This window comes from Lepisosteus platostomus, assembly GCF_059453375.1.
Source record: "Lepisosteus platostomus isolate fLepPlt1 chromosome 5 unlocalized genomic scaffold, fLepPlt1.hap1 SUPER_5_unloc_4, whole genome shotgun sequence".
NCBI classification, from domain to species: Eukaryota; Metazoa; Chordata; class Actinopteri; order Semionotiformes; family Lepisosteidae; genus Lepisosteus; species Lepisosteus platostomus.
Genome location: NW_028291474.1, coordinates 1,143 through 73,231, shown reverse-complemented (window position 1 = coordinate 73,231; position 72,089 = coordinate 1,143). Strand labels below are relative to the sequence as shown.

The following is a 72,089-nucleotide window of genomic DNA, read 5'->3' as shown; positions in this document are numbered from 1 at the left end:
CGCTCCAACCACGTGAATGGTAACAAGAAGGATCGTGTTCTTATTTAATATGTGCTTTTGAATTGCCTTGTCAATACACACAGGCTTTAGAGATGAACAAATAATTTACAGTGGTGTTTGTAAACAAAGATGGAACATGTTATTTCTATACCAGGAAGAAAGGAGCAGACTCTTAAACTTTAAGAGACAGAAACAACACCTCATCACAGCTAACACTAATTAAAACAACATCACAACAGAAGAGTGAAGCCTTGAGTGAATCAAATTAGTTTTGTTGGTCATCTGTGTCTTCATAACTTTGTAGGTGAGAGAGAGGATTGCGAAAATGTGCAGATGCTTCTCAGAAGTGCGTTGGTGGTATAGGTTCCTTCAAATAACTGAGCCAGTGCATCCCCAAATCTTTTCAAGATGATCTGTGATCTGGTAACACATCTCCTGAAACTAACATTCGAGGAAGGAAGTGTGCTCTTAAACAACAAAACACTCAAAAAGGAAGAAGCAGATCTCTGTACACAAGACGGTAGTGCGATATTAGAATTTCAGAGTTCTTGACGGATTCAGGCTCCTTCTCAGAGGTCCTTGCTCGCCAAATAACTTTGCATCTGAGGAAGAGCACCACGGAAAAAACCCAACTCAACAAGAGAGCGCGTTGGTTGCTCTTGCTCTTAATGCAAGGAGCTGTTTTTTTTTTCCTCGCAATAATAATTATTAACCAGAAACAGCAGCACAGGTAGGTCGCATTTGTGATTATGTCACTTCTCTGCTTCAGCAAGGTCAATAAAAGACTCTGAAAGTAGTAAAGCAAAACTGAACTCAAAATCATATTAGGAATTCTGAGCGATATCTCCATACAGGTAATCCAACAGAACGTTGAAATATTTGAATATCATCTCTCTGTATATTGCACTGCTTTTAACCCAGAGTAAAACTATTGGATTGAAGGAATGCTAACCGCTGGGTTAAAATGTATAGTTGTTATTTGGAGAAATCTGTAAACTCGTGATCTTATATGTTTTAAAAGACAGCACAGGAAAAAACAGTGCTGATTATTTTCCAGAGACGGAGCACTGATGACCTATCCAAGCTAATCGATAAAACCCACCCAGTGGATACTCTAGCAGAACGTCAAAGAACATTCACCTCTGTATCCAAAGAAACCACAGGAACAACATCAGGAAGCACAATCAATTCCCCTTTTAAATCTTTCCTGTAAGGTATGCTATGTGAATTCATGAAGTTAATCCTCTGATCTCTTTTGATCACGAACAAAGTACTTCTGATGGAGCGCTATGTTCAAAGATTTAATAAGCTTTACCCCTGCCAACGATTCGGCGTGAAGAATTAAAAGTTTCACAGACAAAAGCAGCTCACCACCACAGCCAATATTAAATGTACTTGCCGGTACACTATCATGTGCACTGCCTCAAAAGTGATCTCGGCAGATGTTGTTCCCTACATAAAGCTGAACGTGCCAAAGAGAATTTCTGTTGAGAAAACAAAATATTTTTTCTGCCTTGATGTTAAGCTTGTCTTTTAGAAAGTCTATCTCTAAACACCTCCCCCAGCCTAACAAAAAGCGCTTTTACTGATCGTATTGCAGGTCTTAAAAATTTAACATTTGGCAGCAGTGGGATTCGAACCCACGCCCCCAGAGAGACTGGAGCCTAAATCCAGCGCCTTAGACCGCTCGGCCACGCTACCTTCCACCAGCTCCATCTTCCTCACATTGCTGGCTTGGAAAATGCCGGGGGCTTCAGCTCTTGTCGTCGGATCTAATGATATCATGACATGTGGAAGTGACTGCACCTTCATCTTCCAAGATGCTTTCAATAGCACAAACGCTACTTTCACCGGCACAAACATAGCAATAACGACGGAGGTGGGTTTCATCCTTTGTGCTGTTCGTAGGGGCGCAACTCTACAGTGATCTACTGACTTGAAGAGCAAAAATCAAAATCCTCTGCTGCTACTATTGCTTTTTTCATAGTTTCTTCAAATCCTTCATTTGAACGTAGATTTTGAAGGATATTGATGATAATACCACATAAATTGTGGTTTTCTTGTGATCGCCAATTTTATTCAAATACCAGCCTTTTTTACAGTTCCTTGCGTGTTTCACAAGGTATAATAGCCCCCCTCGCATCCTCAGCTAACATATTTTAAAATTGCAATAGATTATACAGCATGCATGTTTACATTTATATTAAAATTAAAGTAAATATACAAGAATACATACAGTGCTAGCCCAATAATTCTTGTCAGGTTCTCCAACAAATCTGCGTTGTTATTTTAACATGTTTCAGCTGAGGGTGCAACAGGAGAATAAATGAATTTTCCCGCCAGCCATTCAAAGACCAAATTCCATGAGTGAACATTATTTTCTCAGAAGTTGCCAGCATTGGACTTTGCCGGTGGTATTGAATTATGTCCACAACTGTTGTAGTAGTTCCTTCTTGAAGTTCGACACGTGCAAAGCACTCGTAATATCATAGGTGTTAAAGTTCGCTGAGTCTATTCGAGTCATGGTGTGTATCCCTGCCTATCATTGGGAGACGGGTAGCTTTTTTACACTCAGATTCCAATCTTCAATGCTTTATGTGAGAGCTTACATAACTTTCATTTTCTCACATTTTCTGAACACTGTTCCAAAGGGGCACCCTGTCAATTCCGAATACTTTTCAAAAATCTGCCTGCACGTTTGATTATTGTCATTTCATTTCGAAAAAGTTCAATATTGATCATAACTAAAGAAAATAATGATCACGAACAAAAAAGGGATAAAGATGCCAGTCGATCTTAAATCACAGCTGGGTGACTCGGGCTTCTGTTCTGATATGGTTGTACGAGAAACTATAGGAGATTGGCAAAGGAGGAATTGCCAATCTCCTATAGAACATGAGTTGAATCAGGAGTGAGACATTTCGTATACTCGTGCATATGTCAACGCCTGACCTACATCGTAAAACTAACATTAAGTTGTCAGAAACATTCATTTATATACAAACAAGAGACAGACCAAGTAATAATTCTACATTAGTTCAGGTGGGTAAACCTGAACTAACAAACCTATTAATAATTCTACATTAACGTGTCCTACACTGATCAGATTAATTGAAATGGTCTGATTCATAGCCTGTGCAGTTCGTGCTAATTATACGAATAAGTACTCGGAAGAAGCCGCAGCTCAGGTATTAAAGAGATTTGAAATCGGATCGGTGGATTTATAGTCCAGAGTACGAACCGACAGCTGACACAGGTCTTTTATAGAACCGTTTTGATTTTCTCTACTTTGTCCCCGTGACATCATTGTCCTGCTTGCAGCCAAGCCCGACACACGGTACCATCTGGTTTCTGTCGCTGGGCCTGTCGCTGGGCACTCACCCTGCGGTCTGTGTGGGTCCTAATGCCCCAGTATAATGATGGGGACACTAAACTGTAAACAGGCGCCGTCCTTCGGCTGAGATGTAAAACTGAGGTCCTGACTCTCTGTGGTCATCCAGGTGGATGCTGCACATTGGTGGTGGTGGAGGGGGAGTTCCCCTTACCTGTAAAGCGCATTGAGTGTAGTGTCCAGAAAAGCGCTGTATAAGTGTAAGCAATAATTATTATTATTATTATAATTATTATGTAAAATGCAATAAAAATTATATCAAATGTCAAATATCAAAATTTATTGAGCTTTTGATCAACGTCTGAGTGAAAAAGTTTCGCTGTTTTAACTCTTTGATTAAAGTACACAAAAAGCACCTTTCTTCAAGCCATCGACCTAAGGATCCACAGCTGTTTCCACTACAATCCTCCCCTCTACCAACTGAGCTATCGAAGGGATGTTAGGAGTTGCTCTCTGGCACATACTGCCGAATGCAGTGAACTGTTCCGGGTGATTTAAATCCCAGTTCGACATCAACTTTCCAACTCATTTCCTTAGTCTTGTTTACCTTGAATATAAGCCATGAACCAGGATTCTACTATATAAACTTCCGGGGATATTACAACATGTTTGATGGGGCATCAATCATTCCAGGCGGAACTTGACTCCTTTTTTTCCTCGAGGGATCATATTAAACATTTCATTAGGATCGGGAGGAGGATCGCCATGAGACACAAAACAAACAGTTTATTTTTGTCTTTATTAGAAAGTAGCGTTTGTACTACATTATTAATATTTTCGTGGAAATATAGAGGTTGTAAATTTTAGAATTTATATTTGAATCGAAATGTGGTTTTGAGTTAAATATTAGCGTGTTCATGTAATTAGTTTGTGTTTGTCATTACTATATATAAATTGCCATGTTACTAGAATTTGTAGTTTACTAGTTGTGTTTTTTATGATGATTAGCCGTTTGTTGATTACAATACTGTATATAATGTATTATTCACAGGTCAGACACACTTGGACAGAAGCTCCATACTTCTTTTTATCCGTCAATCCAGAACCAGAGGACATTCAGACAATCATTGCTGTTACATGAATAATATCAGACAGAACAGCCTGGACTCAGGTCACATCTCCCCATTTTCTCCTTCCTCACAGCCACTTAGTGACAGAGAAGAGCTCCTGGTTTTCCTCTCTGTGAACTGGGCTCAGAGGTCACTGATCTGGGTGCTGTGGACTCTGTTCCAGGTCAGAAGCAAGAAGCTTCTATTAACCCTTTCCAGGACCTCCAGCCCTTCAGTATTACTTTCTTTACTGTATGTCAGCCTCCAAACATGTTTTATAAATGTTTTATAACACAAGTGAGTGTGGAATTATCTATTTATGTAATAAACACAAGTAGTGACACTCTGGTCAGTATATTGATTATTAGTAGCCGATGGGCCAATGGCCGTGTCTACAATAGTGACCAGTTGACCAGTCTGTAGCTCTGTGCAGTGGGACTCAGATCACACAGAAGAAGACCTGTCTGTGTGTGATTCCACACCAGCCCTGGGAATCAGCAGCTCTCATAGGTCTCTCACAAGTGTCTCACAGTCTTATAAATTTACAATTAGATGAATTATTGTAACAGTTATACAGTTAATTTAAATAATCAGACTACCTATGGAACTGAGAGCAGGCTGGGAATAAAACCAGTATACACATTTTAACCTCCAGGATCAGGTTCTTGATCCGCCTGGCTTCTATACTCTGAAGATTCGTTTAAAAAATTTAAAAGCACTTATTACAGGGACTTGTGCTCGTTCTCTACTGCTCCACACGGGTACGCTTTGTAACATTAATCTGCGAAGTTAACTATTTTTTTTGTGTTTAATGAATTTCATTCCTTGATTTGTCGCTCTCCTTTTACAACTGTTATGATTCGCTTGTCTTCACAGCCCGGTGTGTTCTTTTTTTGGGGGGGGGGTGTTATATCTGTAAGAAAAGACCCCCGGGCTCCGGACAGGAGCCTCCTCCAGCGGAGACGCGCTCTGCTCTGTCAGAAAGAGGGCTGTGACGTCACAGACACCAGCTGAGCGCCGGGATCAGAGCGCGAGACCGCGGGAGGCACGCTGAGCGCACAGAGGAGAGTTATTGATCATTTATCTATCGAAAACCAATTAATTCAACTGAAGAACCGTAGAATAAACAATTAACTTAACCGATATGTGAGTAGTGATTCTTTTTCTGTTTTTGACCCTGTTTTAAATATCTAGAAAACAGTCAATAAAGACTGTATCGATCAATTACCATAGTGCGTTTAGTGTAAAAAATGTTAAAACCGAAATTAAACAATGATTATTCATATTATTATTTAGGTAACTATCCTAGAGCTAAAAAAATATATATTCCAAGTTGATAAATGTTTGTAACAGTTTTTCCCGTGTTTATAAATCATAAGTATGGTAACCACGGCGACAGGCGCCATGTCACTGTGCGCGTCTAGGTGTCTCGCGTTCGTCACTAAGAGCGATGTGACGTCATGGGTATGTAGCGGCGAGGCTTATTAATAAGGCAGAATTAAGTGTTTCTGAGCTTTCCCAAATTAGGCCTCATTTCTCTGTTCATCTCTGTGGTGCAGCCACAGAGAAACTATTCATGCAGGCTGATTTAAGGTTCCTTTGATAAGGACAGCTCCCAAAAGGGAATGCACTTAGCTGAGCCTGGCTATCATGATCAATGGTCATCCATTGGCGCCTATCTGTCTAGGGAGTGCCAGATGGACATCTGGACTGCATTCCTAAGTGTCAGGAGTAAGTGACTCATATCTCACCTTGATCAACCAATCAGGGAATGGTAGGGCCGAGTAACCCACGGGAGTTCCTCCAGGTAAAAACAGGAAACACAGAGAGCCTGTATTAAGATTCAGGAGAATTCTGTGGAATATCCTAAAGGGAATTCAAAGGAGAATTCCAGGGCAGGATGGCCCAGGAGCAGAAGGCTCCCAAGGGCAGGACATTCTCGCAGCGCGTCTCCTGACCATCCTGAGACTCAGCCCGGACAACCACGGAACGGCCAGTGTGTCCGGGTGCCAGAACTTTCCTTTGTTTTAAGAGTCTAGAGCGGAGGTTGCCAGAGAATAACCAGAGGATCCACCCGAGGTTAGCACCAGCAGCAGGCCTCGTAAACAGGTCGGAACTGTGGACAGCTGAATCACTATTCAGAACTAGCTCTTCATCAGGAACGAACCGGTCCTCTTCCTGACTTGCTGGGACCCACAGTCATCTTTTCTCCTGTGCACAAACTTTGCTAGTTAAAGCCAACAGTGAGCATCTGCAGCGCACCGTCGCAAGCCGCACAGCACAGCCTGGCACGGAGCCAGAGAGCGCGGATTGGACAGCAACAGCCTGCAACTGTTTCTTTGTGCCCGCAGGAGATCTGAATCCCCAGAGATTGGATGAGTATTTAACTTCAATGCATTACAGCTTGAGAATTCAATTGTTATCCCAACCAGTTGATATCAATTTAATTCCTAAGAGTTATGTACTTGTTTTGAGTATCTAATGTAGAAGTTGTAACCAAGTTCACTTTACGAAACGGTCTTAATGAATGATATACTGAACGTATGTCCTCTTGATATGTGTAACACTTTGTAACTGACTGAATATATACCTTTTGTATTCTGATAACCCTCTCGATAAGATCTGTTAGGTTTACATGCATATTCTATGTATTAATAAATGTATCCTCGTTTATTAGTACCTGTGTGTGTGCGTTGTTTGAGTTATGTCGCATGGTTGGACTCTAAAGCCATCAAAAGAATCAACTTTGTGATTTACTGCTACAATTAATAATTGTCTCAGTAAATGCCCAAACCCTACAGAACTGGTGCCTTCAGGGAGCCACTACATTTACATTTTGGCTATGGCAACGTTACATATTTGGCGTCCCTGAGTGGCTATGATTACATATTTGGCGTCCCTGAACGGCTATGAATGATTACAGGTAGCAACAAATACTAATACTAGTGTATTCATACAACTTCATTCAGTACAACTGGTAGTTTTAATGCTAGTGTTCATGTGAGTATTAATGATGATAGCGCTACTGATAGTTTAGTTTTAATTTTCATATTCATGTTAATATCAATTATAATTATAGTGTTACTGTTAGAGTATTAACAGTAGTAGTAGTGTTATTTTTAATAATAGCATTACTGTTATTATAAGTAGTTTGTGACAGTGTTAGTGATAATGATAGTGTATGTCTTAGTGATAGTGTTACTGTTGTAATATGAGTGGTATTTGTGTTAATGTTAGTTATCGTGTATCTGTAGATACTGGACAGATAGCCCTCCTGCATATCAAACAGTCCGAGTGTTAGTGTCAGTTAGTGTTTACTGACCGTTGACAATGTACAACTATTTTTTAGGTTGCAAGTTAAGTCAGCGAAAGTGTTCAAAAATCTTTTTGCCCAGTTCTGAGGGCCTGTCCCCATCCTATTCCATAATGTAATTATATATAATAGAATACCTTAAAACACTGACCATTTCCTTACTAACTGCATGCGTTAAATTTGTACATCAGCACATAGCAGGGGACACATTGCCACAATGTATTATCAATGTTAAATTACAACCGTAATATCGACAACATTAATAAATGCATATATTATTGAAATTGAAAACATATCTAACACTGCATCTTTTCCAGTTATATACCAAAATGCATTGCTGATATTCGTTGGTCGCCATTTTGGTTAAATACTATCACGTTTTTCAACGAAGGAGAAATCTGCAAAAATCTCAGCAATCCTCTTTTCACAAGTAAGTATAAATAATAATAATACTATTTTAATGCATCAGGTCTTACTTAATATAAATTTAATGAAAAATAGTATGTTAATAAGCAATAAATGGCACAAAATCAACTACAACTGTGGGAATTTAAAATTTTTAAGATTATAAATTACATGTAGCACATTAGCAACACTACAGTAATGCTAATATAACAATAGTGTAAGAAAATCCTGACCAAATTCCTTTCAAATATTGATACAAGATGTGAATGATTTCAGAGTTTCAGAAGTGGGTATTGAGTCTCCTATAGAGATCAGAGATGAATTGAGGCATGTGGGAAGGTGTACAAAACCATCGGACTCCCAGTTCCACATCAAGAGGCTGAGCACAGTGGAAGAGTTCTGTACACGCAAGCGAGTCCTTGCTGCTTTTATGATATTATATTCTCTCTGTGGTGTAGAAAATATTCACTACTAGTATTCTTGGTTACAAATAGGTCATAATATGACAGCCTACATCTGATTAATATGATCCATCTCTGGCATACTTTCTTTTTTTAGTTTATAATGTATAATCTTGCTTATCTTTTAATGCCAAAATAAAGTGTTTTAAAAAAGCTCCATGTGGTCACTTTGTAATCTAAGGTTGAGCAAATACTGCAGAAAAGTGCAGTTAATATGTGAAAATGTGTCCATTCCATTGAATGGTCATGTGTAATGTGTATCTCTGATTAGTTGATTAATGAAGACCCAGTAGTAAAAATAGCTTCTAATATTATTTCTAATATAATATTATTTCCAAATAAACCAGCTTTGGAGAGTAGGTGGAAGTGATGTCAGAGTGTGTTTGCAGTGTTGTCAAGGTATAGCTTATTGATTTTTAAGATATTTTTACATTAAATGTTTACTTTGATCAAGTTTAAGTATCCACAAAATTTAGCTTATAGATACCTATGTGTTAACCACTTAATTTGCAAGGTGTAAAACTACAAACTTTTCTTTTAAAATATAAGGATTACAGTAGTACATTTGATCCTAAATATTTGAGTAAATAAATATTGAGTGGAAACTTACTTGAAAAATGTCTAAGCTCAGTGATAATTTGGTTTTTAGACTTATGACAAATTAACTGATGATGGAATTCAACTTCGCTGGCACAAGCCGGAAAGATCAATGACAAAAGAGGTGCCTGGGAGACACAAATCTTTCTAGAGCAATTTAAGGTACTCTTATTCTATCTTGTACTTTCAAACTTTGGGTACTCTTTACTTAGGACAGACTTAATTGCTCAATTACTATGATGCGAGCTAAACTTAATACATTGATTAAGCTTTGAGCTTAGTAAACCTTAATGGTTCTTTTTTGAGATTATATTCAAGAAGAGATTAATCATCATTTTTCTGAGCACTAATATTCTAAAATTTTCTCCTAGCTGTGGTGCTGAAGTCCCATCCAACAGCAACAGAAAAAGAAATAAAGGAGCACACAATGCATATGCAAGGCAGGGGGCCTAGAAGTCTGGACACTGAAGATGATAAAATGCTGGTTCTAACTGTTAGGACAATTACACAAGGCTTTTCAAATGGTGAACAGCAAAAATCATCTTAACTTCACATTGTAATATTTTTTTCTTTAAGATATAGAACTTGTAAATTTTGAAACTTATATTTGAATCGAAGTGTGTTTTTGAGTTAAATATTAGCGTGTTCATGTAATTAGTTTGTGTTTGTCTTTATATATATATTGCCATTGTAATGTTGCCATAGCCAAAATGTAATGTAGTGGCTCTCTGAAGGCACCAGTTCTGTAGGGTTTGGGCATTTACTGAGACAATTATTAATTGTAGCAGTAAATCACAAAGTTGATTCTTTTGATGGCTTTAGAGTCCAACCATGCGACATAACTCAAACAACGCACACACACAGGTACTAATACACGAGGATACATTTATTAATACATAGAATATGCATGTAAACCTAACAGATCTCATCGAGAGGGTTATCAGAATACAAAAGGTATATATTCAGTCAGTTACAAAAAGTTACATATATCAAGAGGACATACGTTCAGTATATCATTCATTAAGAATGCTGTACAGTCATTCGTTTCGTAAATGAACTTGGTTACAACTTCTACATTAGATACTCAAAACAAGTACATAACTCTTAGGAATTAAATTGATATCAACTGGTTGGGATAACAATTGAATTCTCGAGCAGTAATGCAGTGAAGTTGAATACTCATCCAATCTCTGGGGATTCAGATCTCCTGCGGGCTCAAAGAAACAGTTGCAGGCTGTTGCTGTCCAATCCGCGCTCTCTGGCTGTGTGCCAGGCTGTGCTGTGCGGCTTGCGACGGTGCGCTGCAGATGCTCACTGACCAGCTAGTTAGTGTTGGCTTTAACTAGCAAAGTTTGCACACAGGAGAAAAGATGACTGTGGGTCCCAGCAAGTCAGGAAGAGGACCGGTTCGTTCCTGATGAAGAGCTAGTTCTGAATAGTGATTCAGCTGTCCAGAGTTCCGACCTGTTCACGAGGCCTGCTGCTGGTGCTAACCTCGGGTGGATCCTCTGGTTACTCTCTGGCAACCTCCGCTCTAGACTCTTAGAACAAAGGAAAGTTCTGGCATTCGGACACACTGGCCGTTCCGTGGTTGTCCGGGCTGAGTCTCAGGAGGTGCGCTGCGAGAATGTCCTGGCCTTGGGAGCCTTCTGCTCCTGGGCCGTCGTGCCCTGGAATTCTCCTTTGAATTCCCTTTAGAACAGTCCACAGAATTCTCCTGAATCTTACTGAATCTCCCAGGCTCTCTGTTGCCTGTTTTTACCTGGAGGAACTTCAGCTCATTCTTTGGCTGAAAGTTCCATGGGCATCAGAGTCCCACGTGGGTTACTCGGCCCTACCAGTCCCTGATTGGTTGATCAAGGTGAGATATGAGTCACTTACTCATGACACTTAGGAATGTAGTCCAGATGTCCATCTGGCACTCCCTAGACAGATAGGCGCCAATGGATGACCATTGATCATGATAGCCAGGCTTAGCTAAGTGCGTCCCCCTTTGGGAGCTGTCCTTATCAAAGGAACCTTAAATCAGCCTGCATGAATAGTTTCTCTGTGGCTGCACCACAGAGATGAACAGAGAGATGAGGCCTAATTTGGGAAAGCTCAGAAACACTTAATTCTGCCTTATTAATAAGCCTCGCCGCTACACCATGTCACTAGTATTTGTAGCTGAAGTTTACAAGTTGTGTTTTTTTATGATGATTAGCCATATGTTGATTACAATATTGTATATAATGTATAATTTGAACTACATATTTCTCAGGTGTGAATGATTGTAAATTTTCAGAATACATTTCTAAACCAAATCATTGGCTTGATTTACTAGTTTCTACACCTGTAAAACCTATCTTTGATGCATAATAGATCTTTAACCATATATCTATAATAGTCCTCTACAGTTATCCGTATAATAGAACTCCAACCATTTAAGTATAATGAACATATAATCATAGACGTATAATTGACGTATAACAATAGACGTATATTAGAATTTCATTCTAGACCAATTATAGACCACATTTATACATCTAAGGTATATGTTTAAAAAACATATATTATACATCTTTTGCCCCCTGGGAAAATGGGAGAATTCTGCCGGCGCCGTAGCTGAGTTGGTTTAAGTACCTGTCTCGTTAACTGGAGATCCTGGCTCCACATCCCAGCTGTACCTTTCTTCCTGTATTTTTGTGCCGAAACTACAATTTTGGACAGCCGCATAGGGCTTGATTTAGTTTAATGCATGAATGCATTTCCATTCTGCAACAACTTGTTTTTCAAGAAATTCATACAGCTTGTGAAAAATGAAATTTAATTCTTGGCTATCAGAGCCGTAGGAATATTGCCGACTGGCAAGAAAATGCAAGCAATGTTTATTTTTTTACCGGAAAGGTGCGAATGGAGCAACCCTCTCTCATCAGTCTCTGTGGCGCAATCGGTGAGTGCGTTCGGCTGTTAACTGAAAGGTTGGTGATTCAAGCCCACCCAGGGACGAGCTTCTTATTATTGTCAATGTAAACACTGTCTCCGCTAAAGCCGAAACCTTAACCTTCTTTATATTTGCCGAAAATGCAAGTCTTTTGCCCGTGTCCAACAACAACACTTGAGACCGGGGAAGTCCAATAGTGATCAACACCGCAACTCCCCAGACAACCATATTCACCCATGGAAAAGTATCTTTGAAGGGCCAGCGGGAGACATCATTTATACTCCTGTTGCGTCTTCTGCTAAAATAGTTTCGAAATACAACGTGGATTTGTTTGAGAATTTGACAAGCATTGTTACGTTAGCACTGTGAAGTTGGATGTTGATATTCTGATATATTTACCTTCATTTTAACATAAATATAAACATAAATGCTGTACAATCTATGCTGTACAGTCAAGCACAGGTATATTTTGAGTCTCGTGCTGATCGTCCTGTGAATCCAAAAGAAATTTTTAAAGCTGATAAATTTCCAATTGTAATTTGCATCTAGCTACAACGTCCCTGGAAAAGAGATTTTATTAGTTGCGTGCAATCGGTATCTTTTACTTTATGTATGGTAGTGGAAATAGTTTTGAAAACGTTTTCTAAAGAAGATTGTATTGCCAGGACCTGCCTTTAGCGCTCAGTAGCGATTACGCTGTTGATATAGATGGAGAAGAAATGTAAGATGAGTTGATGATCTAAGCTAAAATAGCCCTAACACGCCTCCTGTAACAGTGTTTGTATTCATAGCAAGTAATATTCTTTTTCAAACCCGAACGTTCCTTTTGCATTAAGTGTTATGTAACCATTAGCGGTTTCGGGAGCTTCTGAAGAGCGCACTTTTCCAAACTGAAGCCTATAAGAACATTATTCAACATGCACCATGGCCCAGAATCGTGCATCGGGACAAAGATTAACATCCATTGAAAGTACTCCCAAATAAAAGATTTGACCGAAAAATTGAAAGAGTAGGCAAGTATTAAAACAATGCCATAACTTCTCGACTTCCAGTCGCTTTCCTGGTTCAGGCTATGTAAAATAACATAATCAGTGGAGTCATGCCGAGGTTGTGAGTTCAAGCCTCACCTGGAGCAGCCTGGTTTTCTGTCTTGACAGGTAAACAGTGTTTTGTGTTATTTGCTAAATGGAGAGAGGATTCTGTGTTAATTGTGCTCCTCCTGGGAGAGGTCAAGATGAGAAGTTCACGAGGCTGGTGGTAAATATCCTGTCCAGGAATATCGGGGCTGTAGGGGGTCAGATCTATAGATGTAGTAAACACATTAGTGGAGACGGTGTGTCTGCTCTCTGTGAGAGAGCCGGGCAGAAAGAATAATCTGTGGTCTGGGAAGAAGAGACCCTCGTTGGAAGAGCGGCGCTCCTCACAGGAGAGAATGAAAAAAATCTTTTTCAGGGACGCTGATTGTTCTCTTTGGGGGAATTAAAAGCACTCGTGGCCAGTGAACTTGTGGCGCAACGGTAGCGCGTCTGACTCCAGATCAGTAGGTTGCGTGTTCAAATCACGTCGAGGTTAATGTTCTCATAACATAACTACTCGAAAGAAGCCGCAGCTCAGGTGTTCGAGAGATTTGAAATCGGATCGGTGGATTTAGAGTCCAGACTGCGAACCGACAGCTGACACATGTCTTTTACAGAACCGTTTTGATTTTCTCTACTTTGTCCCCGTAACGTCATTGTCCTGCTCGCAGCCGAGCCCGACACACGGTACCGTCTGGTTTCTGTCGCTGGGCGATCTGTGTGGGTTCTAATGCCCCAGCATTATGACGGGGACACTGGACTGTAAACAGGTGCCGTCCTTTGGCTGAGACGTAAAACCGAGGTCCTGACTCTGTAGTCATTAAAAATCCCGTCTCTCGAAAGAGTAGGGTAGTAGTGTAACCCCGGCATCCTGGCCAAATTTCCCATTGACCCTACCAGTCATGGCTTCCTAATAATCCCCATCTCTGAACTGGCTTCATCACTCTGCTCTCCTCCCCACTAATAGCTGATGTGTGGTGAGCGTTCTAGCGCACTATGGCTGCCGTTGCATCATCCAGGTGGGGCTGCACATTGGTGGAGGGGAGTCCCCATTACCTGTAAAGCGCTTTGAGTGGAGTGTCCAGAAAAGCGCTATATACGTTTAATATTATTATTATTATGTAAAATGCAATAAAAATATCATGTTTGATAAATGTAAAAACTGATAAAGCTAATGCTTTTTTCAGGGCTATATCTACTTTAAAAAAAAAAAGAGAAGTCTGTCGTGATTGTGAAATTTGGAGAACATGCACCAGTGGGTGCCTTCACATCTCCAGCTTCAGTCTCGCCTGTAGCTGCAAGAAGGTTAAAAGCGCACAAGTGATCTGTCTTTGGTCAAAGGAATTGCTGGAGCAGTAGGACGCAGAGCAATATCTAGCAGCTGTAGACGATGTTCGGGGAAGAGATAATTCTGTTTTCAGCACAGGGAGTGAGAATGAGCTCAGTCCGGCTCCCAGCAGAATCCATCCTGGTTTGGTTATTGTTGACTGTGCGTCTGAAGCTCTTTGGATCGCACGTGAAAAAAAAAAACAATTGTTCACATCGTGTGACTTCCACGAGAGGAAGGGAAGATATCATTTTTAAAAATATCAGGACTAAAGATTTGGATCTGGGGCCTCATACTTATCAAATTATTAAAATAATAGTTATTTAAATATCAGATTGTGTTTCTGCAACATTTTGTGCACAGTACGCCATCTTTATCTAAAAATAAAACAGTCACAACGAGGCCTTTACATGCAGTCTGGGGTATTTTTCCCTTTTATATTTTTGCCACTTTATATCGAACCTGTTATACTCCCAGAAGTGCACAGTAGATTGTACTTAATAAAAATGTACAATTCACCACTGGTATAAACAGATGTGTGCCGTGTCTGCCTTTGTAAGCATTTGTTTAAAAAATAAGGTCACAATACGATAAAAACACAGAAAGCACAAACTTAATAATACATCGATACAAGATACAAAAGTAGCTATCCTTTGAAAACAGAGAAAACCTTTATATCTACAAAAAACTTGACATTTGTATGTATTTTTGAATTACAAAGCAGACAGAGTAGTCCCTTAATTCAAAGACCAGATCTTGGCCAAAACAAGACAATCAGACGTGAGCTGACTTCAGAACAGGAGCCTTTGCTTCGTCATTTATTGAGCTTTTGATCAACGTCTGAATGAAACAGATTCGCTATTTTGACTATTTGATTCAAGTACCTTCCTTCGAGACGGAGTCAAACCAGAAATCTAAGGATTCCCAGCTGTTTCCACTACAGTCCTCCACTCTACCAGCTGAGCTTTCGAAGGAATGTCAGGTGCTGCTCTCTGTCACATACTGCCCAATGTTGTGCAATGTTCCGGATGATTTAAATCACAGATCGACATCGTTTCCAACTTGTTTCCTTAGTCTTTTTTACCTTGAATTTAACCCACGAACCAGGATTCTACTGTATAAACTTCCAGGGATATTACAAAATGTTTGATGAGGCATCAATCATTCCAGGCGGAAATGGACTCATTTTTTTTCTCGGGGGATCATATTAAACATTTCATTTGGATCGAGTAGAGGATCACCATGAGGAACAAAACTAAGTTTCATTATGTGTTTATTAGAAGCTTTATCACAGCTAATGCATGTAAAGCCTTTAGTATGCGACAGTGAGAGTTCAGTTATGCCTGGGAGTGAAGAGAACTGAAATTTAGTAAATTCATATTTAAATAGATTGCAAATCTTCTAAGTGTTCTGTCACTGCAAAATTACAGGAGTCTACCAGCTGCCAGACGTGCTTGTTTTGGGACTATTTCCAATAAGTATCACATTAGTAGTTGTGTGTCCTTACTGGTATCTTTTAAACTGTGAGGGACATTCGGTTATATACAAACGAGACAGAGACACAGTAATAATCCTATTTTACAGTGTCCTGCATTTTAATTTACTGATCAGATAAATTGAAATGTTCTGATTCAGAACCCCTGCAGTTCATACTAATTAGAACTCAACAATGCTCCTGAGTCCTGAGCACTACACTGAGCACACGTTCAGCTGGGCTCTGACTTTGTTCAGCATGACTTGTTGTTGCATTTGAGCTCAGAGCTGGAGATGATCTCCATATTCTACCGCACTAACTAGTCCGAAACATAGTACACAGTACACACTTTTTAAGTGAAGTCAGGTTGTTAAAAAATTAAACCAACGCCCTGTCACAGAATCATACCCCGGTCTCCCGCGCAACAAGCGGGGGTACTCAGCACTGTACTAACGAGGAGCGCTTGTCCGCAGCTCAGCGTGAGCTCTGTTTACTGTCAGCAGACATTTCCTCATTACAAAAGACGTTTTCACCTGCTCTCAGCTTTTTATAGACGGTCATAAACGCTCAAGAAGTAATTCATTTCAGTTTGAAGTCTGTTTCTGTTGTCTCCGCTCTTGATGAAGAAAAGCCGTGCATGAGAGACTCCCTCTCTGAAGACGTTTGCCGTCACCCTGCAAGAGAGAAGATCCATCAATCACCGAGGCAACCACTGAGACAATTAACATTAAACACGTGAAATGAGAGATGTTTTCTACCTAGGGATTTTATCGTTTCTACAATAACTTCTTTGTCAGAAGTGGAATTTGAACAAACACCTCAAGGAGAAACTGCAACCTGAATGCAACGCCTTAGACCACCAACCATCCTGCCTGGGGCTTTTATATGGAATTATGTTTTATTTCTTTCTACTTGTTGAAAAGAAAAAAGTGAAATCATGTAATTAGGGAAATGTCTTTTGTTCATAGGGAAAACTAGTAAGAGCAAATGTAAAGTTTAGAGCAGCGCTCAATAAAAACGATCAGAAACCGAAAGCGCTTCTTATGCGGATCAATATATTCCGATACCGCTGGTTCTGCAGAAGAAATAAGAATAGCCGAACTCCAAGCACTGTGTTGCCATTACGGCTACTCTGGCTGCAGCTGCTGTAAGACCTAGTCAGCCGGCACAGAAAGTTGTAGGAGGTCAGACTGGTTGGCACTGTCTAAATAACAGTGTGCGAATTTAAGCTTATGTATTACTATATACAATGTAATACATGCTCTAAAAGCGTTAATCCTGCACTGGCTGCTATTTGAAACGCCTTCATCAAAGACGCGAATTAGAGATTTATGCAGCTGGCTTTTATGCTTCACAATACATTGCAATCAGGAAAATAAACCAATTAGAATAATGCAAAACAATGTCTGTTCTTAAAAATGATAGCTGTTTTACACTGACGTCGCTCTTTATGAGATAATCCAGATTGTGAAGACAACTGCACCCTAGCAGATCAAAATATTACACAAAGGCTGTAAAGCACACTCTGAATCGATCCGAAAATTTGATTTCCGCGAACCGTTTAGGCTCCAACAGGGAACTTGGCGCTTCTCCTGCAAAGCATTTACTTTACTGGTGCTTTTAACAGACCGTTTTATTTAGCTCGTCAGGATGGCTGAGTGGTCTAAGGTGCCAAATTTAAGAACTTTTGTCTTTCCTTGCTTGGGTGTCCCGGTCCTCTGAATAGACGGGTGGGTTCATATCCCACTCCTTACAGCTACTATCTTGCATGTTTTCCGACTGTTGTGCTCGCTAACACGGAAAAAATGGAGAAACCAGTTTGCGGGCACATGATAGGCAGGGAAATGCTTCGTGAACTCTTCAACGTGATCAGCAGAAAGTCAAATAGGCTTCGAATTCTGCCTTAAGAACTGTTTGGGCTGCCTGTAATCTGGAAAGATTTACTGCAAGGTATGCATTCAAATGTGAGAGACCATAATAAAAAAAAAACAGAAGAAGATTTATTAAAACATTGTTTTCCTTGCAGTTTCTCCTGTATTTCACTAAATGTGGCATTGTGAAATCAACCTGTAGCCCTACGGAATGCAGTCACTCTCCCAGTGACAGCGGCAAGAGCCGAGATGATAACAGTATATCAGAGCTCGAACAGAGTAGAACATTTATATTAAACTTTCCTATGTGCCTGGCCTTACTGAAGTATTTGTAGCTGTATTTCAGCTTCTGTCTATTTCTATATTTTACAGTAGATAGTGTTTAGCCAGAGAAGAGAGATACAAGCGCTATACCCCCACAGTAACCCTCGATTCCAATAACCTTAACTAAAGCAGGAAGATCAGTTTCTGCTCGACACAGCTGTTTTCTGAACTGCAAATCTCCAACACTGACTGGAGGGGCTGTGTGTCCAGGCTGAGCGGTTATACAGTGCCTTGCGAAAGTATTCGGCCCCCTTGAACTTTTCAACCTTTTGCCACATTTCAGGCTTCAAACATAAAGATATAAATTTTTTATTTTATGTGAAGAATCACCAACAAGTGGGACACAATTGTGAAGTGGAACAAAATCTATTGGATTTTTGAAACTTTTTTAACTAATAAAAAAATGAAAAGTGGGGCGTGCAAAATTATTCGGCCCCCTTGCGTTAATACTTTGTAGAGCCACCTTTTGCTGCGATTACAGCTGCAAGTCGCTTGGGGTATGTCTCTATCAGTTTTGCACATCGAGAGACTGAAATTCTTGCCCATTCTTCCTTGCAAAACAGCTCGAGCTCAGTGAGGTTGGATGGAGAGCGTTTGTGAACAGCAGTTTTCAGCTCTTTCCACAGATTCTCGATTGGATTCAGGTCTGGACTTTGACTTGGCCATTCAAACACCTGGATACGTTTATTTGTGAACCATTCCTTTGTAGATTTTGCTGTATGTTTGGGATCATTGTCTTGTTGGAAGATAAATCTCCGTCCCAGTTTCAGGTCTTTTGCAGACTCCAACAGGTTTTCATCCAGAATGGTCCTGTATTTGGCTGCATCCATCTTCCCCTCAATTTTAACCATCTTCCCTGTCCCTGCTGAAGAAAAGCAGGCCCAAACCATGATGCTGCCACCACCATGTTTGACAGTGGGGATGGTGTGTTGAGGGTGATGAGCTGTGTTGCTTTTACGCCAAACATATCGTTTTGCATTGTGGCCAAAAAGTTCGATTTTGGTTTCATCTGACCAGAGCACCTTCTTCCACATGTTTGGGGTGTCTCCCAGGTGGCTTGTGGCAAACTTTAGACGAGACTTTTTATGGATATCTTTGAGAAATGGCTTTCTTCTTGCCACTCTTCCATAAAGGCCAGATTTGTGCAGTGTAAGACTGATTGTTGTCCTATGGACAGACTCTCCCACCTCAGCTGTAGTTCTCTGCAGTTCATCCAGAGTGATCATGGGCCTCTTGGCTGCATCTCTGATCAGTCTTCTCCTTGTCTGAGCTGAAAGTTTAGAGGGACGGCCAGGTCTTGGTAGATTTGCAGTGGTCTGATACTCCTTCCATTTCAAGATGATCGCTTGCACAGTGCTCCTTGGGATGTTTGAAGCTTGGGAAATCTTTTTGTATCCAAATCCGGCTTTAAACTTCTCCACAACAGTATTACGGACCTGCCTGGTGTGTTCCTTGGTCTTCATGATGCTCTCTGCGCTTTCAACAGAACCTTGAGACTATCACAGAGCAGGTGCATTTATACAGAGACTTGATTACACACAGGTGGATTCTATTTATCACCATCAGTCATTTAGGACAACATTGGATCATTCAGAGATCCTCGCTGAACTTCTGGAGTGAGTTTGCTGCACTGAAAGTAAAGGGGCCGAATAATTTTGCACGCCCCACTTTCAATTTTTTATTTGTTAAAAAAGTTTCAAAAATCCAATAGATTTCGTTCCACTTCACAATTGTGTCCCACTTGTTGGTGATTCTTCACATAAAATAAAAAATTTATATCTTTATGTTTGAAGCCTGAAATGTGGCAAAAGGTTGAAAAGTTCAAGGGGGCCGAATACTTTCGCAAGGCACTGTATGAGAAAAGACTCAGCGAGCTGCAGGTGCGGCTCATTACTCTGCGCTCCCCATGCGGAATGCGCGCATCCTCCCTCCTTTATTACCTTCATACACTCCTCTCAAACCACAGCAAACTCGGTGAACATTTACTGGGTCTTTCTTTCCGAGATCACAGGCAGAAACAATAAACACGCGAAAAACAGGAAGGTATTCCTGATCGTAGGCGAAGATGCGCAAAAAAAAAATAGTTATGGCAATGTTGTTACAAAAAAGAGACAAATGAACTTTTTTATTTCATTCGAGCTGTAAATTTGAAAATGTTTTATTTTCAATTATCTAAATAATACAAAACACAATCACTCATCGTAAGCGTCTGACCATTGATATTCCGGAATTATAAGCCCGTACACAGGCATTGCGAAATCTAACGCTCACAAGCAATTCAACGAATATGATGCCTTTCAGGGGCCGAATATTAGATACGAGTCATCGTGCGGAGCTTTTTCCTCCTCTACCGCAGTCTTTGCTTCGGACCACCCCTCTTGCCGCATGTGCGCTTTATTTTCGATTTTCGAATATCTTGAAGAAGTCTGGCAAGCGAGGACTGCTGGATTATTGACGTGTAAACATTGGTTCAAAATCAACATCCTCTGCTATTGCCGTTGCTTCTTTGATAGTATCTTCAAATTCCTCATCTGACTTTCAATATCGAGGGATATTGTGCATAATACCATACTATCTGTAGCTTTCTTTTGATCACCTGTTTTATTAAAATGCCAGCCTCTTTTACAGTTATTTTAGATGTTTGGCAAGGTGTAATATCCTCCCTCGCATCCTCAGCTAAAATATTTTAAAAGTACAACAAAATTACATTATATTGAACAGCACTAGGTTAACATTTAGAATTCAAATTAAGGTAAATATACGAAAATATTAAAATATAACTCCGGCGATCTGTCGTTTTTGCTTGTCAAGTTCTCAGATAATTTTGCATTGTATTTTTAATTATTTTAGCTGAGGATGCAACAGGAGTATAAGTGAATTTTCCCGCCACACATTGGGACATAAATTTCCATGGGTAAATACTATCTGCTTGAAAGTTTCCCTTGTCGGTAATTATTGGAAATTCCCGGTAATGTTGACTCTACCGCAGTCTTTACCTCTGACCAACCCTCAATTGTTTACTACTGCAAATATCAAAATAGTTAAGGTTTTGCGGACAAATTAAATATCTGTGGTGATGATGTTCACTATGGGAGGAAGTGCGTCCCTGGGTGGGCTCAAAACACCCAACGTTGGGTAAGAGCCGAACACGCCAAACAAATGCTTACCTGCCGCTTTTTGCCATTTACATACTTTTGGTGAACACAAAATTCGCTCACATTTCATCTTTCGTAAGATATAAAATTTTAAAAAGTTCCACAAAGGAAATGAATACATGCATTAAACCAAATCAAGCCCTCTGTGAGTCCCAAATGATCTGTTCTGTAAAACAAGACAGGAAGAAAGGTTTTGCTAGAATTTGAACGCACGATATCCTCTTTATTAAACAGGTGCTTTTACCAGCTAAACCACAGCTCCTGCAGAGCACTATTCTTACAGCCATGTGGACATACAGTATGAGGTCCTGGGTTCAGTCCCCGGCATCTCCACGTGCTTTATATTACTCTGCTCATATCACAATCTTCTGTTGAGTGAGAACTCTTTGCTCGTGTTCATGGAGAGCCAGGTTTACACAATCAATTAAATTAAGACACATTCGAAGTGCTACAGTGTTTCTCTGCTTTTTCAATTATACCTCCAAAACATTTAGTTCTGTTAAATACTAAATGATTTGAACTAATTTAACGTCATATTCGGGAAATCCAGAGAACGTCTTCACACTTGTCGTGGCTGCTGCAGAAAACACCTGTTGAATCTCACTCGGGATTTCTTGAGAGATCATTCAGCGAGCGAGTCGTAATTAGGAGATAATTTGGTAGAACTCAGGATTTTTTTCCTTGGTGGCAATGCGCTTCCGCAATAAATCATAGACTCTGCTTTCAACATAGCTGCACCAGGCACTCGGACACAGATAAACACAGGGATTTAAAATTCAGGAATATGAATGGTCAGCTGCTTCCATTTGGGGTTTTTACATTTCGTATTTAGTGATTTTTGTATCAATCTTTTAAAAATGCATTAAAATGCTAACAATATGTAAAATAAAAACAACAGCACCGACAAATGCTGGGGAGACGGGTAGTTTTTTTTGTAATCAGATTCCAATGTCGAATACTGTGTGTGAGAGCTTACTGAACGTAACTTTCCTTTTCTTATATTTTCTGACGACTATTCCAAAGGCACCCTGTCAACTCCTAATACTCCTACACTGACCAGACTAATTGAAATGGTCTGATTCAGAGCCTCTGCAGTTCGTGCTAATTAGTACAATGCCAGTACCGTACTGACTACTACGCACAAGTTCAGCTGTTCTCCATCTTTGTAACGCGCAGTATTTGCATTGCTATGGAGCTCAAAGCAGGAGGTGATCTCCAGACAGTAGTGTTAAATTGTCTGCAGCCTCATGCAAATTTCGACAATTTATCCAACGCGTTTTCTATAGCTTCAGGGGCAGTTCATTTATATAAAGGAAGATAAACCGTTATAACGCAATCTGAACCAGGCAGGAGTTGAACCTACAATCTCTTGGTGAAAAGGTTTTACATCACTGGCCCTGGTCTTATTACTCCATTGTGAGCTCAGCGACACTATTAGTAATACATTGCCCCCAGTCCAAAATTTCTAAGTAAAAAAAAACATGTTTTCTACACTTTTGTCTGTTTAAAAATATGAAGACAAAGGGTTTGTGTGTGGGGCTAAAATTCTGCTTCATTTTGAATGCAAATAAAAACAATTTTCTTCCAATAAATCATACATTTTGTTCCATCTTTCTTACTATACTTCTCTCTTGTAGTAGTAAAACATTTTGATTGAAACCGAACAATACATTAAAGTTTTCATCTATATACGTATGCTGCTACACGTCTGGACCCCCGCTGAACGATCACCAATCAATAACATTTGAACTCTGCGATATAGGCTCCTGCGCTCCGGATCATGTGTGAGAGAAAACACTGAAATAGTCGTGTTGAAGTGGATTTTGCACCTGCGCCAATGCTGTAGTGGTATCATAGAGACGCCCATACAAACCCACCACATGTTGGAAGCTCTGGAAGGCAACGTAAAATATTGTTCTGCCCGTTGGTTGATGAGGTATGCACGCTATATTTCAATTTAAATATACATTGAACCTATCAAAAAATCGACTTTGAGTCAAAATCGATTAATGTAAAAACTGATAAAGGTAATGCTTTTTTCAGGGCTATAGCTACTTTTTTTAAGAAGTCTATTGTGATTATGAAAATTAGATAAGGTGTACCAGCGGGTCTTCATATCGCCAGCTTCAGTCTTGCCTGTAGCTGCGAGAAGGTTAGAAGCGCACGTGTGAGCTGTCTTTCGTCAAAAGCATTGCCGGAGCAATAGAACGCAGAGCACTATCCAGCAGCTGTAGACGGTGCTCGTGGAAGAGCTAATTCCGTTTTCAGCACAGGGAGTGAGAATGAGCTCAGTTCGGCTCCTAGCAGAATCCGTTCTGGTTTGGTCACTGTCAGACTGTTTGGATCGCAATGTGAAAAAACAATCGTTCTCATCGTGTGACTTCAACTAGAGGAAGGGAAGATCTCATGTTTAAAAAAAATCAGGACTGAAGATAACGGGAACTGAATCCGGGGCTTCACACTTATCAAATTATAAAATAATAATTATTAAAATATCAGGTTGTTTTATGCAGCATTTTGTGCAAAGTACGTCGTATTTATCTAACAAAAGAACAACAGCCTACCTCAAGGAGGGCTTTACACACAGTCTGGGGTATTTTCCCCTTTTACATTTTTGCGATTTTATATCGAACCTGTTATACTCCCAAAAGTGCACAGTAGCTTGTACTGTGTGTCCTGTTTGCCTTTGCAAGCATTTGTTTAAAAAATAAGTTCACAATACGATAAAAATAGAGAAAGCACAAACTTAATAATATAACGATTCAAAATCAAAACCAAATCATAAAGTCAATTAAGTACCTAACTTTTGAAAACACTTTTTATCTACAAAAAACTTGACATTTGCATCTATTTTTGAATTACAAAGCAGACAGAGCAGTCCCTGAATTCAAAGAACAGATTTGTTAAAATCCTTTGTACCACTTTAGATTGATCTCAGTCAGAACAAGACCATCAGACGTGAGGGGAATTCGGAACAGGAGCCTCTGCTTCGTCGTTTATTGAGCTTCTGATCAACGTCTGAGTGAACATTATTTATTGTCTTTGATTAAAGTACACAAACCAGCGACCTAAGGATTCAACACTGTTTCCACAACAGTTCTCCGCTCTATCAACTGAGCTATCGAAGGGATGACAGGAGTTGTTTCCTCACACATACTGCCCAATGTAGTGTTATGTTCCGGGTGATTTAAATCCCACTTTAACATCAAGTTTCCAACTTGTTTCCTTAGTCTTGTTTACCTTGAATTTAAGACACGAACCAGGATTCTACTGTATAAACGTCCAGGAATATTACACAATGTTTGATGGGGCATCAATCACTCCAGCCGGAAATTGACTTATTTTTTTCAAGAGGGATCATATTAAACCTTTCATTTGGATCGAGAAGAGGATCACCATGAGACACAAAACATACCTGTCTTTTTTCAAAATCGAAGAATTCTTGAATTTAAGACTACAACGAACTCATCCCGCAGCTCCTTAATTAACCTGTTCTTAACTTCAAGGAACCCAATCCTGCGCCCTCTAGAGGTTACTGAAATAGAGGACTGACTGAAATGAAGAAATTCAGAAGCAAACTAAGCGGAACACTGGATCAAATTAGAATATTACCCTTTATAGTGGGAATAAAACTGTCATGACATAATTAATTTACGCATCAGTTGCTTGGAATATCATTGTAATATTTAATATTGTAATATTTTCCTGTCACACCACTTTTATTAATTATGAAGTTTATCAATACACATTTATTTAAAACAATGTCATTTATTATTAATACAGTTTCATTCCGTCTTTATTAGAAGCTGTATCACAGATAATGTACGTAAAGCCTTCAGTATGCGATTGTGAGTTCAGTTATCCCAGGGAGTGAAGAGAACTGAAATTAAGTAAAATGACATTTAAATAGAGTGTAAATCTTCAAAGTTATCTCTCACTTCAAAATACTTACAAGACCCGATCAGGAGTGGGGCTTGAACCCACATGAAGATTTGTCCATTGGATCTTGTCCAACACCTTAACCACTCGGCCATCCTGGTCGGCACCTTTGTCTCCGTTGTTTAACATTTCAATATGATTCAACTATTCTAAAAAATCAACCAGGGCCCTGTAACAGAAACGTACCCCGTTCTGCCGCACAACAAACAGGGGTACTTAGCACTGTTCTAAAGAGGAGCTGTGTTTAATGTCAGCAGACATTTCCTCATTTCGAAAGACATTTTCGCCTTCTCTCAGCACTCACCACTGTGTTGGCAGGGAAACGAACCCGGGTCAACTCCTTGGAAGGAAGCTATACTCACCACTATACCACCCACCGTCACCCTGCAAGAGAGAAGATCCATCATTCACCGAGGCAACCACTGAGGCAATTAACAGTAATTAACGTGAAATGCAAGATGCTTTCTACCTAGGGATTTTATCGTTTCTACTTTGTCAGAAGTGGGATTTAAACAAAGGTCTCCAGGAAAAGCTGCAACCTAAACGCAACGCCTTAGACCACCAACCATCCATCCTGTGTTTCTTATATGGAATTATATTTTATTTCTTTCTACTTGTTGAAAAGAAAAAAAAGTGAAATCATGTAACGAGGGAAATGTCTTTTTTCATGGGAAAAACTAGTACGAGCAAATGTAAAGTTTAGAGCAGCGCTCAATAAAAACGATCAGAAACCGAAAGCGCTTCTTATGCGGATCAGTATATTCCGATACCGGTGGTTCTGCAGAAGAAATAAGAATAGCTGGACTTCAAGCACTGTGTTGCCATTACGGCTACTCTGGCTGCAGCTGTTTTAAGATTTACTCAGCGGGCACAGAAAGTTGTAGGAGGTCAGACTGGTTGCGCTCTCTGAATAACAGTATGCGAATTTAAGCTTATTTAATAAGAGTATTAACAATATAGTACATGCTCCAAAACCGTTAATCCTACAACAGTGGAATTTGTCAGGATGGCCGAGTGGTCTAAGGCACCACATGCAAAGACTCATACTCCCTGTCGCTTGGGTGTTCTGGTCTCTGAATAGAGGTGTGTTTTCAAATCCCACTCCTGACAGCTAATAGCTTTTCTCTGTCTTTCATTTTCCCGTCTTGTTGTGCTCGCTGACAATGACAGGAGAGGAAAACGGATAAACCAGTTTGCTGGCACATGATGGGCAGGGAAATGCTTCGTGAACACTTCAATGTGATTAGCAGAAAGTCAAATAGGCTTTGATTCTGCCTTAAGTTTGGGTTGCCTGTAATCGAGGAAAGATTTACTGCAAAGTATGTATTCAAATGTGAAAGACCGAAATATAAAACCAGAAGAAGATTTATTAAAACATATCTGTTGTCCCTGCGGTTTCTCCTTTATTTAAATAAACGTGGCATTGTGAAATCAACCTGTAGCTCTACGGAATGCAGTCACTCTCCCGGTGACAGCGGCAGGAGCAGAGAGATTATATCAGAGCTCGAACAGAGAGTTCGGAAATCGAGGGAAATTGATTTACAGAACATTTTATTAACTTTCCCATCTTCTAGGCCTTCCTGAAGTATTTTAGCTTTTTTGTCTATTTCTATACTTTACAGTAGAAAACTTAAACTTCTCTGTTTAGCCAGAGAAGAGAGATATAAGCGCTAAACCCCACAGTAACCTTTGATTCCAATAACCTTAACTGAAGCAGGGAGATCAGTTTCTGCTCGAGACAGCCGTTTTCTGAACTGTTCATCTCCAGCAAAGGCTGGGGACGCTGTATGTCCGAGTTCAGCGGTTATACAATTTGCGTGTCCTCCCTCCTTTATTACCTTCATACACTCCTCTTAAACCACAGCAAACTCCAGGAATATTTCGGTGAACAGGTAGTGGGTCTTTCTTTCCGAGATCACAGGCAGAAAAAATAAACACGCTGAAATAAATTTCCTAAAATCCAAAGAAGTCAAGCCACATTCACGTACGATTCTGATGTATCTCAATAGTTTTGGCACGGATTTGCAATGCTAATCTATTGGGCTCTGCACGCGTGTGTTCGAATCCCAATCCCGTCGGTTTGTGCCTTTGTGTTCTGTTTCTAAGTCGGGTTGGCGGTCTTTTGCTACTGTAGGAGAGCAGCAATATTTCTAGCGTTGGCTGAACATGGCTTAGTAGCTGACAGACAATAGTCTCTTAATATTTCGGCTAAATTTATGTTTTGTACTGCTTTCACCTGATATTAATAGTAGTCCTGATAAACGGTTTTGGGACATGGCGCATCTTGAAAAATGTTCTTGTGAATTTCAGTTTGAAAAAAATGCACTCACCAGAAACCGGAACTGGTCGTGTTTACATAACGCGCAATGCAATAGCAAAGTTTGGGTTTGAAAAAAAAATAATCTTGCTATGAGTCCTTAGCTGTTACAGGAGGCGTTTTAGGACTTTTAGCTAAAAAATTCATCTTACATTTCTACTCCATCAATATTAGTAATGTTATCTTTATCTAGCACTAAATGTAGCTCTAAATAAATGCAAATGTTAAAATACAATTAAAAATAAATGCTATTCCATATATTGTAACTTTGTGGTATTTAGAATTTTTATCTGAGGATGCAGGGGAAAATATTATACAACTGTGAAAGAGGCTCAAATTTTAATACAATTTCGATCAAAAGAAAACCAAAATCAGTAAGATTTTACCGTTAATATCCCTCGATATCGACGTTCAGTTGAAAGATTTGAAGAAACTCTCAAAGAAGCAACTGCAGTATCAGAGAGTCTTGATTTGAACCGATGTTTGCACCTCAATAAGCCATTAGTCCTCGAAAGAAGCAAAGACAGGTGATTTGAGTGTCACCATGATCCTCTTCTCAATACCGGGGTAAAGTTAGCTCGAAGTTCGAAAACGATTTTGGCACGCCTGTAGCGCTTTCACGAAACCTCTTAGAGTTACAAAAACACTTGCTTTGTGTATAAAATACATTGTGGATGATTTCTCAGCCTTTACTTTTTCGGTTTTATGACATTTTTTTGACCAAGCACGAATATTCTTTTGTCCATATCTTCGCAATGGAAGCACAGAACGCCGTCAAACCAAATGCATTTTAAAGACCACGACTTGTGGATATTTCCACACCCTTTACATCAAACTATCAGTGAGCTAATTATCTTTTTTTAAACCTCCGGTTTTTCATCGATGCGTAATTACGCACGAACTGGAACCCGGGGGACCGCTGTGTGCACACGTTCACAACGCGAGAAATACTGTTCAATACGGCTTCATGCGAAAAACCCGTATATGACCATAGGAAGCAGAACAGCGCAGTCTCCCATTACCCAGACTGTAAGCACGGGAATAAAGCTTTGTTTGATTTCTGAAACCCTTCCTTTACATCCTGTTTTCATTCAGGTAAGGGTCAACTATATTCACAATACTACTGACAGCAGGAAGATTAAAATATTCTTTTCTCAGCAGCTTATTAAAAACAGCTCCCATGATGTTCAAACCGACGTTTTACACAGAACACTGACACAGCGAAGTCTGTCGCGATTGTGAAAGTTAGAGAATGTGTTCCAGCGGGTGCCTTCATCTCGTGAGCGTCAGTCTCGCCCGTAGCTGCAAGAAGGTTAAAAGCGCACAAGTGATCTGTCTTTCGTCAAAGTAATTGCCGGAGCAGTAAGACGCAGAGCACCATCCAGCAACTGTAGACGATGTTCGGGGAAGAGCTTATTCTGTTTTTAGCACAGGGAGTGAGAATGAGCTCAGTCCGGCTCCCAGCAGAATCCATCCTGGTTTGGTTACAGTGCGTCTGAGGCTCTTTGGATCGCAACGTAAAAAAAACAATTGCTCACATCGTGTGACTTCCACGACAGGAAGGAAAGATATCACTTAAAAAAATCAGAACTGAAGATTTGGATCCCGGGCCTCAATTTGATCAAATTATTAAAATAATAATAATCAAAATATCAGATTGTGTTTCTGCAACATTTTGTGCACAGTACACCATTTTAATCTAAAAAAGTCACAACGAGGGCTTTACACGTAGTCTGGGGTATTTTCCCCTTTTATATTTTTGCCACTTTATATCGAACCTGTTATACTCCCAGAAGTGCACAGTAGCTTGTACTTAATAAAAATGTACAATTCACCACTGGTATAAACAGATGTGTGCCGTGTTTGCCTTTGTAAGCATTTGTTTAAAAAATAAGTTCACAATACGATAAAAACACAGAAAGCACAAACTTTATAATACAACGATACAAAATCAATACCAAATCATTATGCCAATTAAGAACCTATCCTTTGAAAACAGAGAACACCTTTAAATCTACAAAAAAAATTGACATTTGTACACATGCAGCCATTCAAAATGGGTGAGGTATTTCACGGCATACCGCAACACGCCCACCGGGGTATCACGCGGTATCACGTGTGTCACGTGACTAGCTATCCAGCGTCGCCTTGTAAAACCGCCAGGGGGAGCTTAACCTCTCATGTACAGCATTCGAGCCTTTAATTTTGAACTGTGTATTACAGCATGTTAATCATCAGTCATTCAAATGTTGGTATATTTTATGAAAGCAAGATTGCTCAGTTGGACAAAAGTACACAACCTACCTTTATCAGAAATATTTATGCATCAAAGCCTTTACTGAAGATATTACTAATAGTATTAATAATGGATGACTTTGGACAAGCTGTATACTCAAAGTATAATTTCTTTAGCACATTTGTACAAGCACTTGGAATCTGTCCAAGCCATACTTTGTCAGGCATTTTGTTTTACTTCAACGGGGCATAAAAACGTCCTTGCTTTTAACAGGGCGTTTCATAATTTCTAGCTACGAGAATGATTTAAAATGCGACACCTTTCATTCAACTAGAGCTTAAAATATCACAAGGAAAAATACACACTGGTATTCCATTTCTCCCTAAACATTGTATGCTTCGAAGTCTTTAACTAACGTGATACCGGATACGTCAACAAGCATACTTTTAGAATTTGATTAAAAGGGAATATAATATGGAATCGCGTATCTCAAGAATTTAATAACGGTATGATTATATCCGTGTACTGCGGCAGAACTGTGTAGGGCTGTTTCGCCTACCTGATCATGTGAGCTGTCTTGTAGCCTACTGGTCTAGGTGCGTGACTACCAACTGGCAGGTTGTGTGTTCAAATCCAGCTGGTGCTGGACTTTTCATTTTTATTTATTTATTTTTTAATCGCGTAACATAAACATATTACCGTATGCAAACTGTACTGTATACAGTATGTATATGTATATTTAATGTCTTAACTGTGCCCGTTTAAGTATTGAATATTCATATCTAATTTTACCACTGAAGGGAAATCTTAACATAAACATACAGTATATGGCTGGTCTCGGTACTTTAAAGAAAAAAATACACACCAGTATTCCATTTCTCCCTAAACATTGTAAGCTTCGAATGAAACCACTAAATAAAGACATAAATATAGAAATCGTAAGATTTGTTTTATTTAATGTTGGTAGCAGGATGAACTGTCAGAGTGTATATTTTGTCGCAAAGTTGCTACAAGATGTTAACAGTGAAAAAGGTATTTAGAAATGAGTTATTTCAAGATGAAAAAGAAAACATACACGAAACATGGTTTCATTACGACCAGAATCGGTCTTGAGATATTTTTAACTTGATTTACAGTATTTGAGAGGTATGTCTTAACACCGATACTACAGTGCTTAAGTACTGCTCACGTATATGTTTCTAGGTTTATATTATGCATTTCATACAGTCAAATTACTTTTGAGCAACTAATAAGAAGCGCTAAACGGTATGCGTTTTAGTTTCGTTTTGTGCTGGAACCCGTGGATTGATTAGAGATATCAAGTACATACAAGTCATTTTTTAAATGTTGTAGTTCGTCTTGAAAAAATGTTACGAGTACATCATCTATCAACAATTACACAGGTTCTGTTTCCATATTGCGGATTTTGGTTAGGTACAGTATTATCAAATCCAGTGGCGCTGTGTGTTACTTTACTGAGTCCCAGTCTGTGATTGAAACCTGTAAAACTGGTTTAATTCGTCACAGCCAGCACTCTTCAGGTGTGAGGGTCTTCTGCTCAGAATGAAACGCTAAAATGTTTGTGTATATTCTAATGGTAGTGGGGGCAGGGTGTGTGGGAACAGGTTTGTTCTTCACACCTGAAACATTTTCTCTGAAAGGATTTTCTTCGAAGTTTAACCGATCTTGTTACAGCATGTTACAGTTTACTATTATTAACCATATTAATTTTAAGTGCTTAATGTAAAATCTTGTAAAAATATATTTTCATTGTTCAAATATACATTAATATACATTAAGTCTGACTATCATATAATAAATTAAATACAAAACTAAAGAAAAAATAGGGTTAAATATAATTCAAAATATTTTGCTAACAATGTTAACTGTTTATGAATTATAAAATGTATTAACTAAGGAGTAGGATGGCACAGTTGTTAGTATGTTTTTTGTTTTGTTTCTTTTTCATAAATACAACAGTAGTACCTGATGTCTCAGTGGCTTTCAAAATTAAATTATGCATGCAAACCTGTGAACTAGAAAGATAACTAAGATTTTAATACTAATTAAATGACCGCGGGCACTTCCCACCCCCTCTACATTCTCAGAGTAGAACAGACTAACCTTCTAATGAAAGACGGTCCACCCCGCACGGACAGGAAAAGTGCCCACAGGCACTTAAACTTAATATGGTCAGTAACGGTAAACAGTAACATGGTAAGAAGGAGCACGTACAAACGTTTTCGAAATAACCACATGTAAGACTCTGATCCTAAAAATGTTTAGGGAGAAAGTGGAATACTGGTGTGTATTTTTTCTTTAAACTACCAATACCAGCCATATACAGTCTGTAACGTAGGGATTTCTATATGTCTTTATTTAGTGTTTACATTAGTGACAAAGGCTAAACTTTTAGCTTCAGTAACGTGTACATATCTCCCCTTTTTATAAAACCACTTGGTTGAAAACTGTTCCAGAGCCACTGTTGTTTCATCAGTGAAAAGTACATCATGAAATGCCTCTCCCTGTTCAATCCACTGGAAAAAAGAAAAGGAGCATAAAGCTTCTGATGGTCATAAACGATATTCATTTAGGAGCAGCATCAGAGGTATGTTTTTAACTGCACTGCATTGGAGAGAATACCATAGTGTGTTTTTTTTTTACTCCCTGGCGGAAACTGGCTTCCAGAAGAATCAGTATGGCTCTGAGATTAAATAAAACTTCACAGACATTAACGAAGAGCATAACGCGTGTACTGTATACACTGCAAGTACTGTACAACCCAACTCTCTGCAGGAGTGCTGGCTGTGACGAATTGAACCGGTTTCACGGGTATTTTCAAAGTAGGAGGCGAGATTTCCAGCAAAAGACACCCCCCCCCCCCCTCAAAAACCCAGTAAATACAGTACCTACTAGTTAAAGGCTAGGCTCCCGACTACGGCGAAAGGAACCCTTCTTTCATTAGAAGACAATGAACATATTTTAGCCCTGAATGAATTAATAGCAAACATGGTTTACATAAAAGACATTTTTCCAAGAAAGTTTAGCCTTTGTCACTAATGAAACCACTAAATAAAGAGATAAATAGAAAAATCTTAAGATTTTTAAAGTACATGACTTTGCTAAAATTTATTTGAAAATAAAAACAATTACAACCGCCAGGGGAGAGAGAGAACAGGGGAGGGATGTTGGTTTTGCATAAGGGGCGGGGCTATGGAAATTAGGTATGTTTGGGAATGTGTAGTTACATGTTCTGGCTGTTTGTGAATTATCGTTGTTGAGTATGGAGTGTTGAGGTATTGATTTTGTGTAATGCTTTATGTTGAAAATTGAGGTGGATTTTGTTTATGATAAACAGGATAAACTGGGATGGGAGGAAGGTTTGGTTTTGCATAAGGGGCGGGATTATGATAATTGGAGGACTTTGCGAGTGTAAAATGGTTTGATTATTTGATTTTGTATTGTGGTTGTTATCTATGTTTTTGGTTGGTATTATGTTTATATGGTTGTTTTTGTTGGTTGGTTGTTATTATGGTTATTAATAATACGATCTATAGTTGAAATCTGAGCCTTAATAAAAAGAAAAAGCAAGTGATTAGGTTTATGAGCAATCTAATTACTTATTCGTTTAAAAAGCTATATAAAATAAAGTTTATTATTAATTTGCTGGACAGACCGGTGAACATTATTATGCATAAGACAAAGATAACGATCCTGATCAGTTTAGAAATCTGTGTACGCTGTAAAGTTTTTACTTCTTAAACTTTTAAAATACACGTTTTGAATAGAAAGAAATCCTCTTCCTGGTATAGCAAACCAGCATGTCTTTTTTCTCCAATCAGAGGGGTGTCAGATGGTGTCAGCCAATCACCATTCTGCGTTGGGTAGCAACGGGTGACTGTTCTCAGGCGGAAGATGTAAACAGCTTAATGTTCGTGTTAAATATTTTTTTTTAATTCAATTAAACGGGCACAGTTAAGACATTAAATATACATATACATACTGTATACAGTACAGTTTGCATACGGTAATATGTTTATGTTACGCAATTAAAAAATAAATAAATACAAATGAAAAGTCCAGCACCAGCTGGATTCGAACACACAATAGTCACGCACCTAGACCAGTAGGCTACAAGACAGCTCGCATGATCAGCCAGGCGAAACAGCCCTACATAGCTCTGCCTCAGTACACGGATATAATCATACTGTTATTAAATTCTTTAGATACGCGATTCCATATTATATTCCCTTTTAATCAAATTCTAAAAGTATGCTTGTTGACTCCGGTATCACGTTAGTTAAAGACTTCGAAGCTTACAATGTTTAGGGAGAAATGGAATACTGGTGTGTATTTTTTTCTTTAAAGTACCAAGACCAGCTATATACTGTATGTTTACGTTCCAAAATTAATATCGTTTATGGCCTTCACACGTGTTACAGTATGCTCCTATTCTTTTTATGCTCAGCTACTAAGATTTCCCTTCAGTGGTAAAATTCAATATCTACAACGGGCACAGTAAAGACGTTTACAGTAAGTCTTTCTACGACAGACCAACGGACCACGAGTGCCCCTGTCGGTCAACCAATCACGCACCGCGGTATCACGTGTCATCTTACCTGCGGTACGTGTCTGTACCGCTCACTTTGAATGGCTGCATCTGTATGTATTTTTGAATTACAAAGCAGACAGAGTAGTCCCTTAATTCAAAGATCAGATCTTGGCCAAAACAAGACAATCAGACGTGGGCTGAATTCGGAACAGGAACCTCTACTTCGTCGTTTATTGAGCTTTTGATCAATGTCTGAATGAAACAGATTCACTTTTTTAACTCTTTGATTAAAGTACACAAAACGCACCTTCTTTCAAACCGGAATCAAACCAGCAACCTAAGGACGCCTTGCTGATTACACTACACTCCTACGCTCGACTAACCGAGCTATCGAAGGTATGTCGGCAGGCTCTCTTGCACATACTGCCTGATGTAGTGAAATGTTCCGGGTGATTTAAATCCCACTTCGACATCAAGTTTCCAACTCGTTTCCTTAGTCTTGTTTACCTTGAATTTAAGCCACGAACCAGGATTCTACTCTATACACTTCCAGGGATCCCAGTGGGCAAAAGACGTATAATATACGTCTATTAAACGCATAACTTAGACGTCTAAATGTGGTCTACAATTCGTCTAGAATGAAATTCTAACATACGTCTAAAGTTATACGTCAATTATACGTCTATGTTTAGACGTTCATTATACATAAATGGTTGGAGTTCAATTATACGGATACATTTCGAGGACTATTATACATATATGGTTGGAGTTCCGGATAACTTTAGAGGACTATTATACGTATATGTTTAGAGGTCTGTTATACGGATAACTTTAGACATCTATTATACGGATAACTTTAGATGTCTATTATACGTATATGGTTAGAGGTCTATTATACGGATAACTTTAGACGTCTATTATACGTATATGGTTAGAGGTCTATTATACGGATAACTTTAGAGGTCTATTATACGTATATGGGTAGAGGTCTATTATACGTCAAAGATGGGTTTTATAAGTGTAGAAACAAGTAAACCAAGCCAATGATTTGGTTTAGAAATGTATTCTGAAAATACACATTCACACCTGAAAAATTAAATTATACATTGTATGCAATCAATCAACAATCAACATATGGGCAATAATCATAAAAAAACACAACTAGTCTTAAACTTCAGCTACAAATTCTGGTAACATCAATATAAAGTATAGTAATGACAAACACAAACTAATTACATTAACACACTATCTAACTCAAAACCACATTTTGATTCAAATATAAATTTTAAAATGTACAACTTTATTTATTTATCCAAATTCTTTTCAGTGTCCAGATCTCCTGGCCCCCTGCCTTGCATATGCATTCTTCAAGTAACGCATTGCGTGCTCCTTTATATCTTTTTCTTTCGATGTAGGGTGGGACTTCAGCACCGCAGCTAGGAGAAAATTATATAATATTACTACTTGAATAAATGATGGTTAATATCTTCTTGAGTATAATCTCAAAAATGAACCATTAAGGTTTACTAAGCTCAAAGCGGAAATAAACGGATAAAATGTGGCTTGCATCACAGCAATTGAGCAATAAAGTCTGTCCTAATTAAAGAGTACCCAAAGTTTGAAAGTACAACATAGAATAGGAGTACCTTTAATTACTCTATAAAGACTTTCTATAAAAGTGTCTCCCAGGCCTCTCTTTTGTTGTTTATCTTTTCGGTTTGTGCCAGCGAAGTTGAATTCTGTCATCAGTTCATTTGTCATAAGTCTGAAAACCAAATTTTCACTGAGTTTAGACATTTTTTCAAGTGAGTTTCCACTCAACATTTATTTACTCAAATATTTAGGATCAAATGTAGTACTGTAATCCTTATATTTTAAAAGACAATTTTGCAGTTTTACACCTTGCACATTCAGTGGTTAACACATAGGTATCTATAAGCTCAATTCTGTGGATATGTTAATTTGATAGAAGTAAAAACTTAATGTAAAAACATTTTAAAAAAATCAATAAGCAATACCTTGACAAGACTGTGAAAACACTCTCTCTGACATTACTGCCACCTACTCTCTGAAGTTGGTTTATCTGGAAATAATATTATATTAGAAATAATATTAGAAGCTATTTTTACTACTAGATCTTCATTAATCAACTAATCAGACATACCCATTTACACATTCATGGAACAAACACATTTTCACGTATTAACTGCACTTTTTTGCAGTATTATCTCAGTCTAAAAATACAAAGTGACCATTTTTCAAAGTAAAAAAAAATTGTAGTAACTTTTTAGAACATGAAAACACATTATTTTGCCATTAAAGGATAAGCAAGATTATACATTATAAACTAAAAATATGAACTTATGCCAGAGATGGATCATATTAATCAAATGTAGGCTATAAAATTATGACCCATCTGAAACCTAGAATATTGGTAGTGAATATTTTCTACACCACAGTGAGAATATAATATCATACCAGCAGGTTTTGATTGTCCATGCTGTCAAGTGCTTGCTCATATGCACAGAACTCTTCCATTGTGGTCCTGATGTGGAATTGGGAGTCCACCGGTTCCGTGGACCTACCCAAACGCCTCAATTCATCCCTCATCTCTATCAGGAGGCCCAATACCCGCTTCTGAAACTCTGAAATAATTTACATTTTATGTCAGCATTTAAAAGGAATTGGGTTAGGATTTTCTTACACTTTTGTCACATTAGCATTACTGTAGTGTTGCTAATGTGCTACATGCAATTTATAATCTTAAAAATAAAAAATTCCCACATCTGTAGTTCATTTTAACTGTACTTACTTCCTTCTGAAAGAGGATATTTCTCTCTTTTCTCTTCTGGTCTGGACATGGTCTTCTGCCTGGGAGACTCTGAAAAGAATTCAGTTATGGAAAACATTTACTTTATCACATAACTTAATATTTCAATTTAGTCATTTAGTTTGTCATAGAACTTCATCTCAATTTCATAGAGTAATTAGATGTAGGCAAAAAATGTAGTAATACCTTCAGGAATGTTGAAGCCAGAACTCGGCACCGTTTTTTTCCTTGGGGAGGTTCTCACCTTTGATGGTTGGGCTTCAATAACATAAAAAATGGTGTTAACTTGTCTTAAAATATGATTGATGATGGTTATCTTCTGAGTACATTAAGAAAACATTTTAACTTTAATTCCAATAACCTACCTTTAAACGTACTTGAACAGCTGAGTGAGCTCTGGGAGACACTCTTCCTAGGAGAGAATCTCAGTTTGGGGGGTGGCACTGGCAGCTTCGGTGGCTTCTTCTTTTCTAAACAGAAAAAATATGGCAGTAAAATATTTCATATCAAATTAAATTATTTAATCAACTTTATCTGTAACTTTTTACAATGAATTTATTTCCTTTATTTTGTGAACTTTGAAGGGAGAGAAACCGACTTACTTGGAGTAGCAGCATCAGAATCAAAGTCTGTAATATAATAGAAAATTTTCATATTTCAATATAATACTGAAAATTAGTTTAATATAGAATAAGCTAACCAAAATTTTAAGCAATTTCAATTATCAACAAATCTGATAAGATTTTTAACATTTTCATACAGAACACCTTTCAAAATGACTTAATTTAAAGAGTTGTAAAAAAAATCAATAACAAGGTACAAGCTAAATGAGGCATCAGTTGATATTAAGAACTGTTTAAAAATATAGCTATTGAGATTGAGATTGTTACTTTTACATACCATCAACGTAATCGGAGAACACCCGCTTCTTACTTTTGCGTTTTGGATTGGGTGTCACATCCTCGTCTTCAGCATCCGTAACAGAGGTGGTTAAATCAAAGTGATCACACTCTGATTTCTTGTCTACAAATAATTATATTTACATTACATATGATCAAATATGAAAAGGGTATTGTTGCACTAATACATGTACATAGACAGTTACTGTAAATATTCAATCGGAATTTATAATAATTAACAGGAATTTGCTCTTATTTTCAAAGAAAGCTATACCTGATATATGTTTAACTTTAATGAGCTTGAAGGTAACCCAAGTATCTTTATTAGGGTTGGCCTTCTCTTTGTATAGTTTTGTGGCCTGCTTTGGATCATTCGGCCACCACACATACTCTCTTCGGGCATCCACCCAGTTTGAGGGCAAGACTCCCTCAACCTCCCCCTCCTGCTCTATCCAAACTGCACGTGTCCACATCACCTGAAACAGACATACACATTTTAATTTTGAGTCTTAATTCAGATTGTGGTGCTGATTACTAAACGTATGTTCGCTTATAATGATTATACTCAATAAAAACACATAATTCAATAATAAACATTCTGCTTTATTTATACATTTGTAGTTAGATGGTATTCACTACATGCAATTCCTCACAAACTTTAAAATTTAAACTTCACCATGAGAAAAGAGCAGACTGAAGCATCCTGTGTGAATCAAAGTTGCAACTTCTTCATGGAACAGGATTATGTTCTATGCCATGAAGAAGAGGGAAAAGGACATAACCAGCACCATATGGGAGACACACTACTTTTCTGTGCAACTCTTTTACAGAGAGGAATTTCTCCCTTGCATGCACCTCCAGACTATTAACATATACAATATTAAGCAGTTTTGACTCACATGGTTCAGTGAAGAAGTTACAAGTCTGAGTTTGTCGTACAACATCACATAGAAGACTTCTGTCTGCTCTTTTCTCCTTCACAAATGCAAAGTCCTCATTATCCAACAGGAAACAACAGTCTTTTTGTCTTGACGAAATATACATCCGTGAACCAGATGCTTCACAGTTGCTCTGAACTCTTTCCTTCTCCTTCATTCTCTTTACTACTTGAGCTATAGGGTTATGACTGTTCCGCACTAGTTTCTTCAAGGACTGTAAAAAGTTTTCAAATGGGAATGCAGATACATAATTTAAGGAACAATTAAATTGTACCACATCCTGATGTAGATGTCTCAAACTGTGCACATTATATACAACAAATGTTGGTCCATACAAATGCTGAGCATTGTCAACAAAGGTATCAAGCAGTTTTTGGGCATAGTTGAGATAGGCATTTCTCTTTCTTTCGTCCGAGTCCAACATAATGGAAAGAGCAACTGTTAGCATCAGAAAATGGGTGTATAGTTCCTTTGATACAACATTACGAAGCACAATGGGGCCTGTATACAAAAGGAACTGGCGGAACTCTGTAGCCTTCCATCTGTCAAGCTCTGAGAGGGATCTTGGCTGTCTAGCAAATTCCCCAGGCATCTTTCCGCTAAGAATTTCCAAATTATCAGAAATTTCTTTCCTCTGCCTGACAGACAGTCGACATTTAGGTGGTCCTTGCTTTAAGAAAATAAGAATTCTCTTGCCAACACCAAGACCTAGATGCATGTAGTCAAGGGAGAATTGGCTTATGCACCCAATTCCAGCAGCAGCTAAGGGAGAAAGTCTTTGTTGGTGTTCCTTGTACTCAAAGTTCTTGAATTGTTCATCTGTATGATCATTACATGCCTCGTCCCCTGTGAAAACAACTCTTCCCTCCCAGCTCCCTTTAATTTTGCATCTTTCGCAGCCAAAGTACGAATTGTGTCCTTTGCAGCATTTCAGATATGAGCGTGCAGGGGCATCACATATAAAAGCCTTCACAGTAACATTAAATACTCTATCTTCAAAGTGAATGCCATTATTGGTGAGTAACTTTAACTCCTCTAAAAAGTCACTCACATAATCATCAACTGATTCAGGCTTGGACCCTCCACAAAATAATGCTACAATGAAAGGCTGGAATTGGTGAAAAGAGCACAAAATAGGCCAAAATTGCACAGATGTAGATTTGAAGAGAGGAACTCCATCAACATTGATACACAGGTCTACAGAATGCATGCCTTCTTGGAATGTTTTAGAAGAAGATATGTTTTTCAGGATTCCTTTCTTTAATCCAAAGTAAATGTACTGACCGCCGCATTTATCACTGATTTGCACTTTATTAGGTGTTTGAAGGAGAGTCCTGCAATCCTTTGGAAGCTTGTGCCCCTGACGTCTCAATATCTCCAATAAATCATTGAAACACTGTCTTTTACAACCATGCTTTGCAGACCAAGCTACAAGTTCGGTAGATAGATTTGGCCTTGCTGGGTCAGTCTGTGCCTCATCTACAAGGTCAGTAGATTCAGGACTGGGGTCAGTTACATCAGATTCATCAGAGTCAGAAATTTCAACCTCATTCAAGATTTCTTCTTCAGAAGTAATAACTTCTTCAGTGTACCCATAGTCATTTGAATCCTGGTGTGTAATGTCATCACTGACACAAGCACCCATATCACCAGAGGACTGTTCCACATTCTCGTCCGTGGTGTCATCTATGTGAAAACTGTCATCTTGATCATCACTGCTGGATTCTGCAAGAGCATTTAGCTCTGCACGTCGCTTCCTCCATCGGGATAAATAGTGCTTTGACATAAAGTCTGATTTGGTGTGCCCCCTGCGTGCTGATGTGCACCTACAGATAATTGTAACAAATGCAAATAAACAGTAAATAAACAGTGACTGTTGTATGTAAGGTACTATAAGGACGATGTAATATAAAAGGAAATGGTATCAACTTTTCTTAAGAAAATATAAATAGAAATTGTCATTCAAAGAAATCAACATATAATTACATTTTTTTTCAGGCAGGTGGCAAGACCCCCTCGCGAAACTCCTGTATGCAAACCTGTGTAAATAAATTACATACAGCACTGTTGCATGTTTTAGACCATACCGTATGCTCGGTAATTTCCCGCCATTCCTGTCATCAGTTTTATTTTTGGTATTTTAACAGAGATTTTCTACCGTTTACATTTATATAATCTAATTTGATTAAGAGAACAAAATGACTGCGATAAAAATGTTGTTAACTTCAAAAGGGTGAGTAAGAAAGGTCACACTACGCAGGTATTTCCCGTATATCATTGCCTAGTTAAATTTAGAACAATAACATTATTTCAGAAATCACACAGAAAGGAGTATAACTCCGCGATTATTTTTTCCCATAAAAACATATCGTTATTCCTTAAAGTTGTCTTGCTGAGGCAATTCTAATTTCTAAGAATATCCATATATTTTTAGGAGAATCAGAGAAAATTATCATCACATACTTTACAAATTTATGGGGTACTATAACATTAAGGGTTGTTTAGCATTGACGTTGTTAAAGGTACATGTTACATACTTATTTTCAATGACCTGCTGAACATGTGCTGTTTTTTCTGATTCTCAAATTAGAGAAACGGCAAAACGATTTTGTGTAATCTTCCCCTTCACACTATTTTTATGTGCCATTTTTTGCTTATTAACATAATCAAAATAATATTAAGTAAGATCTGTATGTATTCAGATAGTATTATTATTATTATTATTATTATTTATACTTACTCGTCAAAAGAGGATCGCTGCGATATTCGCGGACTTCTTCTACGATTGAAAAACGTGGCCAAAATGGCGACCAACGAATACTAGCAATGCATTGTGGTATATAACCGGAAATTATACTGGGTTAGATATTTTCTCAACGTATGCGTTTATTAATGTTGTCGATATTATGGTTGAAATTTAAAATTGATAATACATGTGCCCCCTGCTATGTGCTGATGTGCAATTTTAACGCATACAGTTAGTAAGGATCAGTCACTGTTATTATATACAGTATAATGACATTATGGAAAAGGATTGGGAACAGGCCTGGCGTAACGGGGGGAGGAGTGTCGTCCCTTCAGTTTTGGGCAAAAGGATTTACTTAACTTAATTTGCGCCATAAAAAAATAGTTGTACTTTGTCAATGGTCAGACAATACTAAATGACACGAACAGTCACTCAGTCTGTTTGATGGGCAGGAGGGCTATCCGTCCAGGAACTGCACATATCAGTGTCGTTATTGAGTGTCAACATTACGATCCTGTTTGCTCAGGTGGACCGATTCCTTGCAGGAGTTTATCATTATACTTAAAATCGTTATATAACTAGGACTAGTTATAGCAGTCTGTGCTTTCTGTTGGTTTTACAACATTTTTTTCTTAACGATTCAGAACGTCCATGTAGCTGCAAAAATGAACGCTGGTACTTTTCGCTCCAGGCAATACAAACCGTGAGAGTGACGAAAAATGTGAAACTGAACTTCATCACAAATACCAGATTGCTAGTCGTTATCTTCTATCATGAAGCACTAATCAATGGCATAGCTGCGAGATTTCATTTGGGTAGCTGCACCGTACAGCTCCGTTTCAACCGAAATATCACTCCCCCCTCAGAATTTCAGACGCCCCCCTACAGCTTTTTCCCCGGGCACCGCGCACTGATGGGGGACAGGGTATCCAGGAAATGGTATCAACTTTTGTCAAGAAAATAAAAATAGAAACTCTATAGGCACTCAAACATTTTACTGTTTTTTTTCAGGCAGGTGGCAAGACCCCCTCAGCAAAACCCTTGTATGCCAAGGTGTGGGCATTGATTCGTCGAATATACGTATATTTATGGCGAAATTACGTCTATACGTATATATACGTCGCCTCGACGTATAATCAACGTCGAATTGCAACCGTAAAATCGACGACATGAATAAACCCATATATAACATCGAAAACACATCTAACACAGTGCCTGAGGCTTTTTACTGTATGTATCGTGTGTGCCGCAACTAGGAGTATACGGCACTCTGCACAGTGCACGAAGTAAATTATTTTGCAGTAATTTAGTTATTATATTTACTATATTTATTATACACGTGTAAATTAATAACTGCAAAATAATTTACTTCGTGCACTGTGCAGAGTGCCGTATACTCCTAGTTGCGGCACACACGATACATACAGTAAAAAGCCTCAGGCACTGTGTTAGATGTGTTTTCGACGTTATATATGCGTTTATTCATGTCGTCGATTTTACGGTTGCAATTCGACGTTGATTATACGTCGAGGCGACGTATATATACGTATAGACGTAATTTCGCCGTAAATATACGTATATTCGACGAATCAATGCCCACTGGGATATTACAAAATGTTTGATGGGGCATCAATCATTCCAGGCGGAAATTGACTCCTTTTTTTTCTCGAGGGATCATATTAAACATTTCATTAGTATCGAGAGGAGGATCACCATGAGACACAAAACAAACAGTTTCTTTCTGTCTTCATTAGAAAGTAGCATTTGTGCTACATTAATAATATTTTCGTGGAAATAAAGAAGTTGTAAATTTTAAAATTTATATTTGAATCGAAATGTGGTTTTGAGTTAAATATTAGCGTGTTCAAGTAATTAGTTTGTGTTTGTCATTACTATATATTACTATATATATATCGCCATATTACTAGAATTTGTAAGTTTACTAGTTGTGTTTTTTAATGATGATTAGACATTTGTTGATTACAATATTGTATATAATGTATAATTTGAACTACATATTTTCCAGGTGTGAATAATTGTATATTTTAAGAATACATTTCTAAAATAAATCATTGGCTTTATTTACTAGTTTCTACACCTATAAAAATCTTTCTTTGATGCATAATTGACCTTTAACTATATATGTATAATAGTCTTCTAAATGTATCCATATAATAGAACTCCAACCAATTATGTATAATAAACATATAATCATAGATGTCTAATTGACGTATAACGATATACGTATATTAGAATTTCATTCTAGACCAGTTACGGAGCACATTTACACGTCTAAGGTATGCGTTTAATAGTCGTATATTCTACATCTTTTGCCCACTGGGATGTGCCGATTTTAACTTAGCAAACCAAGATACACATTTTCTAATGAAGCCTTAATTAAAAGACAGTTTATTTCTCGAAAGCGTGTTATGTAAAAAAAGAGAAAAACAAAAATATATGGATGTCAATCTTTCAAAGCTGAAGATTTTACTTTTGAAAAAATGACATTTTATGTATGCAGATGCATTCGCTGGTTTTAGAACTTTGCTGTACTTCCTGAATCATTTTCAGTATTATAAAGTGGGTGTAGATTTTTCTTTCATGTTAGGACGCGAGTGTGTACATGTGTTTGATTTTTGTTTCACTGATTCTCATTGAAGATTTGGGAATTAATGACAAAAGAATCAGTTGCCTCAGAAAGCAGAAGGTTTGGTTCTCAACGATATTGAAGACACGTCCATGTAGAGCAGCGGGTGATGATTTGTACTATAAAAGACCAAGTGCTCAAAGTGACGTCTGCGTTTGCCGTTTAGACTTTTCATCTCGGGCGCGCTTTTAGAAAGCAAAGATAGAGCAGTTGTGTTGAATCGCTATATGGCAACTGTCAGCAAAGTGGCGCAGCGGGAGCGTGCTGGGCCCATAACCCAGAGGTTGATGGATCGAAACCATCCTCTGCTATGTACACTGTATGCATGATTGATTTAGCACACCATCAATTTAATGAAGTGAATTTAAACTGATTTTTTCTCTCGTGTGTATACAAGCTTCACACTTAAGGTACTCTTTCGTCTTTACCAATAGCAGATGCCCAAATGTATCTTCATAGTTTCCTCAATTCTTTCAAATTAACATCCATATCAAAGCAATTATGTGTATATATATATTACAATTAAGGTACATATTAAAAATATCAACGCACATTTGTATAATGCTCATTTAATAATGATTGTCAAGGATTGTCAAGTTCTCCAACAAATCTGTGTTCTAATTTTAAAATATTTTTGCTAAGGATACAACGGGTGTATAAATGAATTCTCCCAACATTCAGTTAAAGAAAAATTCCACACGTGAAGATGGTTTTCTTGGACATTGACTTAGGTACTTAATTGTTTACTTGTTGTAGTTGCACATGAGTAAAACACGAAGATCTCCTGCAACATTCAAGAGGGTTTGCGAAGAAATCCCTTCAATTTTTAGCGGAGATTATGTTTACATCATCACAATCTGAAGCACGTCCCTGAGTGCGTTTGACCCAGCAGCCCTTTGTTTAACAGCTGCACAGGGACACAATCCCGTTGCTTTTCACAAATCACTGGCATTTTTTTGCAGCATTTCTTCTGTCCTGAGAAGCAAGATTTGTATTTTATCTTTCAGAAGTTGTATGAATTTCTTGAAGTTCAGAAACAACTTGTTCCAGAAAGGAAATGAACACTTGCTTCAAAGTAAATCAAGACGTATGTGTCTCTTGCTGTGTGTCCTCTTATCTGTCCATCTCTCTTTCCTCTTCTCTCTGGCAGTCTGTGTAGAGTATCTGAAGGGGATGTAACACCACTTGGAAAAGAAGAAAAATTCTCAGAGGCAGAATTAAAAATCATCATTCTCTTCTCAGTCAGATTCACAGCTCAGACTTACACTCAGACAGGATCTCAACTCCATAGTGCTCTCTATCCTCACAATCCAGAACCAGAACATATTCAGACAATCAGTGCTGCTACATGAACAATATCAGACAGAACGGCCTGGACTCATGTCACATTTCCCCCTTTTATCCTTCCTCCCAGCCCTCTTAGAGACATAAAAGAGCTCCTGGTTCTCCTCTCTGTGAACTGGGCTCAGGGGTCACTGATCTGGCAGTTGTGGGCTCTGTTCCAGGTCGAACGCAAGAAGGTTCTATTAATGCTTTGCAGGACTTCCAGCCCTTCAGTATTACTTTCTTTACTGTATGTCAGCCTCCCAAAATGTTTATAAATGTTTTATAACACATATCAGTGTGTAATTATCTTATTATTTATATAGAGTATTTATGTAATAAATACCAGTATTGACACTATGATCAGTATATTGATTATTTGTAGCCGATGGTCCGATGGTCGTGTCTACAATAGTGACCATTTGACCAGTCTGTAGCTCTGAGCAGTGGGACTCAGATCTCACAGAAGACCCGTCTGTGTGTGATTCCATACCAGCCCTGGGATTCAGCTACTCTCACAAATGTCTCATAGACCGTCTTATAAATTTACAATTAGATGAAGTCATGTAACAGTTTTACAGATAATTTAAATAATCGGACAGCAATTTTGGCAATGGATACATCTCCACATGGGGGAAAGAAACTGAAATATATGTGCTCACTGTAAAGTAGGAAGAGGTGGTCAGACAAGCAAAACCACTTTGCAGATAATGTGAAGTGACATTGTTTTGTGTCAATCAGCTCACAGATTTCGCTTCATGTGCCTTAAGCTGTGAAATTTGTATGGTTGTTGAATGAGATTGGTTTCTTCACAAGCCCTGTCAATTGCCAATGGAGAGCTTGCCGACGCACACCTTCATGAAGACTCTCTTTTCGATTTCATTGTCAAGTCGCCTCCTTTGCATACAATAGTAGCACCGACACTAAGAGAAAGGATGAGAAATGGCGTTTATCAAGCGATTGCAGTGTTTGTTTGACTGAGGATCTTTGTGTGCTGAACTGGCCTCTGGAGAAGTGAAGTGCAGTAAAACAGAAGGTTTGTGTCACTCAAGATTGTTACAGAACAGAACAATACAATTACAATACTTTTGTGAGAGTAAATATTACTGGTGCATCACAGTTCTTATAATGGTGAAAACAGGAGCACCTTCTTTACATTTTTGACTGAAGTATTTAAAGAAATAATATCACTATGCAATTCATAAATGCAATTGAGCTCCTCTAAATGTTCTAGTCTAATGAAACAATGTATAGAATTAGGTGACAATATCGGAATTCATTCAAATGAAAATTAAAAGATTAATTTTCAGCAACAAAAAAAGTGCTCGGAAACAAGAATGAAACCTTACATTCACCCTCTACATTAGCAGCGAACAGTAGGACAGAAGGTTAGAGTCACTGGACACTGCGTCAGAGAGGCCGATCTCTTCTCCCTCATTATGCAGGCTTACCCACTCATGATAAACTGTCCTCCAGCGATACTCAGCTGCCATCATCGACTCAGACATGACGTTCATGTACATATTATATCTTAATATGGCACTGCGTTACAATAATTTGATCAAAACAACTGGTGAAAAAATAATAATCAAATATTTCTTTCCTTCTTTTAGTAGATAAAGTCTACTTTATCCAAAAAATAAAACAAGATTTATTTTTTTTATTAAATCTGTCCAAAAAAAATAAATTTGTCCAAAAAAGAAGCATTTATTCCTTTCCTCTCCTACCAACCCTTACTAGTCACCTAGTTTTTAATTAAGAGCTGGATTTAAGCTCTAGTCTCTTTGGGGGTGTGAGTTGGAATCCCACTGCTGCCAAATATCTCCATCTCAGTGTTAAGAAGCAAAAAACACACATCTGCTGCAGACGTAACAGGAGAATTTGTGCCATTCAGCCTTATAGCGTGATGTCATTTTCTCATGCTCATTTTTAGATGCTTGTGATCGAATCTATGATTCTTATGAGTGTGCCCTCCATAAAGGTAACACAGATATAACGTGCCAACCGCATTAAATACAGGTCAGAAGAAGGCGACAAAGTGTCCGCTAGGCAGTTCAGCGATTTCAATGGTGTTCTCTGTTGTTTAGGTCCAGAATGACACCCGTTACAACCAGGAAACACACAGTGTCAGGCATCAAAAAGACTTCCCATAACCCTGATCCTCTCCTTGATCCGGTGATGGCATCCAGACATTTCCTGCAACAAAGCCAGGATACGGTCTTCAACAACACGAGTGAAAAGCTAATTCCCAACCTTTGCAATCCTTTGCAAAGAAGGACCGCATGTGCTCAGTGTTATATGCACTGTTCATTATTAATAATAATAATAATCTTTACATTATATAGCACCTTTAAAGGTGGCTTTTCAAAGCGCTTTACAGAATGACAACAATAAAGTTAAAAAATACACAAGATAAGCAGGATGAGAATACACAGTTAGAGGAGACAATAGATGGTGGTATTAAATACAGTAGGAACAGAGGGGTAAAGAATAGTTCATTAAAGGCTCTTCTAAAGAAGAGGGTTTTGAGTCTGGATTTGAAGGAGTTTAGAGAAGGTGACTCTCTGATATCCTTGGGGATAAAGATCCAGAGCTTTGGGGAAAACAGCAGAAGGCCCTGTCACCCATAGAGTGTAGTTGGACTGGGGGACAGATAGGAAATCACAATTAGAAGAGCGAAGGTTGTGAGGTGGGGAGTAGGGCGATAACCCAGACAGGTACTGAGGTGCCAAGCCATGGAGAGCCTTATAGGTGAGCATGAGGATTTTGAAGTTGACAGGAAGCCAGTGCAAGGAGTCCAGGACAGGAGTAATGTGATCACAGTCCAGTGCTAATTTATTTCTTGTGGCTGGTGGTTCATTTTCAACTGTGGACTCTTAAGAAGTCCTTTATTTGACTTGATCAACACTAATCCCTAGAGGATTTTGAAAGGTTGAATTAAAATGGTACATGACTGTGGTAGGGCTTGAACCCACAACCTCAGAATTAGTTCATTCTAACAAGGCTTAGAAATCCAATGCACTCTCCATTGCACCACAAAGCCAACCGATACATAGCTATACAAAACAGCTACAGAGAGCTGTAACTCATGCTTCTCCTGTTGTCTTTAAATTAAGCTCCATAAATATTGACAATGAGTGGCCTGTTGTCTACGAATAGATACCGGTGGGATTCACACCCAGGGTCTCCTGGGTTTTAGTGAGGCTTCTTAACCAGCTAAGCCACGGTGCCAAACCTGCTAAATGTTATCCACAACTTCAAACACCTGTGAGAAACGGGCAACTGCAGTGTTACGCCTGCTGGCTCAACAGATAATCCTTTTCGAAGTTTAAGGAGAGGATTTCTTTGTCAATTCAATTAAACGTTTCAGAAATGCTGAACGATTGATGTGTTTCACACGCAGCGCGGGCTCTCCTTTGCTTACAAATATTATTTTTCAATTTACTCAACTACGATTTTTGCTGAGCATTTTGTTTGATTGCTTCCTATTGTATACTGCACTGATTTCTGTATTGTTCAATTTCCCTGTTGATTTTAATTTTTTGTTTTCTAAGACAATCAGACCAGCTGTTCTGACCTGTACTGCAGGTAACACCCCATGAGAAACATCATGAGCATCTGTAAAAGCTCTCTACCTGCCCACTCCCCACACCGACGTGTGTGAGCAGGGATTTAAAGGGACATTCTTAAGTGTAGAAATATTTTATCGTTACATACTTTTTCTGTGCAGTTAGTTCTCCTTAAACTCCGCCCAACAACAGAGGTCGTTTTTAATACAGGAGTAAAGGCACATTGCACATCTGCAAAACATCACGTACAGGTTTAGGGAGAGCCACATCAGTGATTGGAAGGTAGGAAGTTTCGGGTCACTTTTTTATTATAGATTCAAGCAGCCCTGAATAACTTTTCAAGAAACATTTCAGAATCCCAGTCACGTCCAGTATGATTGCTACACAGGTCTACAGTATACAATCAGAATACTGTTTGTGCGTTATATAAAACACACTGCCCAAAGCATTTCTAAAACAGGAATTAGACGTTTTGGAATGCGGCCTCCTTTATAAATAAAATAAAAGGTCTGAAGCCTGCTCCAAAGAAGCACTATATTCAAAGCTGACAAAGAAGTGATAGGAAACATCTCGGAAAACGAAGGTGAGCACTTTATACACAAAGTAAGTGTTTTTGTAACTCTAGGACGTTTTGTGAAAATGTTTGATGTGCAGAAGGGCTATCCGTCCAGGAACAGCATGTTACATAGTGTCTATGTTTTGGGGTGACAACATTATTACGACCTTATTTGCTCAGTTGGACCAATGCCTTGAAGTAGTTTATCCTTATACTTACAATTGTTATATAACTAGGATTGTAGTTATAGAAGTTTGTACTTTCTGTTGGTTTTACAATGATTTCTTAACGATTCAGAACGTAGCGCAATTGGTCAGGTTGGGGTGCTTTTAAAGCGGAGTTATGCCGAAGTTGTGAGTTCAATCATCACGTGGAGTAGTTTCTGTTTTCAGCTACAGAAACTCGCTGTTGAATTTAAGTCCGTTCTTGTGTTGCTTTTTCCGCTCGATGGAGCTGTGTTAATGCAGGCACACCTGCTTCCACGTCAAGTTATTTTACTGTTGCTCACAAACCAACACACTGCAGACACCTCTGATATTGTCAATGCTTGTGGGCCACATGTTCCTGCTGTCAGCCTACCATGTTCATGCACATCTAGAAATATTACTGTTACAGTATAGGAGTGAACAAACAAAATGAAAGCACACCAAGTTTAAAAAGGTCAAAATGTGTCAAAGCCCTTCCTCAACGAGGATGGGGTTCAAACCTACTTGTGCAGAGTATAATGTATTAAGAAGTTATTGCTTTAACCACTAGGCCACCTCCATACACACTTTAGCCCCTTCCGGACATGAGTTGGCTCTTTCCCCATGCTCGAGGGTAATTTTCCTCTTCCACCTACAATTTCAACATTTACCTTGGGAGATGTCAAACCACAGAGCCTGTGCTGCGCTTCAGTGCCGGCTGTAGTGGACACCCCGTTGAACATAAAAAGCAAATTGAGCTCCTTGGACATAAGCCATTTCTCGTCACTTTGCTCAGCGAGCAGGCTCAGCGCACACTGAATGCAGGTGTCTCAGAGCAATTGAGATGTGTCCAAGTGGCTGTAAAAGGGATATTTGATGCCAGTGCCATGGCTTAGTTCTCCGACAGTAGGCGTAGCGGCGCGCCGGTTGGAGTATTCTTGGTCGCATTTAATGGCAACGTCATGGCAACATCAGCTCAAACCACCAAATGGAGACGGGCGTGCCGACAAGCTGACCCTGCTGATGCGGGATTAACACTATGATAAGAGAATGCTGTGGCTTAGTTGGTTAAAGCGCCTGCCTAGTAAACAGGAGATCCTGGGGTTGAGTCCCAGTGGTGCCTGTCTTGCCACACAGTTTATCATTATGGACAGCAACATGCTTCTACATTAAATTTAATGGAAGTGTTCATTTAATTTTTGGAACAACTTGTTTTTAAAAAAATCCATACAAATTGCGAAAGATAAAATACTCATCTGTTTTGTCAGTGAAGAGGAATTACTGCCAGCTGGCAAGGAAACGAGAAAGATTTTTTTGTCTTTAGCCAAAAACCTGTGAATGTAGAAGAAAGGTGATGTGCGTTAGTTTCTATGGCACAGTCAGTCAGCGTATCCTTCAGTTAAACATAACGTTGGTAAATCAAAAGTCCCAAAGACGCATTTCAAATTAATCCGACCTCAACACCGTCTCCCCTAAATGTGATGGGGTTTCTTTGGATGTCCTTAAGCATCCTGATAGTTGCAGAGATTTCAAACTTTTGGCACAAGTCAAACTACAAGAAGTTAATAGTTGAGCGCCTATGTCAATATCACGGGAATGTGACTATGTAAACTTAAATAGTATTCAAAATATTGCAATTTTGTTGTAGTTTAAAAAGATATTTTAGCTAGGGATCCTCAAATGATGAGGGTAGAAAAGAGAACTATTCGACACCATCAGGAGTGCTTAACGTGATACAAGTGTTTTTTAATCACAAAGTGAAAATAGTAAATTTGTCTTTCACTTAGGCGTTCATTAAAAGCTCATTAAACAATGAAGGAGAGGCTCGTGTTCCGAATTCTCTGCGTGTCTCATTGTCTTGCTTTGATTTTTAAAATGTACACTGTTGGCTATTCACTCTTCCTAACACAATTAAAGAGCCGAGTTTAGTTCAGAGGTAAAGCATCTCATGCATCGTTTTCTATCACCAGCATCTCCACTCTGGATTTCTTTTTAAGCGCCATATCTTTTCTGTGATTTCTTTCGTTTGAATTCCCTCATTCCCAATTTCAGCGCGACACATAAACTCGTTTGTCTGTTTTAAAGAGATGCAATTTTTAAAACAGACAAAATGAAAGACTGTTTAACTAAATACACATAGAAAACGTGCACCTAATTGAGAAAATTTGGACTGGGGTGATTTATTATTGTAGCGGCGCAAGCTCACAGTGGTGCACTTGAGGAATGCGGTACAAGGGCCAGTGGTGCATTGGATAACGCATCTGATTACGGATCAGGAGACTGTAGGATCGTAATGCTCTTAAACCCAATACCATAACCGTAGTGTGTTCAGTCCTACACAACCTTTCTATCGACTGAATAAGCCTCCTGTTCCATCTCCATCTTCTTCCCACACATTCCGGCTATTTCAGCACCGTTATTGTTGGACCACAGTCACAGATACGTAAGGGACACTATTCTGAAGAACCGTCTTAAATAAATAACGTTGCAAAAGGTAACGATAAGGGTTTCTTAATGTAACCTTACATTTGGCCGTACAATACAATTTTCTGTACCCTCAAAAAACTAAAAAAAATTATTACTGCTTTCTCCTGAGAAACACAAGTGTAGTGTCAAATCACAATAAATAATACAACAAATATACTAAATTAACACCCAGATATGACAACACACAGCTATGACAGAACACATTGAAGACTTAAAAGCCCTTTAAATTTTTATTTCCTTATTTTCCATTCTCTTCCCTCCACAGGATAACTGAAAACTAACTATAATAAAGACTGTATATGCATTACTTGTTTACAGCTACTAATAAAGATATACATGGAACTTAATTATTAATAAATAACACTTTTATTAATAAATACGTGTAATGATAACATTCATTGTGAATATTTGTGGTGTCTGGAAAGCAATTTTAGTTAAATATAATAATAATTTTCAAGCAAGTGGTGCATAACCTTGTTACTTAATGAGTACATTATTTCCATTACATTCAAGACAGTTCTAATGTGATCAATTGTTCTGCTTAGTCCGCTACTGAGTTGCTTAAAACCTATGAAGAGGTGGTTTAAGCTAGACTCCTAATGCAGTAACATCTAACGGGCAGCAGCTGTTATTTTAGGTTTGTTGCAATTGAGAACAAGTTTAGTACAGAGTTGCTGACAAATTTCAACGGAGTTTATTGAATATAAGTTTATTGCAATTGACCCATTGTAGCTACCAATCAGCAGCAAGGAAAAACAAACTTCACTTGTGCCTGTCAAAAAAAAGGAAACAGAGTAGTAGTTTATGTGGTAATTTCAGGTACTGTACAATGTAAGAACTAATGTTAACTACTCCCATAGTAATGCGTGGGGTCCTATCAATAGAAAAAAACAATTGTTGTAACCCGAAAATACAACAAACACACAACAAGAAGTCTTCCAGGAACCTAGGTAAATCCCGGTAGTTGTCTAACAACTACGAAAAAAAAAACCAAACGCAACAACTTCAAAAGAAAAAGAACATTAAAAACAAATCTGGGGAACAACAAAAACACAGAGTCTAATGCGAGAGCTTTTTCAAGTCTTCAGTGCTCCTCTCGTCTCAGTAGACCTTTCTCATATATTTGTGTACAGGTCAGCTGGAGATACACAGCTGATGGTAATTTAAGTAGGGAGCTGCGTCAGCATGCATGGGCTTCAAAGGAGAAAGTCAAGGTTTATTCCATGCTGAAAAGAGAAGGAAACACAATGTTTCAGCTGTGGAGCCTTATTCGATTGTGACTCGAAGTAAACCTTTACTTCTTCGTTTGATGTTAATTTATCTTCATCAGATACCTGATAGTATCTAAACTTGACAGTTGCTTTCAGTAGCTAAAGCTCTAGGTGAGGCTTGAACTCACAACCTCGGCATGACTCCGCTGTGCACTACTGTTTAAGTACCAAACACGGACCGATTGCGCCACTGGAACTGTGCAAGGTATGCAGAAACACAGGGTGAAACCGGTTTCGGTTGTGGATCCATCTATACATGGGGAACACTAAAATAGCAAGGAAAATACAAGAAAAGAAACTGAAAGAATTGTGCTAACAGCAAAGGGGGACGGAGGGAGGTGGTCGGACAAGTAAATCAGCCTGGCAGATTATTTGTATCGTCATTTTTTGAGTCAATCAGCAAACAGATTTCTCTTCATGTGCCTTAAACTGTGCAGTTTGTATCTTCGTTGTAGATAGGTTTCTTCAGAAGTCCAGTAAACTGACAATAATGGAGAACTAGCTGACGCACCCCGTCGTGAAGACCCTCTGTAAGGTGATTACACGTTTCATTTTCAAGTCGCCTCCTTTACACGCAATTGCAGCCCGGACACTGAGAGAAAGCAGGAGAAATTGCTTCAATTTCAACGTGAAAGCACAGTACAGGCTCGATGGCTTCACATCTCCCATCAATCAAATAAAATTGCAGTAAAGCGATCTAAATATGACTCTGAAGTACTGGGAAAGATGATTATTTTGAGCGTGCCTCCCAGGGTCTGCTACGAGGCTGAAGTTACAGTAGCTTCTTATTCACCAGCTTCTTATGCGTGTTTTTCGTTCCACCTTAAATGGTGCTGCTGTGATGTTATGTCACCTTTCGCCTGTAGATGGCTCTCTTCAATCAGTACTAATCCGGCTGGAATACTGTAGACATCTTCACTGAAAGGGAATATCCAAATAGCGACTGTCCAAATTATATTTTTGTATGGAAATATTTCAGAAAATCGCAAACCAATTTTAAAAACTCATCACAACACAGACTTACACTGGGAAAAGGTGACTGCACTTTCTGCTTATTGCTACGGCCTTCCCCCCGATTATGAAAATGTCTCACAGTTCTGACACCGCCGTGTGAAAGACAATGTAACAGACTATCAAAATCCTGAAGTACAAGAAATTTTAATGCACCAGTTTTTTAAATATGACCCTCTGATCCTGGCATGTCAGAATACATTTCAAAAAAGTATGGCACCAATTGCACGAATTGCAATGGCACAAATTGTTGAGAATATCACTGACCTTGCCGATATTTGCAGGGGATACGAATGTTTTGCACATGTTGAACTACAACACTTAAAAATTTAGCTTCTTAGTCAATCTCACTGGGAATGTCCAATAATGACGAACATCAGTAGCTTCAAGGAAACTTAGACTCGCACATGGAGTTTTATCTTCAAATGGAGGGTGGGAGAATTTATTTGTACTCTCGTTGCTCATTAGCTAAACTATTTTAAAAATATAACACAGATTTGTTCGAGAAACTTGTAATCGCCTTAAAAAGACAGTCTTCTTGAAGATGTGCACCAGCTAGCTCTCCACTGTCAATTGACAGGACTTTAGAAGAAACTGTTCTCATACAACCAACATACAAATTACACATCTTAAGGAACAAATCCGTGTACTAAATAACATAAAACTGTCGCTGCAAATTATCACCAAGCTGTTTTATGTGTCTGACCACCTCTTTCCTACTTTGCAGCGAGCACAAAGCTTTCTGTTTCTTCATCGCTATTTTACTGTCTCTTTCCCCCATGTGGAGATGGATCCACAGCTGAAACTTTAGGTCAGTTCCTGTTACTCTGTCCGATTGAAAGAGCTGTATTAAAGGCACTCCCATCTCTGCAGGAAAGTTATTGCTGCTCTCAACACAATATACTGCAGCCAAATGTGATAGCGATACTGTCACTGCCTGTGGGCCACGTGTTCCTGCTGTCAGTCTATTATGTCATGTTCATCCACACCCAGAAACATTACTGCTGTAGCACAAGAGTTCTATAGGCGCAGTCCATAGAGCAAAAATCTCTTAATCTCAGAACTGTGGGTTCAGCCCTCTGTGTCAATTTCATCCCCCCAATCCTCCTAGCATGACCTGATGGCGTAACAGTGATACCCAGTACCCAGCGTAATTCAGCTTTCTTTCCACTTGATTCAGATTTTGATCTGAAATCATCGGCCGAACAAGAGTTTGTCTAAATCGAGGGAGATCTGCTCACAAGCAAGTATTAAACACTTCAGCATTTAATACTTCAGGTTCGAATACCACAGTTTGTCAAAACACTGCCGCTTCTTAAGCTAATAAGTAACGGTTTTTGAGCACGCATTGTATTGTTAATGCTTATATTAAAAAAGCATAAATTCACATAGTGGAATTTGGACTGAACATAGTAGTCCAGCCCCTTTACAACATTACATACCCTCTGATTAAAGCTTAAAACTACAGCAGCAGGAGTAACAATAATGGCAACAACATGTTTGGAGTTCGGCATTTCATTTATTCTGCGGAAACATCGTATCGGAATGAACTGCCCGAGATAAAAGAGTAATTGCGGCTTCAGATCGTTTTTACAGAGCATTGCGTTGTTCTCTTCATGCTGACTACACGCTTTAAATTTGTCGTTTACTGCAAGCGTTGCTTTTCCAGGTTTTTCTGAAATTCCTCGCATTTGAGCCAGCACTAAAATATTTCATTCCCGTCGCTGAATACATCGTGGAAACGGTATTTGCAACGGAATGCTGTCACACATGAAACCTTTTCGTTATTCGGTTCTGAAGTTTGAAAATGAAAATAAAACGGGGGTCACCTCATAGGCTTGAAAGAAGTCCAAGCAGCATAAAAACCCGCGAATTCTCACAAAGGCTGCACCTTTCTTCTGCTGCTGTTATAAATAAGCCTTAAACATTTTAATGCATACCTTAGTGCTGCTAACCACATTCACGTGTTTACGAAGCTTTTTTCTGTCTGTTATGTTTTTGCTAAGCAGTTTCTCCGTTCTCCTCGTACTGTGATTGTCAGCGAGCACAACAAGACTGAAACAGTGTAAAGGCAGGTAAAAAAGTCAGGGTAAAACGCCTAATTGTCGGGAGTGGGGTTTGAATCTGTGCCTCTATTTGGAGAGCGAAACAAAGCTTAAAAGACACAAATCTGTGAATTTGCTGTTTTAAACCGCTCGACTATCCTGAAAAAATGGGTGCTGATTGCACCAGTCGCATCCGATTTTCCGTAACTTTGGGACGATTGATACGACTGGACGAACACAATTTGTGGCGTTTAGCATGACATGGAAAACGGTAGCGGAGCATTCGCGTCCGGACTACCAGACTCAGAAACAGTTTTTACCCCCGCACTATCAAACTATTAAACTCACAGCCTCTCTCACTCTCACCTAACCTCTCACCTATGATCTGAACCTCACGGTGCCTTCTTTCTTACCAAAAACCCAAACACACATTGAAAATCTACCTCTACCATACATGTCAAAAGCTCACTCCCCATCATTTCTATCCCTTTATTTCATTCTTTTGATGCGTATTTTTGCACATAACCTGTTACCTTTTTGTTGTTTTGCACACTGCCTGTTGTTGTTTTTTGCACATCAGCTGTTGTCTCTGTCTTTCTTTTGTTATACAATTGTATTGTTGTTGTGTTTTTTTCTTTGTACTACTTATGTCCGAGAGCTAGCTAAATAGCATTTCGTTATACCATATACCTGTGTATGAGTATAATGACAATAAACTTGGACAATAAAAAAGCATGGTCTTCTCGTTCCTAAGTCAGATTTTTAGTGCTTTCGAACGTTACTTCCAACCTGGACTGACAGCTCACCCGATCTGTTTGTGATCAGACCATGGATTGGGGGGTTGTACTAAGCGCACGTTCCTTCCCAATGCTGAGGCGATCATTCGGAAGATGTGTGTGAAGAGAGACAAGCTTTGTCGACTAAGAAACAAGGCAGGATATGCAAGAATACTAATCACTGGCGACAGTTATGCTCTCTTACTATTGAGACTCCTACATTGCGAGTTTTTTGAAGACTTTGAAACTAAAGGAAGCGGAGACAAATGAAACAGCCACTTGGCCACTGCTCCTTAAAGTAAACATGGGAATAACGTTGTTCAAATTATTTTTTCTGAATCTGGTTTACATCGCCTGGAGGCAGCAACAACAATAAAAGGGATACTTAACAAGGAGATACGCTGTAGCAGTGCGACTCCAACAGATGCTCCTGAAGAGACTGGAGGTTTAAGCCCTCGGCCGCGTAACGCTCAACAGCGGCTCTTCAGCTCTTGTTGTTTGACCTAGTGGTTTTATAACGCGTGGAAACGACCGCAACTTCGTTTTCTGAGATGCTTTCTCTCACGTGGTAAAATCTCGACCTCTTTGGCATCTCTGGCTATAGTTCTTCTGTAGAGCAGGCTTTCACACCTCTGCTTATAGTGCTCTTGAAGTCATTTTATTTTTACAGGAAGACGCATACCCTAACGATCTCTCATGTTTTAGAAATGCTTCATAAGGAGTGTTTGATTCAGGACAAACAGTATACTAATTGTACAATGCAGATTTATACGGCATTCGTACTGGATTTGAGTGGGATTCTGAAATACTTCTTGCAAAGGTATTCAGACTTTCTTGAACCTATAATAAAAACACAGACCTGAAACTCCCTAGCTTCCAATCTCTGATGTTGCTGTCCTTAAACTCGGACGTGATGTTCTGCAGACGTGTGCATAATGTCCTGTTTTCTTACAGTGTAGACATCTTGCTGTTCACGCTCCGCATTCATCTGCTTTGTGCATTGTTAGTCCGCACCTGTAACATGTAATGTCAGCCGTCCCCTGTTCTTCTATTTCTCTTGCATGACTGCGTCCTGCTGTTGGGCTTTTGTTTGTAAAGTTTGAGCGAGCGCCCCGTTCGGTGTCACTTTGTCACTGTGGTCAGAAAGCATTCTTGATTCTGCTTGAGCTGCTTCATGAATTCTAGCGACTGTAAGAGCTCTTTCTAAAGTCAGCCTTTCCTCCTGCAGCAATTTATAGTCTCTTATGTGCACATTTTTCCACAAGTTGATCTCTTAACATGTCAGTTTCCAATACTCCAAAGTCACAAGATTTAGCCAGTTCTCTTAGTGCAGTCACAAAAGCATCAACAGATTCGTCCTGAGACTAAGTTCTCTGCCTAAATTTATGCCGTTCCAAAACCACATTTCTCCGCGGTGTAAAGGAAGCGTCTAAGGCAGCTACAGTCGTTTTCTCCAGGGAGGTTGGCGAAAATCCGCTGCACGGGAGCCCCGATACAGTGCAGTAATGTACAGTAGCACGTCTCACGGCATCCAGAGCTTCTGTAGATCCACTGGCTATTTAAAAAAAATCTGTACGACTCCATCCATATCTTGTATTCCGTATACAAATCCGGAGCTCCGAGGTTCAGTAGAAGCGGTGGAAAAAGCCGGGCATAAGCAAAGCTTCTCGGCGCGGCGGCCATATCTTCCAATGGGCAAGCTAAACGAAAAGTCCGAAAATTCAGAAGTTCGTTTCTACCAGCAAGAGAACTAAAATCTGCAGTGTTCTGCTCGCTTTGACTCCGTCAAGCACTCATCTCTGGTCGCCATAAATGTTGTGTATCTAAATTTAGAGAAGTTTTTATATTATTTTAACTATTTTGTTAACTACACAGATCACGCCCTTACACTTTATATTCCTGCCTTCTACTCTCGTTCTGTTGTCTCGCGATGTCTACTCACTATACTACATTTAGCATGACTTCTTGTTGCAGTTCAGCTCAAAGCTGGAGATGATCTCCATATTCTAACCGCAGTAACAAGTCCGAAACGTAGGACACAGTACACACGTTTTAAGTGAACTCAGGTTGTTAAAAAATTAAACCAGCGCCCCGTCACAGAAAACGTACCCCAGTCTCCCGCGCAACAAGCGGGGGTACTCAGCACTATACTAACGAGGAGCGCTTGTCAGCAGCTGAGCGTCAGCTCTGTTTACTGTCAGCAGTCATTTCCTCATTTCCAAAGACTTTTTCACCTGCTCTCAGCTTTTAAAGACGGTCATAAACGCTCAAGAAGTAATTCATGTCAGTTGGAAGTCTGTTTCTGTTGTCTCAACTCTTGCTAAAGAAAAGCCGTGTGTGGGAGACTCCCTCTCTGAAGACGTTTGCCGTTACCCTGCGAGGGAGAAGAGCCATCAATCACCGAGGCAACCACTGAGACAGTTAACATTAAACAAGTGAAATGCGAGATGTTGTGATTTTTTTCCCGCTTAATGCTTCTATCGTTTCTACTCTAACGAGAAAGACCTCTTTATTAGAAGTGAGATTTTAACAAACGTCTCCAGGGTTAACTGCGACCTGAACGCAACGCCTTAGACCACCAGCCATCTTGCCTGTGGTACTAAGAGCAGCGCTCAATAAAAATGATCAGAAACCGAAAGCGCTTCTTATGCGGATCAGTATATTCCGATTCCACTGGTTCTGCAGAAGAAATAAGAAAAGCCGAACTCAAAGCACTGTGTTGCCATTACGGGTACTCTGCAGCTGCTTTAAGATCTACTCACACCGTGTTGCCATTAAGGCTACCTAGTTAAAAAAAATCTTATCGTCATCTTTTTGAACGTGATTATTAGACACCCGTTAAATCTCCACCGAGGTTTCTTGAGAGATCTTCAGCGAGCGAGTATTAGAAAACTACGTTGCTTCTAACCTCTGCTGTCACTGTAAACTCGGACGTGATGTTCTGCAGAGTTGCAGTGTGCCTTTCCTCTTGTCGTATTCAAGAGTACTCACTGTGTGAGCTCCTCACTGCGTGTTCTGTACTCTACTGTGATTTAATTTAGATGATTACGGGGAGTAGAGTGACAAGATCTACTTGAACATTTTCGGTTTGTGAAATGAAACACTAAATACACTACTGTAAATACAAGTAATGGACATTTAAAATAAACACAGTACAGCTAGAACAGTGAAAGATAAAAGACTATTTAGAATGACATTTAAGAACAGCACAACCGCCCGAACAGGGACTTGAACCCTGGGCCCTCAGATTAAAAGTCTGATGCTCTACCGACTGAGCTATCCGGGCTCTGAAAGAAAATCGACACTGTCGGGATCCTCGCAAGTCACGTGTCTCTTGTTCCGAAGAGCAGTCATACCTGACCCGTCTGGAATGACCACTGACAGACTTTATCATGAAGCGACGGCACCACTCCCAGTAGAATGAGTGAGAAATACAGCATAACATGGGTAGTTAAGGGGCTCCCACAATCCATCTTTCCTCACATTACTGATTTTTTTCAATAGCATTTGGACCTTTTTTCACATTCAGATTTTTTTCTCATTTAATAAAATCTTTTAATCAACAACATTAAAAAGAAAACAAATGGATCATTTTTTGGAACAATAATTAAAAAAAATCTTTCAATGCCTTGGTTGTATACGTGTGCACACCCTTTATAAAGGGAGTTGCAACAGTGCTGAAATGTAAAGAGCATTTCTGTAGAGAAAACAGCATTTTTTCTGCCTTGATGTTTAGCTTAGGGAGCCTGTCTTTTAGAAATTCTATTTCTTCACACCTTGCACAGCCTCCCGACAGACTAACGAATATTTTTGGGAGAAATTGGCTCACACACCGGAAGACACTAACGTTTATTTACGTTAGAGTATGTGAATAACAGTTTAACCGAAAAAGTTTGTAATTGTGATTTTGTTAAAATTTAATAAATCGTCTATCATCAGTAAGTAATTATTAAGAAATTGTTTTATTTCATAAACTATAAGACAATTTAGAGAGTTTATAGGTCATATCCGTCGCTTATGTTCTTTTAACTCTAGCGTTCAGGATCCAAATCCAGGTGCGGACGGTTGTGTTTCTTGAATCTCTTGTAATCATCAAAAGTCGATGTGTAGTCCTTCAGTACTTTCTCCAGTTGTGCCATGGATATTTTATACGATCAATACTTGTCATGCTCTTTTACATTTTCCTTAACTAAATTAGTTCAAATAATTTAGGATTTAACAGAACTAAATGAGGTACATTTAAAACAGCAGCGCAACTCTGCAGCACGTCGAGTGTGCCTGCATTTAATTGTGTAAACCTGGCTCTCTCTGAACACGAGCAAAGAGTTCTCACTCAACAGAAGATTGCGATGTGAGTACTGTAATATAAAGCACCTGGAGATGCCAGGGATTGAACCTGGGACCTCATACATGCGAAGCATGCGCTCTACCACTGAGCTACATCCCCGATGAAAACGTTTATGGAACAGACTTAGAGATGTGCAAATGCTCACTGATCACACCACTCACGAAGAATGCCTGCAGTTTCCCACTTTCGCGTTTCTTCTACTACAGAGTAAATTCATAGGAATGAAAAAATAAGGAAGGAAAAATAATCGCATCGAAGCTTCAAGAGGCTGGGCACAAATTAATCTGTTATTTTTGCATCCAGTTACATGGGCGACGGTGGTTGATTCCCAGACGGGGGAGTGCTTTTTTTTTCTACCTCCTTACTCGACTGTCCTTCAATTCTATTTTATTTGAAAGCTATTTGCATCTTTTAAGTGCTCTTGATTAAACTATGCATAGAAAAACAGCAGTACTGATGATTTAACGTAAAAGGGTGAAACAACGCCCCAACAACAGGAATGGTAACAGGAAGGATCGTGTTCTTATTTAATATGTCCTTTTGAGATGTCTTGTCAATGCACACAGGCGGTAGAGCTGAATAATTTACTTTTAGTACTTTCTATACCAGGAAGAAAGGAGCAGACTTTAACTTTAAGAGGCAAAAATGACACCTTGTCAAAGCTAATATTTATTAAAATGACATCACAACAAAAGAGTGGAGCCTTGAGTGAATAAAGCCTTGAGTGGAGCCTTGAGCTTTCATTGGATGTCTGTGTCTCCATAACTTTGTAGGTGAGAGAGAGGATTGTGATAATTTGCAGGTGCTTCTCGGGAGTGCGTTGGTGGTACAGGCGCCTTCCAAATAATTGAGTCAGTTTTTTTAATCCCAGCCAGTGCAAACCCAAATCTTTTCAAGATAATCTGTGGTCCGCTAACACATCTTTTGAAACACTACAACAGGTAACACCCCGTGTGAAACATCATGAGCATCTATTAAACCTCTCTACCTACCCGTTCCTCACAGAGACATGACGAGGGTCTAAAGGGACATTTTGAGCCGTAGAAACATTTTAGCATTCCGTACTTTCCTGTGCAGTCAGGCCAGTTCCACTTTAACTGCGCCCGACAACGGAGGTCGTTTTGAAAACTACGAGAGTAAAGGAAGAGTAAAGGATTGGAAGCTAGGGAGTTTCAGGTCTGTGTTTTTATTATAGGTTCTCAAATCTGAATACCTTTTCAAGAAGTATTTCAGAATCCCAGTCAAATCCAGCACGAATGCTGCATAGATCTGCATTGTACAATTAGTATACTGTTTGTCCGTTGAATCAAACACGCCTTATGAAGCATTTCTAAAACAGGAGAGATTGTTAGGGAATGCGTCTTCCTGTAAAAATAAAATGACTTCAAGGGCACTATAAGCAGAGGTGCTCTACAGAAGAACTATAGCCAGAGATGCCAAAGAGGTCGAGATTTCACCACGTGAGAGAAAGCATCTCAGAAAACGAAGTTGCGGTCATTTCCACGCCTCATAAAACCACTAGGTCAAACAACAAGAGCTGAAGAGCCGCTGTTGAGAGTAACACGGCCGAGCGCTCTAAGGAGCTGGCTTAAACCTCCAGCCTCTTCAGGAGCATCTGTTGGAGTCACACTGCTACAGTGTATCGCCTTGTTAAGTATCCCTTTTATTGTTGTTGCTACCTCCAGGCGATGTAAACCAGATTCAGAAAAAAAATAATTTGAACAACATTATTCCCACTTTTTTTCGAAGGTGCGGTGGCCAAGTGGTAAGGCGTCAGTCTCGTAAATCGACGATCGTTTTATCAAACCCCACCCGTGCCTATTTCGAAGTCTTCAAAAAAACTTGCAATGTAGGAGTCTCAATAGTAAGAGAACATAACTATCGCCAGTGATTAGTATCCGTGCATATCCTGCCTTGTTTTTTAGTCGACAAAGCTTGTCTCTCTTCACACCCATCTTCTGAATGATCGCCTCAGCATTGGGAAGGAACGTGCGCTTGATACAGCCCCCGACTCCATGGTCTGATCACAAACAGATCTGGTGAGCTGTCAGTCCAGGTTGGAAGTAACGTTCGAAAGCACTAAAAATCTGACTTAGGAACGAGAAGACCGTGTTTTTTTAAACGAGTAAACGATAAAATAATATACTGCCTGCAAGACTATGTCAAGTTCAAGTTCAAGTTTATTGTCATTATACTCATACACAGGTATAAGGTATAACGAAATGCTATTTAGCTAGCTCTCGGACATAAGTAGTACAAAGATAAAAAACACAACAACAATACAATTGTATAACAAAAGAAAGACAGAGACAACAGCCGATGTGCAAAAAACAACAACAGGCAGTGTGCAAAACAACAAAAAGGTAACAGGTTATGTGCAAAAACATGCATCAAAAGAATGAAATAAAGGTATAGAAATGATGGGGAGTGAGCTTTTGACATGTATGGTAGAGGTAGATTTTCAATGTGTGTTTGGGTTTTTGGTAAGAAAGAAGGCACTGTGAGGTTCAGGTCATAGGTGAGAGGTGAGGAGAGAGTGAGAGAGGCTGGGAGTTTAATAGTTTGATAGTGCGGGGATAAAAACTGTTTCTGAGTCTGGTAGTCCGGACCCGAATGCTCCGGTACCGTTTTCCATGTCATGCTAAACGCCACAAATTGTGTTAGTCCAGTCGTATCTATCATCCTAAAGTTACGGAAAATCGGATGTGACTGATACAATCCGCACCCATTTTTTCAGGATAGTCGAGCGGTTTAAAACAGCAAATTCACAGCTTCGTGTCTTTTAAGCTTTGTGTTTCACTCTCCAAATAGAGGCAAGGGTTCAAATCCCACTCCCGACAGTCAGGCGTTTTACCCTGTCTTTTTTACCTGCCTTTACACTGTTTCAGTCTTGTTGTGCTCACTGACAATCACAGTACGAGGGAAACGGAGAAACTGCTTAGCAAAAACATAACGGACAGAAAAAAGCTTTGTAAACACGTGAATGTGATTAGCAGCAGTAAGGTATGCACTCAAATGTTTAAGGCAGATTTATAACAGCAGCAGGAGAAAGGTGCAGCACAATGCAATTTGTGAGAATTCGCGGGTTTTTATGCTGCTTGGACTTCTTTCAAGCCTATGAAGTGACCCCCGTTTTATTTTCATTTTCAAACTTCAGAACCGAATAACAAAAAGGTTTCATGTGTGACAGCATTCCGTTGCAAATACCGTTTCCACGATGTATTCAGCGACGGGAATGAAATATTTTAGTGCTGGCTCAAATGCGAGGAATTTCAGAAAAACCTGGAAAAGCAACGCTTGCAGTAAACGACAAATTTAAAGCGTGTAGTCAGCATGAACAGAACAACGCAATGCTCTGTAAAAACGATCTGAAGCCGCAATTACTCTTTTATCTCGGGCAGTTCATTCCGATACGATGTTTCCGCAGAATAAATTAAATGCCGAACTTGCCGAGCAAGTTTAATACTTGCTTGTGAGCCCTAGATAAATTGGCTGCTGCAATTTCAGCAAGCGGAGTTCTGTTCAGCTGCCTGTAGTACACATTGCTGATTCCTTTTGTGAGGGCACGGGCAATCTTTCAACGATAAGGCTGACGTGCCTGTCGAAATTGTGTTTCCCTTTCACTGTGTTGTATTTGCCCTACTCGTACAACATCAATTGTGATGTCATCATTGCCCATTGGTTTGTGTCTTGTTGTCATTGTGTATTTTACATTACAGGAATTGAAAGTACTGAACTGAAGGTACTGAAGGTAGGAACTGAAAGTACAGACTGCTTTAATTATAAGAGTTTTTTTTCTGCTGTTCTCTTTCCTGATGTATTGGTATTTGAAGGCTATTGGGCAGCAAGGATTTATCTTCCTGAACTCTCTATATAAGATATGGGTCCATGATCATCTTAGTTTAGATGTACCTTTTAAAGGTGGTATTATTCTCCATTGTTCAGCCTTCAGACATACTTGGAAAGTTTTAGGCACAGACATAATCTTTCTTAATCCCCTTTTATCCTGAGGTGACGTCCCAGACGAGCTTGCCCCCTGGGAATATTCACTGTGCTCTTCAGGCTTTTTTTCTGATTCTACACAGATTTTTTCTCCTTCAAACATGTCACCACTGTCTGTGCTGCCGTGTGCAGCCCATGCATCTTCTGTATCTTCTGATGAACTTCTGAGCTCTGTGTTGCCTTCCAAACTATGTCCCTCACTTTGACTTGAAATATGGACTATAGATTGTGTACTGTCATCTGGTTTTGAATCCTTACCAATACTCACCTCCTTCTGCGCCCTAAGCACTTGGATTCTTACTTTTTTTCTATCTTCATGCCAAATCACTGATAACCATTTCCTGTTGCTGGAGTAATCCTCTCCAAGGACTCTGTTTGACAGTGTTGACAACATATTGTCATGCCACCTATTTTTTTTTTTCTATCTTAGAAAACTTCAGAAATTCTTTGATCTCACTCCCTACTCCACCAGCCCTTGACCACAGGTCTGGCATCCTACTCCTCTGTCCTCCTTTAACATGTGGCATTGCCAACAATCTGAAAAACAGGGAACACATCTGAATGAAGTGGAAACATAATTGAAATTCAACACCCACTGGATGTTAATAGTGTAGGAGTGCAACAGATGTACAAGTCCATTAAATATTTTTATTTCTGTGTTTAATTTTTGAGGGACCCTATATTTTGATATAGCATCAATCACAAAACAGCATTCTGTCAATGTCACAACCACCAGACCGGGGAGATCAACTCACAAAAGAACTAACCAGTACCAGCAGTGGGTTAATAATAACATGAGTTAATCCACCAGCACATGCTCTACTGTGCAGCAAGCAGCATTGTTTTAACCATTCAAACTCGCTTCCCGCTACTCGGTATTGAGTCTTCTCTTTGAGAGCTCTACCTCGCGTTTACTCTGAATCTCGCTTACTGGTTACTGAACTCCCTTTTGCCTCTCGACCTTGGACCTTACCTTCTGTTTTGAATTGTTTGCTTCTCTCTGTACTTCAAGTATTTCGATCTACCTTTCACCTAACAATCTCGCCTGACGTTCTGGATTGTTCGCCTGTCTCAATAACTACTTGCTCCTGCATCTGCATAGGATCTGCATACCTTTTCACTGAGGATTTCTGACAGTCAAAGCCACATAAAAAAACTAGAAAAGAAGTATGACAAAAGAAGTAAAACAGATTATCCTTTCCGATAACAACATCAAAGAGGCTAAGGAATTTCTACGGCTGACAGCTCCACATCATCTTCCCTTCATAACTAACCTCATTAGATCTCTCAACTCTAAACTCTACCAGTTTCTCACTACAGAGAAGGACAAAAAACTCAGTCATCTTCTACAGAAGAAAACCATCAACACCCCGGACACCCTCACCAACCCTAACCTTGTTGTCACCATACCTTCTGACCTTTCCCTTTCACAGGATGAGCGATCCCTCCTCAGCAAAGGGCTGAGTTTTGTACCAGTTCCCAGGAAGCTGGACATCCCCCAGACCAATGTCGACCTTAACCGCTTTTACCTCAGGATCCGTCTCAGAGCACATTCTGCCGACGATTCCTCTTCACAGGCAGCTGATGACAACCCGGTTATTGATGTCATTAACAACATTAATCCCAAATGGACTCCCTCCTCTGGCCGTTTTCCACCAGTTGATTATTTCATCAACCAATGCACTAATCAAGCTCCCAAGGCACTCTCTATACCCAGTAAACATAGGTCTAACCTCACCCAAGGAGAAAATCAGGCGCTCCAGTCTCTCCGCAACAGGGATGTTATCGTCATCAAACCAGCGGACAAAGGAGGTGCTGTTGTGGTGTGGCGTAAGGATCTATATATCTTTGAAGCCTCTAGACAACTAACTGACACTTCTGCCTACCTCCCTCTCCAACAGGACCCTACCACTGACTACCAAAAGGAAGTGGTATCCACCATTTCCCTTCTTATCAGCAGTAACGAGCTACCCCAGGAGGCGAACCGGCTCATCATGGAACACCCACAGGTATCTCAATTTTACCTCCTCCCCAAAATCCACAAACCGGACACCCCTGGACGCCCCATCGTATCAGCATGTAACTGTCCTACTACTTACATCTCAGCCTCATGAGACCGCTGGTTGAAGATCTTCCCTCATACATCAAAGACACCAACCACGTGCTCCAACTTTTCAATGATTTCCAATTTCAGGGTACCGAATGCCACATTTTTACCATGGACACCACATCTCTGTACACCGTCATTCCCCATAATGACGGCCTTACAGCCCTCAAGCACACGCTGGACAAATGCACAGTGCTTGGTCCACCCACCCACACCCTGGTACGCTTTGCAGAATTGGTCCTCACACTGAACGCATTCTCTTTCAATAATCTTTTTTACCAACAGGTCAGTGGAGTTGCCATGGGCACCAGAATGGGACCCAGCTATGCCAATATCTTTGTTGGCTGGGTAGAAGAACGCTTCTTCGCTTTCTACACTGGCTATGTCCCTGACCTCTACAAGCTATATATTGATGACTGCGTCAGTGCCGCCACATGCTCCAACGATCAGCTTAAGTGCTTCCTGCATCATTTCACCAACTTCCACCTGTCCCTCAAATATATGGTTAACATATCTTCCACTACTCTTCCGTTTCTGGACATCAACTTCTCCATCAACTACCCCAGACTCTCCACTTCTGTTTATTACAAACCCACGGATTCACACAGCTATCTCTTGTTTTCACCCCAAACATACTAAAAATTCTCTCCCTTTTTCACAGTTCCTTCGGCTACAACAAATATGCAGTGACGACATCGACTTCCAGAACCAAACCCTCAAAATGTACTCCTTTTTCATCAACAGAGGATACCCCAGCAGTGTTATTGACAGGGCCCTTGCCCGAGCCAAAAACACCCCTCGGACCATCAACTCAATCAGGAACTCCCACCGTAACAACCGCATTCCTTTGGTGCTTCCCTAACACACTTCCTATCCCCAGGACTGTTAACGACAACTTTTCCATCCTACAGGATGATCCCTCCATTGGGGCCCTCTTTTCTGACCACCCCATCATCTCATATCGCCAATCACCTAATCAGCGCAACCTTCGTGTTCACAGCTCCCTTGACCGCTCTCAGCAACCATCCACACCAGGTCCTTTCCCCTGCAACAGAGCTCGCTGTATCGCCTGCAAGTACACATCCAACACCACACTCATTCAAGGCCCCTCAGGACAATTCTGGATCACCCAGATGGCATCTTGTACCTCCAGCAACCTTATTTACTGTATCTCTTGCAGTAAATGCCCAGTTTCTCTCTATATTGGAGAAACAGGAAGGAGACTTGGAGACGCTTCAGAGAACATGTCAGGGCTGTGAAGGTTAAAGATCTCTCCAAAAACCATTGTTTCTCATTTCACCTCTGATGGCCATGACCACTCTAATCTCTACGTCTGTGTTCTCAAAGATGGTTTTCTGAACTCATACATTAGTAAGACTACTGAAACCAAACTTATCCTGCAGTTAGGATCATACCTTCCCCCTTCTCTAAACGACAGACTACTATTCTACTAAGTTTTTCTCCATTCATTGGAAGTTTCATTTCACACCTCTCAACACCTATTCTGACTTCACACCTCTTGATTGCCTCTCTTTCTGTCCCCTGCTCCCGCGTCTCAACCCTCCTCCCTCCCAGCCTTTGTTCTCCCACTACATTACCTTTGCCTACTGCCTTCTCTCTCTCACACCTGAAGAACGCTCCACGGCCAAAACATTGTTTTCTCTCTTCTTTTTTTCTTCTTGTTTCGGTGGTCTTTCTGATGTATGAGTTCGGAAAACCGTCTTTGAGAACACAGATGGAGAGATTAGAGTGGTCGTGGCCGTCAGAGGTGAAATGAGAAACAATGGGCTTGGAGAGATCTTTAATCTTCACAGCCCTGACGTGTTCTCTGAAGCGGTCTCCGAGTCTCCTTCCTGTTTCCCCAATGTAGATGGCTGGGCATTTACTGCAAGAGATACAGTAAATAAGGTTGCTGGAGGTACAAGATGCTGTCTGGGTGATCTGGAATTGTCCTGAGGGGCCTTGAATGAGTGTGGTGGTGGCTGTGTACTTACAGGTGATACAGCGAGCTCTGTTGCAAGGGAAAGTGCCTGGTGTGGATGGTTGCTGAGGGCGGTCAAGGGAGCTGTGAACAAGGAGGTTACGCAGATTAGGTGGTCGGCGATATGAGATGATAGGGTGATCAGAAAAGAGGGCCCCAATGGAGGGATCATCCTGTAGGATGGAAAAGTTCTGGTTAATGGTCCTGGGGATAGAAAGTGTGTTAGGGTGGTAAGGAAGCACCAAAGGAATGCGGTTGTTACGGCGGGAGTTCCTGATCGGGTTGATGGTCCGGGGGGTGTTTTTGGCTCGGGCAAGGGTCCTGTCAATCACACTGCTGGGGTATCCTCTGTTGATGAAAAATGAGTACATTTCGAGGGCTTGGTTTTCGAAGTCGATGTCGTCACTGCATAATCGTCATAACCTAAGGAATTGTGAAAAAGGAAGAGAGTTTTTAGTGTGGTTGGGATGAAATGAGATGTACAGGAGGTAGCTGTGTGAATCCGTGGGTTTGTAATAAACTGAAGTGGACAGTCGGGGGTAGTTGATAGACAAATGGATGTCTAGAAACGGAAGAGTGGTGGAAGGTATGTTAACCGTATATTTGAGGGACTGGTGGAAGTTGGTGAAATGGTGCAGGAAGAATTCAAGCTGATCGTTGGAGCATGTAGCGGCACCGACGCAGTCATCAATATATCGCTTGTAGAGGTCAGGGACATAGCCAGTGTAGGAAGCGAAGAAGCGTTCTTCTACCCAGCCGACAAAAATGTTGGCATAGCTGGGTCCCATTCTGGTGCCAATGGCAACTCCACTCACCTATTGGTAAAAAAGATTATAGAAGGAGAATGCGTTCAGTGTGAGAACCAGTGTTTTTGGTTGTTGTCCTTTAATTGATCTGCCACCAAAACATTAATCCTAAACAGTCAAACAAGTATCAAAACAAAATGCGTGAGGCTTGGGTCCCATTAGACTAGTGCCATGTGAAACCTGCCCTCCCCTGACTATGAAGTTTGAAGCCATCTTTCAGTTTAAAATCTTTACATAACGTTTGCAATAATATTGATGATTTATCAAATTGGACCCGTCTCTCGCCCCTCATTCTGCCTTCTCTTTCTAAAAGAGAATTCAAATCCCCAGCTAAATGGGATTGGGATTGGGGTTCCCATCCCAATAAATATACTCAGTTCCTGAATTAGGACATATCTGTCATGTGAGCAACTCAGACAATATATATTTAAGAGTTTAAATTAGACATTCATGAAACCCAGATACACCACCAGTGCTCTCCCTGGTTTCACTACAAGGTGCTGACATACCTCTACCATCTTATTTTTAATTAGAACAGCTATACCATCAGATTTATTTTCTTTGGACCCACTCCAGATTGATGGGCCCAATGCCACAGTTCTTCCATATCCTTATGGCAGTTTTTAAAGGGTAACCCACACTCCTGTAACAACACAATATCAGCATTTACCTTCCTCACAAATTATAGTATAGTCCTTGCCCTTAACTTGGAGCGAATGCTTCTCACATTTATGGACACAATATTAAGAGCCATACTTAAAGTAGGACCAGGGGAAACTAAAAGCTCTGGCTACAATCATTCAGTAGGTGACACCTACCCAACAGCCCCCCCCCCCTTTGCTTTAATTGTCTCCTCCTCCACCACCCCCACAATCCATAGGATATTTCTCCACCTGCCCTCCTTGAGTCTCTGGTTCTAAAGCTTGGTCAGTAAGATCACATATATTGGAGACATCTAAACCCATGGGAGAACCTACCTGAGGACTCGGAAAATGATCTTCCCTCACTCTTCTGCTCGGAGTTAAATCATTTTCTAAATCCAATGTCTCTTTTAGACTGCACCCTCTGTTCTGTACATTTCATTTGAGCACTTTCAGTCTCCACAGGTGGCAGGCTATTGGAAGAGCAGTCGTCTTCCTAGTTTTGTTCTAT

The 72,089-nt window shown here is 39.6% G+C and overlaps 1 long non-coding RNA gene and 3 other non-coding genes across 4 annotated transcripts; all 4 read right to left on the bottom strand.

Annotated features, from left to right (window-relative positions):
- Positions 1-1,619: 1,619 nt before the first annotated feature.
- trnal-uag (transfer RNA leucine (anticodon UAG)) lies at positions 1,620-1,701 on the bottom strand. The gene has a single exon. It is a non-coding gene; the product is annotated as a tRNA-Leu (tRNA).
- Positions 1,702-36,961: 35,260 nt separating this feature from the next.
- LOC148638027 (uncharacterized) lies at positions 36,962-38,202 on the bottom strand. The gene is made up of 6 exons (XR_015931118.1): positions 38,141-38,202; positions 37,843-37,869; positions 37,606-37,710; positions 37,427-37,498; positions 37,223-37,291; positions 36,962-37,055 (listed from the first exon to the last, which is right to left on the bottom strand). It is a non-coding gene; the product is annotated as an uncharacterized LOC148638027 (long non-coding RNA).
- A 22,704-nt stretch (positions 38,203-60,906) lies between these two features.
- trnak-uuu (transfer RNA lysine (anticodon UUU)) lies at positions 60,907-60,979 on the bottom strand. The gene has a single exon. It is a non-coding gene; the product is annotated as a tRNA-Lys (tRNA).
- A 1,089-nt stretch (positions 60,980-62,068) lies between these two features.
- trnaa-cgc (transfer RNA alanine (anticodon CGC)) lies at positions 62,069-62,140 on the bottom strand. The gene has a single exon. It is a non-coding gene; the product is annotated as a tRNA-Ala (tRNA).
- Positions 62,141-72,089: the final 9,949 nt, after the last annotated feature.